At 36.4% G+C, this 64,503-nt stretch overlaps 7 protein-coding genes and 1 pseudogene across 14 annotated transcripts; 3 read left to right on the forward strand and 5 right to left on the reverse strand.

Annotated features, from left to right (window-relative positions):
- The first annotated feature begins 2,968 nt into the window (after positions 1-2,968).
- LOC133800645 (uncharacterized) lies at positions 2,969-4,054 on the forward strand. The gene is made up of 2 exons (XM_062238671.1): positions 2,969-3,638; positions 3,724-4,054. Exons 1-2 carry the CDS (start codon positions 3,148-3,150, stop codon positions 3,863-3,865), a joined length of 633 nt encoding a protein of 210 aa, XP_062094655.1. The 5' UTR covers positions 2,969-3,147; the 3' UTR covers positions 3,866-4,054.
- Positions 4,055-17,951: 13,897 nt separating this feature from the next.
- On the reverse strand, positions 17,952-18,742 carry LOC133800650 (probable LRR receptor-like serine/threonine-protein kinase At1g53430). The gene is made up of 2 exons (XM_062238679.1): positions 18,442-18,742; positions 17,952-18,351 (listed from the first exon to the last, which is right to left on the reverse strand). The coding sequence occupies exons 1-2, from the start codon at positions 18,511-18,513 to the stop codon at positions 18,172-18,174; spliced, it is 252 nt and encodes an 83-aa protein (XP_062094663.1). The 5' UTR covers positions 18,514-18,742; the 3' UTR covers positions 17,952-18,171.
- Positions 18,743-19,384: 642 nt separating this feature from the next.
- Positions 19,385-24,827, reverse strand: LOC133800631 (probable leucine-rich repeat receptor-like serine/threonine-protein kinase At3g14840). Of its 3 annotated transcripts, XM_062238641.1 has the most exons (24): positions 24,724-24,827; positions 24,407-24,578; positions 24,250-24,321; positions 24,103-24,171; positions 23,935-24,006; positions 23,780-23,851; positions 23,623-23,694; positions 23,485-23,553; positions 23,335-23,406; positions 23,160-23,234; positions 23,002-23,073; positions 22,835-22,900; positions 22,665-22,733; positions 22,398-22,463; positions 22,256-22,294; positions 22,129-22,163; positions 21,654-22,042; positions 21,383-21,581; positions 21,106-21,237; positions 20,773-20,936; positions 20,448-20,655; positions 20,104-20,341; positions 19,864-20,014; positions 19,385-19,770 (listed from the first exon to the last, which is right to left on the reverse strand). In XM_062238641.1, the coding sequence occupies exons 1-24, from the start codon at positions 24,824-24,826 to the stop codon at positions 19,462-19,464; spliced, it is 2,985 nt and encodes a 994-aa protein (XP_062094625.1). In that variant the 5' UTR covers position 24,827; the 3' UTR covers positions 19,385-19,461. The 3 variants fall into 3 exon arrangements, with proteins under 3 accessions (XP_062094625.1, XP_062094626.1, XP_062094628.1); XM_062238642.1 differs by lacking the exon at positions 22,256-22,294; XM_062238644.1 differs by lacking the exon at positions 21,106-21,237.
- A 4,263-nt stretch (positions 24,828-29,090) lies between these two features.
- LOC133800651 (disease resistance protein RPM1-like) lies at positions 29,091-33,385 on the reverse strand (annotated as a pseudogene).
- A 104-nt stretch (positions 33,386-33,489) lies between these two features.
- LOC133800641 (cullin-1-like) lies at positions 33,490-54,233 on the forward strand. Of its 2 annotated transcripts, none has more exons than XM_062238668.1 (7): positions 33,490-33,742; positions 34,636-35,132; positions 52,891-53,113; positions 53,232-53,343; positions 53,454-53,642; positions 53,756-53,803; positions 53,900-54,233. In XM_062238668.1, the coding sequence occupies exons 3-7, from the start codon at positions 52,923-52,925 to the stop codon at positions 54,026-54,028; spliced, it is 669 nt and encodes a 222-aa protein (XP_062094652.1). In that variant the 5' UTR covers positions 33,490-33,742; positions 34,636-35,132; positions 52,891-52,922; the 3' UTR covers positions 54,029-54,233. The 2 variants fall into 2 exon arrangements, with proteins under 2 accessions (XP_062094652.1, XP_062094653.1); XM_062238669.1 differs by having other exon boundaries at positions 35,079-35,132.
- LOC133800646 (probable LRR receptor-like serine/threonine-protein kinase At1g53430) lies at positions 35,157-40,387 on the reverse strand. Of its 2 annotated transcripts, XM_062238673.1 has the most exons (6): positions 39,086-40,387; positions 38,704-38,994; positions 36,132-36,244; positions 35,802-36,039; positions 35,495-35,645; positions 35,157-35,376 (listed from the first exon to the last, which is right to left on the reverse strand). In XM_062238673.1, the coding sequence occupies exons 3-6, from the start codon at positions 36,163-36,165 to the stop codon at positions 35,230-35,232; spliced, it is 570 nt and encodes a 189-aa protein (XP_062094657.1). In that variant the 5' UTR covers positions 36,166-36,244; positions 38,704-38,994; positions 39,086-40,387; the 3' UTR covers positions 35,157-35,229. The 2 variants fall into 2 exon arrangements, with proteins under 2 accessions (XP_062094657.1, XP_062094658.1); XM_062238674.1 differs by lacking the exons at positions 38,704-38,994; positions 39,086-40,387 and having other exon boundaries at positions 35,200-35,381; positions 36,132-38,171.
- On the reverse strand, positions 40,507-52,376 carry LOC133800632 (probable LRR receptor-like serine/threonine-protein kinase At1g07650). Of its 4 annotated transcripts, none has more exons than XM_062238645.1 (24): positions 52,125-52,364; positions 51,571-51,736; positions 51,411-51,482; positions 51,245-51,313; positions 51,084-51,155; positions 50,929-51,000; positions 50,761-50,832; positions 50,531-50,602; positions 50,360-50,431; positions 50,186-50,257; positions 50,017-50,088; positions 49,793-49,861; positions 49,624-49,689; positions 49,429-49,494; positions 49,297-49,332; positions 49,169-49,203; positions 48,680-49,056; positions 48,385-48,580; positions 47,725-47,862; positions 41,973-42,136; positions 41,648-41,855; positions 41,304-41,541; positions 41,064-41,214; positions 40,507-40,973 (listed from the first exon to the last, which is right to left on the reverse strand). In XM_062238645.1, exons 1-24 carry the CDS (start codon positions 52,240-52,242, stop codon positions 40,665-40,667), a joined length of 2,982 nt encoding a protein of 993 aa, XP_062094629.1. In that variant the 5' UTR covers positions 52,243-52,364; the 3' UTR covers positions 40,507-40,664. The 4 variants fall into 4 exon arrangements, with proteins under 4 accessions (XP_062094629.1, XP_062094631.1, XP_062094630.1 ...); XM_062238647.1 differs by having other exon boundaries at positions 51,591-51,736; positions 52,125-52,281; XM_062238646.1 differs by lacking the exon at positions 47,725-47,862.
- Positions 54,234-58,077: 3,844 nt separating the features above from the next.
- LOC133800644 (uncharacterized) lies at positions 58,078-59,125 on the forward strand. Its single transcript, XM_062238670.1, has 2 exons — positions 58,078-58,709; positions 58,795-59,125. Exons 1-2 carry the CDS (start codon positions 58,219-58,221, stop codon positions 58,934-58,936), a joined length of 633 nt encoding a protein of 210 aa, XP_062094654.1. The 5' UTR covers positions 58,078-58,218; the 3' UTR covers positions 58,937-59,125.
- The last annotated feature ends 5,378 nt before the right edge of the window (positions 59,126-64,503 follow it).

Genomic DNA, 64,503 nt, shown 5'->3' on the forward strand with positions numbered 1-64,503 from the left:
TCTCGATGGAACTCGATAGTTTTTCGATAGTGCTCGATAGGGTATGTTTCAGCTCGATGATAGCTCGATAGAGATCGATAGAGCTCGATGACAACTTATTTCAGTGTTTTTTTGAAATTTTTTTTATTCTGTTTTCTTACAAAAAAAATTTCATGTGTTGTTACAGATGCCTAAGTTGCTTGTTCCGTTCAGTGATCACTTTCCTGGTCGAGTGACATATCGGGGTAGTAGTACTTTAAATCACATCAAGACCAGGTTTTTGGAGCTCGGGCTGCTTGAAAGGGCTAAGGAATCCCCTTTTAAGCAATTCTTTTTGGCTTCGGAGTTTAATTTCTCCGGAGTCTTGGTGCATCAACTGTTGCTGAGGAAAATCGCCAGCAACAACGAAGATGAGGTGCATTTTTTCTTGGGGTCGAAGTCTTGTAGATTCGGCATGGGAGAGTTTGCCCTGGTGACGGGGTTGGATTTCAGTGCCTTCCCGTCACCAGAAGAGTTGGAAGGGCGTAATCTCAGCGATCGGTTGATAAAGGAGTATTTCAACGATGCTGAGAAAGTAAAGCTGTCACAGGTGGACCATGCTTTCAAGACTTGTACGGTTGTGGAAGATGTGTACAAGCTTGGTCTATGTCTGTTTGTTGAGGGGGTTCTGAATGCCATTGAGGGAAAACTGCACATTTGGCGAGATATTCTAAAAATTGTTGAGAATGTAGAGTACTTCTTCAGCTATCCATGGGGGAAGTACTCTTATAGGAGGCTATTGCATTCTTGTAAGAAGGACATGGTGAAGCAAAAGGCCAACTATGATGCCAAGAAGGATGCCAAGGTGCAGCAAGAGTCCAAATACAGTATGTATGGTTATGCCCCCGCCTTACAGTACTGGGCATATGAGGCTATCCAACAGCTTGCGGTGGAGCTTGTTGTGAGCTCGGGAAACATGTTCCCGAGGATGCTTAGCTGGTCGCATCGGAAGAACAAGGATTTCACCAAGTCCGTCATCGCACCGATATTATTGAAGAAGAATGTAAGTTATGTTGTTTTTTTTTTATCTATATGCTTATATTTTATCATTATTTGAGTTAACCAAATGTTTTATGTTGTTTGCAGTTAATTGTTCTTCCGATGTTGAAGCCTCGACCAGCAGAAAAAGACTATTACTTGTCTTTGACTGAGGGAGATCTTCCCCTTTATCCTGGGCTTGGCCAGGATCCCTCGGAGACTGATGAGGAGGAGGATGCGACTTTTGAGAAAATGGCAGAGAAAGTTTCTCAGGCTGCCGAGGCAGCCAAGATATTTGTTGATGCTGCCCCGGGGGAGGAGGTTGCAGGTCCCACCCCTCCTATTCCCCCAGCCTCAGCCTCAGCCCCAGCCTCAACCTGTGCCCCAACATCAGCCCCAGCCTCAGCCCCAGCATCAACCTGTGCCCCAACATCAGCCCCAGCCTCAGTGTCAGCCCCAACACCAACCCCACCACCAGCCTCAGCCTCAGCCCCTGAGCTGGCCGACTTGATTGAGCGGTTGGACAGAGTCGAGGGTCGACAGGAGACCCTCTTGAAGAACCAGTCAGTGATCTTGGACGTACTCAGTCAGATCCTGACATTTGTTAAGGAGAAACCGAGGGGGTCCAATGAAGATTCAGAGTCAGAGTCATTGGATCTTCCGCTAGACTATGTTGATGATCCAACGACGCCCCCTACCATCATTGTGACACCAGATGCTGAGACTCCGGGAGTCGTTATTGTCAACCCTGAGGATGTTGCTGGGGTTCAGTTTCAGAGGGCTAGACGCCAAAGACGCAAGCCAGATTGGTTTGAGGACTATACGGATCCCACGAGGAAAAGACCTCGCACTGCTGCAGCTGCACCAGCAGACGAGGCTACACAAGAGGCTACACATGTGCTGGACCCTCTCAAGAAGCCAGATCCCAAACAGTATAGGACAATGTGCAAGTGGCTTCTTGGAGACATGCCCAACAAGACCCCGCGGGATGTAAAGACTGGGAGTCACGGTCCAGCATGGTTTCTGACGTTGAAGACACCCCAGTCGTGGCTCAATGATGGGGTAAGCAATTTATACCTAATTATGGACTATTTTCAATTTTACATGTTTTATTTTTACTGACTCGATGTGAGCTCGATAGGAGTTCGATAGTAGTTCGACATGGATGTTAAAATAGGGGTTGTTCTTTACTATTTCAGAGTGGCTCGATGTGAGCTCGATGGAGCTCGATAGGTAGTTCGATAGGGATGTTAAAATAGATTGTTTTTTTACTGTTTTAGAGTGGCTCGATGTGAGCTCGATATTAGTTCGATAGGGATGTTAAAAGCTCGATGTGAGTTCGATATGAGTTCGATAGTGAAAATTCCCTTAACAAAGTGGCTCGATGTGAGCTCGATGGAGCTCGATAGGGAGTTCGATAGGGATGTTAAAATAGGTTGTCTTTACTATTTTATGATGGCTCGATGTGAGCTCGATAGGTAGTTCGATAGGGATGTTAAAGTAGGTTATTTTTACTGTTTCATACTGGCTCGATGTGAGCTCGATAGGAGTTCGATAGTAGTTCGACATGGATGTTAAAATAGGGGTTGTTCTTTACTGTTTCAGAGTGGCTCGATGTGAGCTCGATGGAGCTCGATAGGTAGTTCGATAGGGATGTTAAAATAGATTGTTTTTATTACTGTTTTAGAGTGGCTCGATGTGAGCTCGATATTAGTTCGATAGTAGTTCGATAGGGATGTTAAAAGCTCGATGTGAGTTCGATATGAGTTCGATAGTGAAAATTCCCTTAACAAAGTGGCTCGATGTGAGCTCGATGGAGCTCGATAGGGAGTTCGATAGGGATGTTAAAATAGGTTGTCTTTACTATTTCATGATGGCTCGATAGGTAGTTCGATAGGGATGTTAAAGTAGGTTATTTTTACTGTTTCAGACTGGCTCGATGTGAGCTCGATAGTAGTTCGATGGTAGTTCGATGGTAGTTCGATAGGGATGTTAAAGTAGTTTGTTTTTTTACTGTTTCATACTGGCTCGATATGAGCTCGATATGAGTTCGATGTGAGCTCGATGGAGCTCGACATCAGCATTTTATGATGGTTTTTGCTAATTTTTTTATCGTACTCTCTTTTGCAGCATATTGATGCGGCAGAACACATGCTTCGTATGCGTCGCAAGTATTTTCCCAATATATATCGACAGAATGCAGTTGTGATGAACAGTTATTTCTCACAAGTGATACCTGCCCGATATGATCAGTTCAAGAAAACAGCCGACAAAACAAAGTATTATTGGGATGCTGACATTATGTCCATGTTGACCGGCATCGAGCAGCAGTTTCTGGCATCTTGGGGAGGAGTTGAGGATGTATATTGGTGCCAGAACTATGGACAACAACATTGGTTTGCCATTGAGGCTTCCATTTCTAGTTGGACTCTGACTGTTTACGATTCAGACAACTCGGTGATTAGTGACGCAAAGCTTGAGGATATTATGAGTCCATGGTGCTTTATGCTACCTTCTCTGTTAATGCAGAGTAAACTGTTTACTGATAGCTTGATGTTGAAGATTCCATCAGCAGGAAATAGGCCGCATCAGTTCACATTGCGTCGCAAACAGAAACACGAGCTCCCTCAGTCAAAGAGAAGGTAACAAACATTATCTTCATACTAATTTTGTTTCTAACTAAATTTATAGTAATGTGCACTTAATATATATATTTTTTTTTTACAGTGGGGATTGTGGTGTGTATGCTATCAAGTATATTGAGCATCTAATGGTCGGTCTTCCATTGGAAGCTATCTGCGATGAAAATATGGAGGTGTTCAGGAACAAGTGGACCACAGACTTATGGTATCAAAATTTGTTACCTTGATGATTGTATATATACAGGGTCTTTACATGTACAGTTTGTTGTTCACATTTTTTTATAACTTTCATGGGCTGTTATCGAGCTAATATCAAGCTATATCGAACTGTTATTGAATTATCAAAATTTGTTACCTTCATAAAAAGAGTTTATTAATACAACAAGTTCAAATGGGAAAAAAGAGTTTAAAGCCTAGCTTTGCCATAAACATAACTTTTCAGAAAAATCAAATAAAAAGAGTTTATTAATACAACAAGTTCAAATGGGAAAAAAAAGTTTAAAGCCTAGCTTTGCATGTAGCCCTGTTGTGGCCAAGACCACCACACATGCTACACTTGCGATGACTGGGAATGATTTCTCCATTCGATGGAGTGCGGTTTGTCTTCCTTATTCCCACCTTATTCTTCTTCGGTCGACCAACTGGTTGTTTTTCAACGGGAACCCCAACTTGCATTTTCTCTATGTTCTCGGGAACTTCCCAATCATCCTCATTGCCAGTTGGGTAAATTGTTTCTTTGTAAGACTCCCTCCACATCTCAGTAGTGTAATATGGTGAACACAGTGAGTAAATGTTGACATTGCGCAACATGGCCGCAGCCACACCATGAACACAAGGGTAACCCATTATTTGAAACTGACCACAAGAGCATGATTTGGTCATCAAATTCACCTCACCATCACCTTCTGGGTCTACCACATGAAATTCAAACTGTCCAAGAGGATGGACTTTCAAGTACCTTGCATCATCCGCAATGCCTGAGACATCTTTCTCATATGTTGTTGCTAATTTCGATGTGCACTTCTCTACCTCCTCACGACGCGCGGCAAACCATGACTGAATTGTGAAACGAATGAATTCCACAAAAGTAGTGACTGGGAAGGTTCTTGCGTCTCTGGTTTTGTTGTTGAAACTTTCAGCGTAGTTGCTTGTCATTACATTGTATCGATTCCCAGGAAAGTATACACGAGTCCACTTATCGAAGCCAATACCCTCGAGATATTGAGCTATGGCAGGATCCATTTGCTTTATATTGTTGAAGAACCTGTGAAATTTTGACTTCCGAAATGCATATGCCGCATTCCACATCTCCTTGTGACAGTGATCGGTCTTGAACTTAGCGATTACATTCATACTTATGTGATGGTAGCATGAGCCGTGGTAGGCATCAGGGAAGACCAACTCAAGAGCATGAATAATGCTAGCATGCCTGTCTGATACAAAAGACAGATTATCAACAACTCCAATGGCTTCCTTCAATTTCATCATGAAATACTTCCAAGAAGCATGATTCTCACTGTCAACAATCGCGAATGCAATTGGATAAATGTGGTTATTCGCATCCAATGCGACAGCACACAACATGTGGCCACCGTACCTTGACTTTAAGAAAGTGCCGTCCACACATATAACAGGACGACATGATGTAAATCCCCTTCTACAAACTCCGAGTGAGAAGAAACAGTAAAGAAAGCGACCGTCATCTGTGACAAAATCAGTAATTGTACCTGGATTCTTTTGCTGCAGCATGTACAGGTAAGAAGGTAACTTGGAGTACGATTCTTCAGGTGTCCCCCTAACATAACCGAGTGCCTTCTCTCTGCATCTCCAAGCCTTAATATAACTTATATCGATCCCAAAATTATTCTTCATATCCTCCTTTATGCTGTTTGGTGGATAGCTAGTGCCATCAGTAGCATATTTGTTCTTGATAAGGTGCCCAATGACAGAAGGTGCTGCTTGACGGTGGTCTTTTTGTCGCAATTCTAGTGAGCAAGTATGTACACTATTATAAACAGTGATCTCAAACATCTCTGATCGCGCTACTTTTTTCCCTCTTATTCTCCAACCACAATCAGGATCCTTGCAGGTGATATACAACACATCAGTACCAGACTTCTTAACCATAAACTCAAAATTATTCTTCATTGCAAAGAGAGCCGCTTTGGTTTTCAATTCCATCTTGTTCTCAAATGTCTTCCCAAGATGTAATTCCCCCAACGCTATACCGGATGAGGGTGATTCAGAACGACTACAAGCTATGATATCTTCTTTTGTAAACATGGGAGCACTCCATTTTCTGTGATCTTCTGTTGAACATATTGAAATGTTCCCTGTATAGTTATATTCTGTTCCACCAGGACGACTAGAGCTGGTGCCAGGTGTTCGGCGTCCTTGACTTGGTGGGTTCGTCCGTGCAATATGACGTATTGGTTGTTCTTGTGCTTCTTCTACTTGCAAATGTTCAGCTAATAGATCATCATCCACCGAATTGTCTCCTAATTCCTCATTGTGTTCGGCTACCGGATCGTCATTCACATAGGGGTTGTACTCATACTGGTTGTCCCTCAGGTCACCAATAGGAAATCCTAAAGTACTGGCTACTCCCTCAAGTCCAGGAGTGGAATATGGGTCTGCAATGACAATCTTTTTAACAGGAGTGACACACAAGGCCAACCTTTCTTTAGATGTTACTCCTATGAATACACGGACACCAAGATCACTTTCACCATGAACGGGTGTAAACGGTTGGTCGCCGCAAGTGTAAGGAACCTCCAATTTCAACTCATACATCTGTTTATCAACTTTAAGTTCCTTGTGCAATATGTCAAGAAGTTGCAGGTACGTTATAGTATCCTCCATCGGTATCACCGTGCATTGAGGGTCCTTGAAAATCCACTTATTCCCTTGTAATTCCCAAACACCATTGTAGGATACAAAAACGTAGACAATAGAGCCTGCGTTGGAAAAAAAAACATTAACATTGTCAGGAAAACTGTCATTTTTCCAGAAATGCAATAAAAAATAACATTATCGAGCTTTATCGAGCTATTATCGAGTTGGAATCGAGCTACCATTTCTCAAAACAGAACACAAACCTAACCAAACCCTCCATCGAACCCCTATCGAGCTATTATCGAGTTATCATCAAGCTACCATTTCTCAAAACAGAACATAAACCTAACCAAACCCTCCATCGAACCCCTATCGAACTATTATCAAGTTAGCATCGAGCTATCATTTCTCAAAACCGACCATAAAACACAACCAAACCCTCAATCGAACCCTATCGAGCTCATATCGAGCTACTATCAAGCTCAAATATTGTATATCCATTCGAACCCTTATCGAACCCTTATCGAGTTTCCATCGAGCACTAAACCCGAACCTATCGAGCTATTATCGAGCTCACATCGAGCTACATCGAGCTCTTACAAAGACCTTCTTCTACATACCATCGAACCGTTATCGAGCTGCTATCGAGCAAAAAAATTGCAGAAAACCCAGAAAAACACAGATCGCGGAATCTCTCAAAAAATCCCGAAAAATACACCAATATAGGCTCAGATCTGTTCAAAATAGCCAAAAAAAATGTAAACAAATAATACCCAACACATAAAATGTAAAATTTCATTACCCATGGTTTTTCTCCTCCAAAAACTCTCAAAATAGATGTTGCCTTTGATATTAACGACTTCACAGAAACAATGGAGATAACTAACAATGATTTTGACAAGAAAATTATACAAAACTGTAGGTTTTATGGAGATTTCGTGAGAATTAGAGAGAGAGAGGGAGGAGAGTGGAAGAGAAGGTTTTGTGAATTTTTGATATAATGGGAGGGGTATTTTGGGTATGAGAGGAAAGTTTAGCATTAAATTGAAAATATTATTAATGTTGAGATGTTTTGATAATATTAGACATTATTAGACATAAATAATGAAATTTCCCTAGACAAATTAATAAAAAAAAGGGACCAAAAACTGTTCATGGAGACTAAGTCTCCTACCGACAGGATAAGCTTGTCCTCTGAATATATATATATGTCACGTAAGGTAACTACTTTTATACGTAACACTCAGCAGACTCAACCCTATTTTATGTCTTTGGCTGACTTAATATTCCAAATATGGTCTAAAAAGGAGAATGTAACTATTGCTCTTTAACTAAAAATAAATATATCTAATTTATCATATTTGTATTTGGTGGTGGCTGGCAATAGGTCCAAGTCATCTTTAGGAAAATCTAAAAAATAATAAACAAAGAATTTTCCACAGCCAGTCAAGTTCAACCCCACTAAAGTAAAGTCATTGTTTAAGTCTTTATTCTCCCAAAAAGAATAATAAAAAAGGAGCTTCTTCTGGAGTCCCTCACTTTGTTTTCCAGGACTATGTCCTGTGGTCATTGAATGGGGTGGTTTATTGGATTGAATGGTAGGATTTGAGTTGAAGCTTAAGTGGTGTAAAATACAAAAATACCCCTAACTTATTCCCTATAACCGACAACTGTTCCTCTCCATCTTTTCTTTGATTTGGTTATTATATTCTAAAATAAGAGAATGTTGGAAGAGCCTTAGTAAGCTTCATTCCCTCGCCCGAGACTCTGAAGAGAACTTTCTGCATGTGAATATCTGGAGTAGCAGTTGGAGTTCCGAATCGTCACTGTTTTGGTTAAAGCAGAGGTGTGAACTTCAGTGGGTCACCGTTTTCGTTGTGTTCGGCATTGTGAAGTTCTTCCATTGTTGGTAAGTTTTTCCCTCCTTTAGCTTGTGGAATTTTGTTTGGGCATTACCTATTTGTTGATTATAGATTTTTTTATGACCGTGTATATTGTAACTATACAACATGAATGGTTTATAGTCAATCCAGTTAATATGTAGTTTCGAAAGAGGCTTATTTACCTTTTGAACATGGAGCCAAGCACTTGTTGAGCATTCTATATTAATCATATTGAAAGCAAGCATTAGTAAAGAAATATCATCATGAAAACTAATGTTCTTTTTGTTTTAGTTTTTATTTAAAGCTTATGAGTTAATTTATTTCGGAAGTGATTGCTGATGAATATATAGCACAAGTATATTGATCAGTTTGACATGATAATATATGATGCAAAGATATAGAAATAAAAGAAAGTTAAAGAAACTTATGGCTTCTCGCCACTTTCTTTAATAAGTGTGAACATGTTTAGAACCAATAATTCTGGTATCAAAATTTGTTACCTTGATGATTGTATATATACAGGGTCTTTACATGTACAGTTTGTTGTTCACATTTTTTTATAATTTTCATGGGCTGTTATCGAGCTAATATCAAGCTATATCGAACTGTTATTGAATTATCAAAATTTGTTACCTTCATAAAAAGAGTTTATTAATACAACAAGTTCAAATGGGAAAAAAGAGTTTAAAGCCTAGCTTTGCCATAAACATAACTTTTCAGAAAAATCAAATAAAAAGAGTTTATTAATACAACAAGTTCAAATGGGAAAAAAAAGTTTAAAGCCTAGCTTTGCATGTAGCCCTGTTGTGGCCAAGACCACCACACATGCTACACTTGCGATGACTGGGAATGATTTCTCCATTCGATGGAGTGCGGTTTGTCTTCCTTCTTCCCACCTTATTCTTCTTCGGTCGACCAACTGGTTGTTTTTCAACGGGAACCCCAACTTGCATTTTCTCTATGTTCTCGGGAACTTCCCAATCATCCTCATTGCCAGTTGGGTAAATTGTTTCTTTGTAAGACTCCCTCCACATCTCAGTAGTGTAATATGGTGAACACAGTGAGTAAATGTTGACATTGCGCAACATGGCCGCAGCCACACCATGAACACAAGGGTAACCCATTATTTGAAACTGACCACAAGAGCATGATTTGGTCATCAAATTCACCTCACCATCACCTTCTGGGTCTACCACATGAAATTCAAACTGTCCAAGAGGATGGACTTTCAAGTACCTTGCATCATCCGCAATGCCTGAGACATCTTTCTCATATGTTGTTGCTAATTTCGATGTGCACTTCTCTACCTCCTCACGACGCGCGGCAAACCATGACTGAATTGTGAAACGAATGAATTCCACAAAAGTAGTGACTGGGAAGGTTCTTGCGTCTCTGGTTTTGTTGTTGAAACTTTCAGCGTAGTTGCTTGTCATTACATTGTATCGATTCCCAGGAAAGTATACACGAGTCCACTTATCGAAGCCAATACCCTCAAGATATTGAGCTATGGCAGGATCCATTTGCTTTATATTATTGAAGAACCTGTGAAATTTTGACTTCCGAAATGCATATGCCGCATTATACATCTCCTTGTGACAGTGATCGGTCTTGAACTTAGCGATTACATTCATACTTATGTGATGGTAGCATGCGCCGTGGTAGGCATCAGGGAAGACCAACTCAAGAGCATGAATAATGCTAGCATGCCTGTCTGAAACAAAAGACAGATTATCAACAACTCCAATGGCTTCCTTCAATTTCATCATGAAATACTTCCAAGAAGCATGATTCTCACTGTCAACAATCGCGAATGCAATTGGATAAATGTGGTTATTCGCATCCAATGCGACAGCACACAACATGTGGCCACCGTACCTTGACTTTAAGAAAGTGCCGTCCACACATATAACAGGACGACATTGTAACGTCCCTAAGGTAGGGTACGTCTGCCACATACTCGTAATTCTAGGGTTTACGAGTATGTAAGGCACTTGACCAAAAGAATTAAATAAAATGATACGAAGAAATACAGAAAAATTTAAAACTTTTATATAAACTTATTAGAAGAAATTATTACACGTATGAATACTTTAAATTTAAGGCAGCCATATGAAAACTCTAAACCATTATTGCATTGCTACTGAGTCCGTGCTCCACAAGTTGCTCAACAGCTAAAGCCACACCTGGAAAAATGTTGGAAAATAACATAATGAGCTAACGCTCAGTAAGCAAATCTCATGCATACACATACACATGAATGTCGTGAGTTTGTAGTGCACATATACTAATATGCTGACTTATATACTTATGCATTTCATTTATTGCTCATGCACTTTCAAACTTTACTTTTATGCTCCTTCTTTTAGTTTCACATTTTTATGGGCCCAATATCACTTGTGCACACTGTTTGATTCAGCCAATGCCTGCAGGGCTTGTTACACATATCATATAGAATCTCATGGGTTCTCCTCCGGCTAGCCATCATCTCAGCTAGGCTCATCATAACACTCATTTCATCGTTGCCATAGCTGCCATACTTATTACACATATGGAGGAGAAAGACGGAAACATGGCAAACATATCTGAATGGTCAACTCTGACCTAGCCCACACTAGTGGGCAGCCACTATAAGTCTTATAGACTTCCGTCTTCTTTACTGAACTTACTTGATTGCTTCATCAAAACAGTGGCACCCTTTTTAAACATCTTATTATCACTTTGCTTAAGCCTTGTGTCATTAAAATGTTTAACTTTACATAAGACTTTTCAAGACATTTCATAACTTTTCTCATATTCATATGCATGGTCTTATATCACATAATAATGTATCACATAACTGTACATGCCATGCATACATGCTGATGCTGAAATGCCAATGTTCGTGTTCATGACTGATGTTGATGGTATTCAATCAAAGCATTGTATCACATCTCATATAACTCAAAACATCTTTAGTCATAATACATGAAGCTTTGGGTTGGTGGCGTTGTTATACCTTAACGTAGAGCTATGGCTCAGGTCTAAGGTTTCCAGCCTAAAAACTTAAACGCTTCATATATCATAACATATAGCAAATCATGAACATAGAGTAATCCACATATCCATCAACATAAGAACACATACTTGCACATAATTCATATCATTCTTAACCAAGTAAGACATCTTTCACATATCACAGAATTCATCAATTACATATCACACAACACCCTTATGGTGTTCATATAACCATTCTTCACATACTTATCATATGCATCATCATCATACCATACTTAACTCATCAGATGTACACAATCAATGTAGTCATGCATCTTACACTTAAGCACAAAAGGTGAGATTTATTTACCTTAGGTCCTTAGCTTATTTTAAAATTCCTCACCAAGAGTCAATCAATCAAATCCATACAAATCCTATTCAAGGCACATCATTTATTAAATTCTATCAAAATCATAAATATACACTATTGATAGTGTATATTAATAATACCAGAAACTATATAAATGATAATAATAAATTATTATCAACGTAATGCAAATAACTCTTCATATAAAACCATGCTTTAAACCTTGCTCATAAGATAATGTACCCTTATGATAATAATAATAATAATCCCAACAAAAATAATAATTATCGTCTATAATTAAACTTATTTCGATATTAATAACAAAATACTTCAATAGCAATACGTATATGGATGTATATATTCAAATAGTCATTTTATAAAAGAAATCATATTTTTAACATAAAGTTGTAATAATCAATATAATGATAATAATATAAATATAAATATTTATATTATTATTAATTAGTCATAATATCAATTCCAGTGATATAATAAATATACTTTCTCCAAACTTCACTGGTCTTACAAATATCAATAACTGTAAGAAACTAATATTTGATATTATTTTAATATTCAAATATTAATATACAATAATAATGGTTAGATAATAGGTTTACTATAAATTATACTTTTCATATATATATATATATGAATCTGTATTCTTGATTTACTTAACAAAATAATAACAATAATAATTAAAATTACTTAATCATAATAATTTCCATATTAATATAAAATCAATTAAATATGTATTTTTATACTTGATTTAATATCTAATATTTTCTAGAAAATTAGACAGCACAACGGCTATAAAGTGGACAATTCCAAAATCAAAACCTGTATCAAAAATATATATAATCCCAGACAGCCAGTAAATTACAGAAAACATTCCATATATCAATAATATATAATTATATACCATAAATACACATAATAACAATTACTCTAATCAATCACAATTAAATCACAATATATAGGTTAAAGAAATTATACCAAAATGATCGGGTTCCACAATAAGTCAAACGATGATTTTCTGAGACTCAACACGTACTTCGGAACCTCGAACACTAAGTTTCGACCGTCGATCTACGGTGGATCGCGGTGGCTCGTGGTGGGCCCACCACCCAACTATGGTAGATGTAGGAACAAGTTATTGGGTTTTGAAGCCCACAACACGAGGAGCACGATGGTGGTGACGGATCGGCAAACGGATGCCCGAGGTGGCCGAATCGCAACTTTGAAGTCGCGGGGTGGCCGAACTTAAATCGAGTGGTTGAGGCGTTTAATCGGCGAGTGAGCTCTAGATTCCCGCGTGGGTCGATAGTTCGGAGGCCTCTAAATCCAACGGTCCGGCGCGTGGCTAAAAATGGTGGCCGGAAAGTACTCCTGCGTCGTCGGCAACAGTAACACGCAGAGAGAGAGAGAGAGAGAGAGAGAGTTTCTGAGGAGAGAGAGAGAGGGGCTCGGGTAAAATGAAAGGCTGAAGCCTTTTATTTTATTTTATTTTATTTTATTTATTTATTTATTTTTAAAAATTACACTTGGACCCAAAATACTAAAATTCTTTTCAAATAAGCCCTTTAGCCAAACTTTCTTAATTTTATAAAAATCCCCAATTAAAATTATATGACATTTGGGTCCAATACTTGACTACTCAAGTTTCTCTTTCTTTAATCTCATTAAAAACATAAAATCATATTTTAAACACTATTTTTCCATTACTATTTCTTAATTTGTAAAGTTGTACATTTTATGTATTAAAACTTTGATTTATAATAAATAAATGTATTATGAAAATGTTGGATATTACAGACATGATGTAAATCCCCTTCTACAAACTCCGAGTGAGAAGAAACAGTAAAGAAAGCGACCGTCATCTGTGACAAAATCAGTAATTGTACCTGGATTCTTTTGCTGCAGCATGTACAGGTAAGAAGGTAACTTGGAGTACGATTCTTCAGGTGTCCCCCTAACATAACCGAGTGCCTTCTCTCTGCATCTCCAAGCCTTAATATAACTCATATCGATCCCAAAATTATTCTTCATATCCTCCTTTATGCTGTTTGGTGGATAGCTAGTGCCATCAGTAGCATATTTGTTCTTGATAAGGTGCCCAATGACAGAAGGTGCTGCTTGACGGTGGTCTTTTTGTCGCAATTCTAGTGAGCAAGTATGTACACTATTATAAACAGTGATCTCAAACATCTCTGATCGCGCTACTTTTTTCCCTCTTATTCTCCAACCACAATCAGGATCCTTGCAGGTGATATACAACACATCAGTACCAGACTTCTTAACCATAAACTCAAAATTATTCTTCATTGCAAAGAGAGCCGCTTTGGTTTTCAATTCCATCTTGTTCTCAAATGTCTTCCCAAGATGTAATTCCCCCAACGCTATACCGGATGATGGTGATTCAGAACGACTACAAGCTATGATATCTTCTTTTGTAAACATGGGAGCACTCCATTTTCTGTGATCTTCTGTTGAACATATTGAAATGTTCCCTGTGTAGTTATATTCTGTTCCACCATGACGACTAGAGCTGGTGCCAGGTGTTCGGCGTCCTTGACTTGGTGGGTTCGTCCGTGCAATATGACGTATTGGTTGTTCTTGTGCTTCTTCTACTTGCAAATGTTCAGCTAATAGATCATCATCCACCGAATTGTCTCCTAATTCCTCATTGTGTTCGGCTACCGGATCGTCATTCACATAGGGGTTGTACTCATACTGGTTGTCCCTCAGGTCACCAATAGGAAATCCTAAAGTACTGGCTGCTCCCTCAGGTCCGGGAGTGGAATATGGGTCTGCAATGACAATCTTTTTAACAGGAGTGACACACAAGGCCAACCTTTCTTTAGATGTTACTCCTATGAATGCACGGACACCAAGATCACTTTCAACATGAACGGGTGTAAACGGTTGGTCGCCACAAGTGTAAGGAACCTCCAATTTCAACTCATACATCTGTTTATCAACTTTAAGTTCCTTGTGCAATATGTCAAGAAGTTGCAAGTACGTTACAGTATCCTCCATCGGTATCACCGTGCATTGAGGGTCCTTGAAAATCCACTTATTCCCTTGTAATTCCCAAACACCATTGTAGGATACAAAAACGTAGACAATAGAGCCTGTGTTGGAAAAAAAAACATTAACATTGTCAGGAAAACTGTCATTTTTCCAGAAATGCAATAAAAAATAACATTATCGAGCTTTATCGAGCTATTATCGAGTTGGAATCAAGCTACCATTTCTCAAAACAGAACACAAACCTAACCAAACCCTCCATCGAACCCTTATCGAGCTATTATCGAGTTATCATCGAGCTACCATTTTTCAAAACAGAACATATACCTAACCAAACCCTCCATCGAACCCATATCGAGCTATTATCGAGTTAGCATCGAGCTATCATTTCTCAAAACCGACCATAAAACACAACCAAACCCTCAATCGAACCCTATCGAGCTCATATCGAGCTACTATCGAGCTCACATATTATAGATCCATTCGACCCCTTATCGAACCCTTATCGAGTTTCCATCGAGCACTAAACCGAACCTATCGAGCTATTATCGAGCTAACATCGAGCTCTTACAAAGACCTTCTTCTACATACCATCGAGCTCAAAACCGAACATAAAACCTAACCAAACCCTCCATCGAACCCTATCGAGCTATTATCGAGCACATATCGAGAAACCTAAACCTATCAAGCTCAAATATTGTAGGGTCCCATCGAACCATTATCGAGTTTCCATCGAGCACAATCGAGCACTAATACCCAACCCTATCGAGCTATAATCGAGCTCACATCGAGCTACATCGAGCTCTTACAAGACCTTCTTCTACATACCATCGAGCTCATATCGAACCGTTATCGAGCTTCTATCGAGCAAAAAAATTGCAGAAAACCCAGAAAAACACAGATCGCGGAATCTCTCAAAAAATCCCGAAAAATACACCAATATAGGCTCAGATCTGTTCAAAATAGCCAAAAAAAAATGTAAACAAATAATACCCAACACAAAATGTAAAATCTCATTACCCATGGTTTTTCTCCTCCAAAAACTCTCAAAATAGATGTTGCCTTTGATATTAACGAATTCACAGAAACAATGGAGATAACTAACAATGATTTTGACAAGAAAATTATACAAAATTGTAGGTTTTATGGAGATTTCGTGAGAATTAGAGAGAGAGAGGGAGGAGAGTGGAAGAGAAGGTTTTGTGAATTTTTGATATAATGGGAGGGGTATTTTGGGTATGGGAGGAAAGTTTAGCATTAATTTGAAAATATTATTAATGTTGGGATTTTTTGGTAATATTAGGTATTATTAGAGATAAAAAGTGAAATTTCCCTATTACAATTGAAGAAGACATATATTCAAGAGCATTTTAAATTGCATACATGCTCACACTTGGAAAGGTCTTTTGCAAGGAACATATCTGCCCAGTCTTGTGATCGAGCCAGTTGTGAAATCGTCAAGGAATTGCCAAGCCACTTTTGCTTCTACTATTTATTGTCAAAAGAATAATTGAATATTGAAAAATGGATAATATAAATACAACATAAATAATTGAATAAGAGATGTAATTAGGAAAAAGTGTTTGGACCAAAGGCCTGTAGGATTAACGAAATTTATTCATATTAATTAATATACAAATCACATACTTTCATTTCATCATCAGATCTTGTGATGTAATTCCACTCTAACTTTTGTCATCTGCTTTCTTTGACCGCTCAAGCTTTTGAAACAACACTGTCAAACATTTTCTTGACCTCCTCACCTCCTCAGTTGTATCTTTCTCCCTCATCTCCTCACTATCTGAATTATGGACCTCTTCCCCTCTGTACTGTATCTTCTTCTTCTTCTGATTTATCATTTGATGTTGGTGTAGGTGTAAAGTCCAAAGAAGAAGTTGAATGAAAATGATTAGTTTGTATTATTGCCTTACTCTGTTACACTGAAAATGTATTTATACAACACTGAGACCTTAACATAACTAACTAACTAACACCATTACCAACTAATAACAGACAGTATACTCTAACAGTTGGATGGGGTTACTACTCCAATGTTCTCATACATTTGATATAATCATATGATCCGGCAAACATTAAAGCAACTTACAAGAAATCCATGAATGGTATAGTCTAGCACATTATTAAAACTTAGTTCGTTGCCTTGTCTCAACCCCCTAGACCCTTTAAATTTTCTACTCGGTCTACAATTTATGAAAACCAAAAGACCTAAATAGCCAAAAATAAACTATAGAATTGGTTAAGTTGATGCTAACTCTGGTAATAATACAAGGCAATAATATAAATCAAAACATAGTATTTATATAAAATAATATCTCATAGAAATTCTTCTCTTCTGTTGTTCAGATCAGAAAGCTATTAGATCAAAAAGAGACACCTTTAAACAAATATACATATTATAGACCAAGCCATGCTAAGTGAAGCTAATTTCAGCAACAAAAATTAACAAGTTCTTCTTCTTCTATTATAGCTAACAAAATATATACAATATAAGCACGCAATATAAACAATACATGCCAATAGAAATCTCTTGATTGCACAGATTCAAAAAGAGCATTAAATAATCCAAAAGGCTAAGTCGATATACAGTAAGGTATTTATTGTATATGAAATACCTTATTGCTCTCCATTGTTATCTTGATTTACTGAATAAATTACAGAGAATAAAAGAGAGAACACAGAGATAAAATGATCATATTTATATATTTTGTTTCAGCATAAACTCATAGATAATGTACCAGGCCTCAAAAGAAGGGTGCAACAAAAATTAAAATGAGAAGTGAAAGCTTTCATGCAATTTTGGAGAGAGTGGGAGACAGAGAGATTCTAATGTTACCTCAATGGGAGCAGAGTTGAAGTCAATGACCAGACCAGAGATGAAAGCAACAAGTGTCATCAACGAATAATTATTTGCTTATGTCTTTGTCGCCAAGGTATGGGAATGGGAACAAGAAGAGAAATGGGGTAAGATTCAATTTTGGAACAGGGAGAAACAGAGAAATTTGAGTCAAAGAAAAATTTATAAATAAGAAACATAAGATAAAACAGAAATAATTAAAAACAAAAACCCACATCACATGCATTGGAAAGATACAAAAAACAAGACTTTAATCTTAAGTTTGGTCAATGTTTTCTTAAAGAAAAAATAGATAAAACAGAGTTTCTTCTTGTGTAATCTTTTCAATTAGGAAAGCATGGAAGGTTTTGCCATGGTATGTAGATGACTTTTCTTGCTGATGAGAAGTATGATTTATGATTGATTTGGTACATTAATCTAGTCTAGATTATGTAAAGAAAGAGTTCTTCATTGTAGTAAATGATTAATGTAAAAAACTCTTAGATTCTCCTGGATTAGGATCTCTCAACTGATCCATGTATTCTGTCAAGGCCTGGAATCTTGATTGGTCACCATGAACACTTGAGTACAAGCTCAACTCAGGAATACAAGCATGCTCACTGCAACAGACATGGTGGGGCAAACTGAAGGTGATGGATTTGTGCACAATAGAGCTACCTTAATCATTCTTTTTGCCTCTTCTTTTTTGAATTTGGACCCCAACTTTGGATCCACCAGTTCCATTATATCTCCCTTTTGTTGTAAGGAAATGGCCTGCAACAACAAGCATGAAGAAGATAAACCATTGCCAATTAACATCAATATGTAATATAAAGCAGGACATGTCCTGACGCTTTATTTTACCCAATCTAGAAGGCATGCAAAGTTTTCATTCGGGTGACTTCTCATGTTCTTTTTCCCAGCCACAATTTCCATGAAGAAGTGGTTTATTGAAGAAGTGGTTTGAATACATGGAATACCTCAATCGATCATAATGGACAGATATAAAATTTTCATGACTTGATTTTGGAGAAAACTCTTCAAAATGCAAGGCACAAGGTTCTCACTGCAACTCGTCAAGATATTATGTTTGCAGCAAGTTTGCTTTCAAGGTTCATGAATGGTCCAAGTCAAAAGCATTTTGGTGTTGGAAAAAGAGTCTTGAGATACATACAAGGAACTATGAGGCAGGGAATCAGATTTGAGAGAAATACTGAAGTGAAATTAGAAGGCTATTGCGACAGTAATTGGGGAGGCTGTGTTGATGATATGAAAAGCACTTCAGGCTATGTTTTTTGACTTGGCTCAGGTGTATTTTCTTTGCTATCCAAGAAGCAACAATCAGTTGCTCAATCCTCAGCTGAAGCAGAGCATATATCATCCTCAGCTGCAACCTCTCAAGTTATTTGGCTTAAAAGAATTTTAAAAGATATTGGAGAAAAGCAAGAGGAAGCTACTGAGTTGTTCTATGACAACAAATCAGCAATTGCAATGGCAAAGGCAAAAAACATATACTTATTAGCACTCCAATCAGCCAAGAAAATCAAGAACCGGTATGACAGTTTTAGTACTTCTTGCCACTTATATATATGTTAGTATAGCTACAACTTCAACTGATTTTCCATTGATTTTCCACAGTACAGCTAGAGACCGAACAAATCTGACTCTAAAAATCTAGTAACATAATGTGCTTGAGTTGAGTATTGTTATAACTGTACAAATTTGACTCTACAAAATGAACATTTGGTTTTATTGCAATCATTAGAGTAATTTCCTTTCAAGTTTTAACAAAATGGAGTTCATTAAATTTAAAAAAAAATATTGAATAGCGTAGGTGTAGCCCAATATGCATTTAACATAATTTACAGTTGAAGTTTTTCTTTTTTATCGTGGTTCAACCATTGATACAGTGACCTCATTGACAGAGCATCTATTACCACTTTGTGTGGAAGGATCATAACTACTACTGCTGGCTTTAAAAGTAAAAGCAGGTTGTTTGGGTTGAGGTTGATGAAATATTTGGTTACTTAACATGGAAGCTACTTGAGCCATGGAAGGTCTATCTGTGGCAAAGTCTTGAACGCACAGAAGCCCAATGTGTATGCATTTCAATGCCTCTGATTCATTATATGACTCGCCTAATGCTTCGTCCACCAACTCTATTCCTCTGCCTTCACTCCATAGCTGCCATGACTGTTTCATTACATTAATATCAGCCTCAATTTTCCACCACAACACACAAACATAATAACACAATTTGAGAGATTTCTTTTGTGAACTACTCACATATGCAATAAGGCCTTGGTATTGATCCTCATCCTTGAAGCTAGTATTCTTTTTCCCGCTTATTATCTCTAGTAGTAACACGCCATAGCTAAATACATCAGATTTTTCCGAAAAGATTCCTCTCAATGCGTACTCTGGAGACATATAGCCGCTGCAATTGATTAAACACACCAGTAAATTAGATGCCAGATGCTATAACAACAATATACTATCAAATCAAATTAAAAGAAGGATGCTTACATTGTTCCTACCACCCTATGAGTATTTGCTAGATCTAACGTGCCTTCAAAAATCCTTGCCAATCCAAAATCAGAAATTTTTGGAGTCATCTTCTCATCCAATAGAATATTACTGGCCTTCAAATCTCGATGTATTACCCTTAAACTGGAATCGCGATGGAGATACACAAGACCTCTCGCAATTCCATCAATAATGTTGAATCGTATGGCCCAATCAAGCTCTACCCTTCTTCTATAATCTATATAAGAAACCAAATCACGCCACTAAAAGTTGATTAGTGACAATGTCCAACAAATATACTTCTAATTGAAGGATAAAAATGTGGATAAAGATGAGAGACTAACCGAAAATAAAAGTATCTAAGCTCTTGTTGAGCATGAACTCGTATATTAATAACTTCTCTTCATTTTCAATGCAGCAACCAATGAGCTTAACAAGATTTCTATGTTGCAGTTTGGAGATCAATATTATTTCATTCCTAAATTCTTCGTAGCCTTGTGATGAGCTGCTAGACAGTCTTTTCACTGCAACTTCTTTCCCATGTAGTTGTCCCTGTAAATTTCCAAACATAGCTAACTAATTAGCTCATTCACTCACCCATTCACCTGCATTTCTCCATTATTATTGTAGTGTAGTAGATTCTATGTAAACTATTGAAAACCAAATGACCTTATAAACAGGACCAAATCCTCCTTGACCAAGTTTGTTTGTAATACTAAACTTGTTTGTGGCCATTAGTAGGCTATCCAACTCAAAAAAATGAAGCTCAGGTTGATCGTCTCCTCTCTTCAAGTTAGTACTTGTCCAAATCAAATCATTATTTGTTGCAGTTCCTAATGTCAAGTCAATAATACACATAATATTCAGCAATAAATACGACCAAAAAATACAAAGTTTTAGGTCCCAATATAATGAAGAACATCAACATCATGTACCATGAGATATGCAATGCTCAAAGCAGTAACAATCACAAATTGAAGCTTAGATAGATATTATTCTTACTTTTTCGTCTAGGCAAACCGAAGGCTACAACAGCTAATAATGCTGCACCAGCAGAAACAGCTACAACAAGGCCGATAATGATTTTGGTCTTACTCAAATGTCCTTCCCGTGAATGAGAAGATACAGAATAAACTATCATAACATATATGATTCCATCAATCATTTCACATCATGACTTGATCATATATAACATTATAATAAGTAATAAAGACGAACAAAAATAATCAATAATTAATTTCATCCTAATAAAAAACACACACAATTGTGTGTTACTTACCAGATTCTATCGAGATAGCTGATATTAAAGACCCATAATTTCCTTCCTTTGGAACATTCCTTGTCCCTTTCCCCGTCCATTGGAGGCGGATCTCCAATGTGTTATGACTCACAACAACTGTGTTAATTACTTTGATAAACTCCTTATCAGCTCCTTTAGCTTCCTCTTTAATGTTGAAATCTGGCAACACCCGTTTTCCCTATAATAACTTACTTAACTCAGTAAAACATAAGTTCACAAGCTGCATTAAGTAGCATAATGATTAAGCTACCTGAACATAAACATCAAATACTCGTCTTCCAACACTCTCAACACTCTCATAATATTCGTCGTTTTTAAATACTATCTCTGCAAAATGTAGTTTCACAGTGTAACTTCCATTTCTTAAGCAACGAGCAAAATAAGTTAGCGAAAGAGGCGAGATGCGTGCAGTTGTGTAGAGCTCAGGCTTGTTCATTCTTAATCTAGATACATTATTTGCTATATATCCTGGCCCTTCTTGTTCAGAATTTCTGAAATGACCGGTGTTGCTAAATCCCCAAGTGTTGGCTGAGTTATGGAATAAATTTGCAGGACCTACAAATTCCTCATCCCCTTCATACTTTATGCCTCCAATGGTAGTTTCTTTTCCACCACAATTTATATGCAATGAATAATAATCTACACATCAAAGATCAAACAATGTTGGTTAAAAATATACAAAAGAAATGGTTTATAATCCAACACAATGAATGGTTTTTTTTTACCTTTTGAACATGGAGTCAAGCACTTGCTGAGCATTCTACATTAATCATATTCAAAGCAAGAATTAGTAAAGTATAATCATAATCAAAACTATTGTTATTCTTGTTTCAATTGTTTGTTAAAGCTTACGAGCTGTCGTCATGACCAGATGTGCTCTGAAAGTGATTGCTGATAAAAAAAAAAGTTAAGACACAAATGTATTCAATTGTGAAATGCTTATGGTTCAATGAATATGGAAATAAATGAAAGAAAGAAAGGAAGCAACTCTTACAAATGATCTTGACAAGTTGATGGTTCAGATATCTCCGAAAACTTATTGTAAGATATATCTATGTTCCTGAACACAGTAAGAAACTTCATCTTTAGCTAAATATTTTTAAGTGACTTTGTTTTTGTATTGGCAAAATTATCTTCTTTGTTACATCTTCTGTTAAAGAGTTAAAGAGTGAGCTTAGAGTTGGGGTTTGTAGGTCATCATTCTTCTTGGTAATTTTGGTCTAGTTTACACATTTTTGTAAAACATAGCATTGGTACTTACATGGGTGCACCTCCGGATATGTTCGTCCACGCTGGAATAGGCCCACTGAGTAAGTTACTTGTTAAATATCTATTCAATGTGCAACACCATAGCATAAGAGAAGGAGTAGTTTAATTATAAAGAAAAGAGTAATAAAAAAAAAAGGGACCAATGAAGTTTGAGTTAGTTACATATAACGCAAAGGTAATATTTGAAAATTTGGAAGTGGCCCTTCTAGTTTATTAAAGCTAAGATCCCTGCAAAATAAAGATCTTAGATGTCTGTTAAATTCGCTAAAGATTAAGTGTTTAAATTCCAAGGAATAGAAAATTTGACAAGAGAATAATCGAACAATTACAAGGCATCTAGCATTCCCAAATTAAGAATATGTTCATAGATATTTCCTCTTAAATTACAGCTCCTCATTGTCCTGCAATTTCAAACATGGTCAAATAATTTAAAAAATAATCAAATATTGGTTGAGTTCCATCACAAAAGTTTATGTATGGAGCTTACAATGTAGAAAGGTTTGTCATTTTACTCAAGTCCGGAAAATCTGACGAGTTCTCCCCATTTAAGTCAGTTATACTTCTGCAAAGATTGCCTCATCACAAACGAAGTTAGCAAACATATATATATATATTAAGATCTAAAGGAGACAGAGAAAATTAGAGAATGAAAAAGAACTTACAACTCTGTTAAGTTTGCCAAGGTAGAAATACTAGGAGGAATTGGCCCACTGAAACCACTTGCTTCCATCTCTCTGTGGAGAGTAGCATGTAAAATCAATATAAATTGCTCATAAATTTTGAAAACCAACAAAGAGATCAGTAACTCTTACAATCTGTAAAGTTGTTTCCAATTGCCAAACTCAGGCATCCTTCCTGTGAAGTAGTTGCTACTGATCCTACTGCAATGAAAAACATGAGTCACCAAAATATGTTGGTTCATTTGGGCTACGAAGTTATAGTACACTTACAGCGTGTGTAACTTGGAGAGATTGGTGAGAGACAGAGGGAACTGTCCAGTGAGATTGTTTGCATTTAAATTCCTGCAGCCACACCATTTCAATTAGTTAATGTCATTTCTACTACTTTTTTACTACTAGATGTGATGAAAAGGTTAGGGATTCTCACAAATATTCCAAGTTTACCAATTTCCCAAGCTCAGCGGGAATGGTTTCAGAAAACAAGTTGCTCTCCATGTTCCTGAATTTGCGAGTTTATTATTATAATTAGCAAATCACAGGAGTTTAAAAGAAAGAAATTAAATGGGATAAGAAAGAGCATACAATACTCTGAGAGTGGTTATGTTTCCTAATTCGGCAGGGATTGGCCCTGTTAAATTGTTCACACTAATAACCCTGCACGCCCACATTTGTTCAAACAATCAATTACTACTACAGGCCTTTTACAGCTTAATATATCTTGAATAATGGTAGGGATAAATGGAAACTCACAGCGATTCCAAGTTTGTTGAAGCCCATTCTGGCGGTATCGAACCACGGAGGAAGTTCCGATTTAGATTTCTGCAAGGGAGAAGAAAGACTGGTACTATATAGAGAGTGTTGAAAAGTATTTGAATAAAAAGCTTTGTTTTTACATACACTTCCTTAAGGTAAGGTAGCTTCCATAGTGATGATGGAAGCTTGCCACGCAGTTTCTGTCCTGAAAAAGAACTGCACATATAACAGATGTCAACAGAAAACTCCAATCCAGTCATGGTGATTATATATATGTAGCCGTGAGCTAGGAGGAGTTTACAGGCTTTTGATATGGCATTTATTATTAGCAGAGCTGGAGCAATCGCAGATGACTTCATTTGTGTAATATTCTGTGAAAGGGATATAAGAATATGTTGGTAGATTACAAGGGTCATCGAAGTGCCTATCATCATACTTGTTCAGTTGCTTAGCTATTTCTTTAAAAGCTTCCACTGCATAAGAATGATAATAATAATAAATTAACTAAAGAAGATGAACAAAACCAAAGTCTGCACCAGGTATGTAATTTCTTGTTCTCCAGATATTATTTAAAATATATATATATATATATATATATAAGATGGAGGGATTTTTCACCTTCATCCTGGGGAGGAATACTAGATTGGGCATTGCATTTGAATGGTGTCACTGCCAAGAAGATGATAAATAGTAATAGTACCTTAAATGAAGCCATATTCATCATTCCCAAACAAGCAGTGCCTTAAATGTTGATATATATAGATATATTCTTTAAGAAAAAAGATATTATAATTGTTGAATATTCTTTAAGAAAAAAGATATTATAATTGTTGAATATTCAACAATTATAACAGATAAAGATATAAAGATACTGATTTTTGGATTGGTTGGTCCTTGTTTAAATTTCAGTTTGTTATATTTTTCAAATAATCAACATAATAACGTTGAAATAATAAATAAACAAATAAAAAGATAAGACTATCATAGTTGGAATAATATAGTATATATATATATATGTGTGTGGTATACCATAATGTTTATTTATGATATTTATACGTGTGGATGATAAGAGACATAGAATGATTGAGAAAGTCAAGTAAAAACCTATACATATAAAGAGAGAAAGTGTAGCTATATTATATAGAAGAGATATTGATTGATTGTAGTTGAAGTTTACTTATATATATAGGTAGGGGTCCTATATAGGTATTGCTCATGTGGAGCTGTTCAAAAGTCTGACAGTATATATATATCAAAGCCGTTCATTTGATCAAATGGTGCAAAAAAAAGGTTTCCACCGGTGCAGATGTTTTTACTGTCTCCACTTGAGCAATACCCATATATATATATATATATATTTGGATAATTCTATGGTAGGCCCTTCAAAAAGAGCCTTATCGTAGGGCTCTTTTGTGTTCTCAACCCGTAAATAGTTTTCGGCGCGATTTTTTTTTATGAACATGTATATTGTAGTTATTTAGAGCATCCTGCAAATTTTCAGAAAATTCCGAATAATTTACAGTGCCGAAAACAGATTATTGCTCGCGTGACTAATTTTTTTATGCGCGTGGAAAATAGCATGTTTGAACTTAGTTTTCGGCACTTTAAATTATTCAGAATTTTCTGAAAATTTACAGGATACTCGAAATAACTATAATATACATAATTATAAAAGAAAATCGTGCCAAAAACTATTTAAAGGTTGAGAACACAAAAAAAACCCTATGGTAGGGCTCTTTTTTGAAGGCCCTACTTTCCTCTATATTTATATCATACAATACATGCATGCCTATAGTACCATTTCACTAATTTATTGCTAATTAAGCCAATAAAGGTCCACGCGCTTTCATAGTCAACTCCCATGATTGACTCCAAAAAAGAAAAAACAAACTCTCATTTTGGACTGTGCAACACATGTAAAAAAAAATTCCAATAATCTCATAACAATTATAACAATTAGTCAATTTGCCCTCCTTTTATTAGTAATATGTTTTTGCTCCTTCATTTTTTATATTTTCTTCAAATGCTCCCTAAATAGCAAAGTTAGTATTCTTTTACTCCTAACAAATTTTCTTAATATAAATTTATCCCCCTAACTTTTTGCCTATAACCAAATATCACATAAGTCATAAAATTATTCCAGTTTTATCTTAAAATTTTATTTTTATTATAAATTTGATCATATAATTAAATTTTTTTATTCAATTATTATGAAAATTAAAACAAAAAAAAATATTCATCTTTTACCTACTATTTATAGAACTTGATTGTGACTTTTTTTGTTGGATTATATAATTGATTAAATAGTTAGAAAAAGTTTAATAAAGACAATTTTTTTATAATGTTATTAATGTATCTAAACTTGATTCAGAAAAAACTACAAAAATTTCTAAACTTGTATAGTTTTGTTATGATATTAAATCTTTTAACAAATTTAAAATTCAATAAAACTAGCTATGAACAAATCTAAAAAGTAATTTATACAAAGAATAAAACAATAAAAGCTATTTTTTATTTTTTAAAATTTATTAATTAATTTTATAAATTGTTGAACAAGCTCCAAGTGTTATGTAATTAGTTCCGGATGTGCAAAATGAAAATGTCATCATCAAATATATATTTCACTTAGTTGTATGTGTATAATTTTTCCATGACAATTTTGAAAGGAATGATTTTATTATTATTTTTTAAATAAGGAACGAAGAAATTTGTTACATTAATATTCATCAAGGAGAGCATCACATTAATTGTGATTGTAATTACTAAGTCAAGGTCTCCCCCACACACTTGCCACTTGCGAGTATCACTGATTGTAATTATTTCATTTTTTAATGAAATAATATTCTGTCTCTGATTGTAATCACTGATTGTGATTGAAAATAAGATGGTCCATATTTTATGAAGTAATTGAGGGAAATATCTATATTAATCAATCATAATAAATTTTCATTTTTATTACTTCTTAGTTAAACTTATAAGTTTAATTATTTTTGAAATTACCCTACTTTTATTCCCTCACAATTTCTCTTCACTTCTCTCCACAATTAACTTTTTTTCTCACTCTTTTCTACTACCAAATTACCTTATTGTTCTTATTAATTTCCTCTCATTAATTAGTCATGAATCACTAGTAAAGAAATCTTAACATTAGATATTAACTGCTAGCTAGATGAAATGTGGACAGACAATTTCAATCACTCAACATCTATAATTAATATCCCAATTTTGTACTCTCTTGACTCATTCAAATTTGAAAATTTATCATATATCAGTTACATATATATATATATATATATCGATCAGGAAACAAGTATACTTTCCATGAATTCATACTAAGCCAAGGTGGGTCCATTATGTGTGTCAAATATTAATGTTGATAATCATCATCATCAAAGTAAGGCACACCACAATGCAGCTTTTATATTTGTGTTCAGTTTTTTCTCTTTGGTTTCCCGTCATTGTTTATTGAACTTGTACTAATATATATATAGCATGTCATTATGAAGAAATATGAGAATCAATTTGAGATGGAGTCAGAACAGCAGGATGTTAAGACAACATTCCTACATTGAAAACTTAAAGTGTTATGCATGTATCAGAACCTGGAATTAGTTACTCAGTTAGGAGATTTGTTATGATTTTTTTAGGTCTGTTACAATTTACAACAGATGTCTCTAACTGAATTTTTCAGCTTCTTCTAATTTCCATTGTAACATATATATATATATCTAAAGCTCAAATAAGAATGGGTGAGTTTTTCCATTCATTTCCATTTTCTCTACTGGTATCAGTGCCTTCTAAGTGATAATTATGCAAAAGACACAATCCATAAAACCCAAAAGAGAGATAGCAAAAAGATGAAGAGAGAAAAGGGAGGCTAGAGTGTATTGCAAAATAGAGAGAATGTATTCTAGATTACAAAACTAATAAGCCAAGCCTTTTATATAAGGCAAAAGATATAAAATAACAATAATTAAAAAAAGACTAAAATGCCCTCAAATAATAACTCTAACACTAAGTTCCAATTTCATCACCTTAATTTTTTTAGTTTTATAAACATCTAATCCAATTATAATAACTAAATCAATGCTTTTGTAAAATCTCACAACTCATTTCTCTCTGGCTAATCAATCCAAAAGCTCTGCTCTTGAAGCTGAGATCTCAGCTATGACTTTAATATGTGAACATTCTATGCAATCCAAAGACAAACAAATATAAAGAAATATGAAAATTCTATGTGTGGCATGAGAATGTTATATGTTCTCAGAATCTAGAACAAATATTATTATTTTTGAACTCTGTTATTCTCTACTACTACTGGGACTTTTGTTATCTGAAAAAATAATTTTAGAAAATTCCATGCATGCTATTGTAGAGAAATATATGGTGTTCTGGTCTTAGATATTGAGAGATGTTAACATCAAGCCACCTAAAGTCAGAATACATTTTAAGAGTAAACCATGACTAAGAATACTGTAAGTCAAAGTTAAATCAGATGTGAACATTTGAATATGTAAAATATTTTCTATCACTATTGAAGTTGTAGCAAAGATAGTATGTCTTATGTAAATCTGATGTTATTTTTTTTTCAATATAGAAGTTTCAAAAGTCTGAATTATAGTTTGTTTGCTTTGGTGCTAAAGAAGCTTAATACTATAGGCTGAAATAGTTTGACTAATCATTGAAAGCTTTTTTTAATTATTTATTTTTGGTTGAATAAAGTAATTCTATCATGTAATATATGCTACCAGTTCATGTAATTTAAATTTGCTTAAAAGAGCATAAATATCAAAAAACAAAATCAAAAAGCACTTTACCAAAGTAATGAAAATTTTGTTTACTTAAATATGACAGAACATTTTAATGGGGCTCTTGTATCAATATATATTATATATGCAACTCAAACTAGAATTGCATGTAAGATTTAGTAAGGTCAAACATTTTACCTTAACAAAATCCAAAGAAAGAAAAAACAGAACAGAAAATAAAACAAAACAAAAAACTCAGTAGTCTATATTGAACCAATTAGAATGAAACAACTAAAAAATCCATCTTGGTAGTGTCAAGTAACCTTAAAAACTAAACCAAAGCATAAAACTCAAGGAATATCAGAACTCAAAAGAGTTTATTACATCAAATGTCTACACATGATATTTGACATTACAGAATCTCAACATCAACTGTTCCTCTTTTGCATCTTCAGATTGCAAAAGTGTTCCAATCTTATCCACTTCCTTCTTGTACTCCTCAGCACCATTCACAACAACTTTTAGCATTTCTTGTAAGGTGGGTCTCAAAAAAGACAGATTCGGATATCTCAAAATCGACTCCAAACACAGAACTTCCCTCAACAACATGTCAAACTCTTAATCAATTTCTTTCTCATCATCATCATCATCAAAAGACTTGTGCCTCCCAATCATTATAAGCTCAATCAACAACTTGATTATGCCCCAACAGAGGTTGCTCGATGGCACACAAACAATTTATGAGAAATATCTTGGAAGCTGCCTCACTATACTGTAACAAATTATGAGAATCGGACAATGAAAGTTAGATTTGGAACATAAGTAGAACTTTTGAAACTGAAACGATATTTTTGCTGGTAATATCTCCATTTACTTTTTTTTTATTTAAAAAGAAGAATGAATTTATAATTGACACTAATATTATGAAAATTGATACTTCTTTAGTCTTAGAAAGAGGCACTAGTAGCCAACTCAATGACACCACACGATGAACAGAAAATGATGAAAGAATATTCATACTAAGTTGAGAACAAGAGCTACAAAGGCTCAAAAGAACATGAATCCAATTAATCAAATAAAAAGATAACTAGTTTTGTCAAATAGAATGTCATCTTTGTTCTAAGCACAATAGAATAGGAAAGTCCTTGAAAAACAAGATAACAGCCAAAATATAATGAAATCAACCAAGAAATTATATCATATTTTGGTCTTTGAAGAAATTCACCTTCCACTTTTTTCACATCAAACCTAACTTCTTCAAAAACATTTAGTAAGTACTCAACAATTATAGAGAGGTAAAAGTCCACTTCCCATCACGAACTCACATCTTTAATACCTATGTAAAATTAAAATGGTCTCAGTTATTTATTTTGATTAGCTCAATGTTTCTTTTAGCTAAAATTCAAGAATATCTATGTTATAGGAGGTGATATTCAATTTCAAAGGTTGAATATAAAAATCATAATAATCCAATATAAATAATTTTTCTCGTAATTGAATTTCAAAAATATAATTTACAAACCAGAGAATAAAATAATTAAATAAAAAAGCTCATTAGTTTTCAGAAGAAGAAGAATGAAACTTACATCTCTAAAGCCAATAACCATCATGTCCGGTTTCAATATTCCATTGGCCGATGAAAACACGTGGAATGTGCATTACTTTTGAGTAGTTATCATGTTCACTTCCACGATATACAGTTGTTGTCAATTCTGCAGCCATATTTACCAATTGAAGTAGTTGGAGGGTTCTTACGCGTTCAATTCCTGATGGTATTTCCTTCAGTAATTTGCAATCGTTCAAAACCATAAGTTCGAGATGAGACAATGCTTTGTCTTCCACTGTCACCCTTCTTAAGTTCTCCAATTTTGAAATATGGAGATCTCTGAGCATTAAGAAACTCCCAGCTTTAAAACATAGTGACTCCCCATCATAAGCTCTTTCATCAAACCAGAGTGATACTAGATTGGGCAAATCTTGTAATGATTCTAGCGGATCTACCTGCAACCTACTACCACTCAGATATAAGTTAGCCAAGTTTGTAAGGTTTTGTAGTCCTTCTAGTGACTTCTCCACAGGACCTGTTACATATAATCTCTGGAGCAATTGAAGAGATGAGAAGGATTTAAATTGGAAACTAAGGGCTTCTTCCTCTGTTCTTGAAACCAAACTTAATGAACGAAGGAGCTTTAATTCATGAATTGAAGAGAATAGTGCATCTCCATGCTCAGGCTCCAAGCTCTAGGATGCCTAACATCGTCAATTGTGTTAGCCTTCCTACGGATACCATAGGCTCAGTTTCACCCTGTTTTGCCTCAACATCACAGAGTGTTCTCAAAGATGAAAGGGATTCCATTCCTTTTAAAGCCTTAAAGCCATGCAATGTCGGAAAACTTCTAAAATCATAAACTAGTACATGTCGCAAACACTGTAATCGTAAAATCTCACTAGGTAGCTCTCGCACAAGAGTCCTTTTGAGGTCTAACGTTTCAAGATGTCGAAGATTCGCAATAGAGGGTGGAACTGAACTTACAGTGGTGTCTCTTAAACATAGGTATCGCAAATGGTATAGCTTTGTGATACTCTATGGAAATGTAGTCGCAGGTGCACATGTACAATCCAACACCTTGACAAGTCTTGACCCCTGGTCAGAAAATGAAGACATGAATTTATTCCAGACATCTTTTTCTTTGGTGAAAAAGAACAAAGAACGCAGTTGAGATAGTTGATTGTCCCCAGATGCATCTATATTTGTTCCTTCATGCACAGACAGTCGTCGAACTCTTTCTGGCAGCCTTTTACTGCTCTCTTTATTAGTTATTGCTGCAAAGCCTTGATCTTTCGATTTAAGAAGCATAGTTTCCCTTAAAATATCGTGCACTCGACAACTTTGAACTCTTCCATCATCACATCTATTATTTACTTGGGCCAAGCTTCTATTAAGAATCTCGTTGAAACAAGCATTTGCCACTTCTTCTAATGTTCTTCCTTCAAGTTCTTCTATGAAACCTTCAGCAATTCACAATCGAATCAGAACATTGCGTTTAATTGCATAATCCTCGGGAAATAAACTTAGATACATGAAGCAATGCTTCAAGTGGTAAGGCAAATCATTGAAACTAAGTGAAAGTATGGTTTGCATGCCTTTCAGTTTTGTATTGTCTTGTAATTCAGCCTGCAGAGAACGGTGAACAGTCTCCCATTCATCTACCCTATTGATGTCCTTTGTGGCCAACATGCTTCCTATTGCAACAATGGCAAGAGGCAATCCCTCACATCTTTTGAGGATGTCTTTTGAAATTTCCTCCAAATGAGTTGGACATGCATTACCTTGAAAGGCTTTTGCACAAAATAGAGTCCAAGAATCTTCAGAAGATAAAGGATTTAAGGTTAAGATCTCACCCCCAACATCTTTGGTAGAGGTAGAGGCCACATCTGCAATACGAGTTGTGATCATTACTCGGCTACCATTGTTGTTGTTCCGAAATGCAACTTTCACTGCTTCCCATGCATCCACATCCCATATGTCATCCAATACAACCAAATATCTTTTGTCACTAACAAAATCAACAATGGTTGTCTTTAGGAAGTGGGGGTCTGTGGACTTCTCAACTTCATCAGGAAGTGGCAGCTTCATAGCTTTGAAAAATTGCTGGATAATTTGTCTCAGAACTTGATCTAGCTTGAACGATTGTGAAACAGTGACCCAAGCTTGGATTTGATGAAAATGATTCTTTACTTGTGAATCATTATAAACTGAACTCACCAGAGTGGTTTTGCCCAGCCCTCCCATTCCGAGCACTGCAGCCACTCATAGTTGAGAGGTATCCTCCATAAGAAAACTCAAAAGAGCTTGCTTCTTTGGTTCAATGCCCACTAGTTGAGCTTCTTCCAGCAACCGTGCGTCGCTTCTAATCTCAGAATAGTAGCAAGGTTTAGTTCCCGAACTCGAGCCGATCTCCGTACTACTCAGTTTGTAACCATATCTCTGGCGCCCCTCAGAAATATCAGTAACTCTGCGTTTGATACTCTGCAATTGGGAGGCAATTCGACGGCGAGCTTTCAAGTTCTTGATCCCGCGAGCCATCTTAGACAAATAACCATAGAATCCATGTCGCTTGGTATACTCAAATCTATACAAGAAATCATCGATGATGTCTTCTGCATCGTAAGCGACCTCTCTAACTTGCTTAACCCACACTTTGATTTCTTCATCTTGATCTTTCTTAGCATCAGCAGATCGCAAGAAGGCTCTTAAGCGATCCAACTCATTTTTCACGAAAACAACTTCATCTCGAACCCCGCTCAAGAGGTTGGCCTCATCTTCCAACAAGGACGAAAACTTCTCCAGTAGAAAACTCACCACACTCTCTGCCATGACTAAACCTTCGCCTGCTCTGTGATCTCTCTTGTATTCTTATCTTTTTTTTTGTTTGAGATAACCTCTATATTTCTATGGGCAGAATGAAAGGAAGACTTTGAGTCAACCAGAGAGACTTCGACTCAACCATATTTTTTTTTCTGAAACTTCATCAACACCAATCATATCTTATCTTCTTTTAATATTTTAGATTTATTACATATATATATATACATATATATATATTAACCAAAAAAGCAAGTGCCGTATATTTAAATAACAGAAATACCGAACTGCTACTTCTGTCCATATATATACATTTTCTTATCAAACTAATGAAACTTGCATGCATACAAATTAGATCAGATTTTTTTAAGTAAAATATATATATATATATATATATGAAATGAAGTACTGTATTTTATACCTATATAGGTATATGTGTGTATCAGCCCTACATGTCTCAAAGCCAACTTTCTTACTCTGCCAAGTTTTTACATGTCTCAAAGGAAAAGAGGACTGCAGTAAGGTAAGTTTCTGATACCAAAAAAAAAAATATTGATCTATATTTGTTTTGTGATAATTGACCATGACTTTTACTGCCTGTGATACACTTGCATATTCTGTGTTTTAATTAGAGCAAAACTGTATTGAAATGTGTGATCTTCTGTCTTTAGTATATATATATATATATATATATACAATTGTGTACATAATTGTATATCAACATGTTTGGAAATAATTAAGGTGCTCTTCATATATATAAAGTACAAGTTAGTTTGGGTTGTTCATAGCATAGCAGCCTATCTAATTAGCTCAGCTTCAGCTGATGCTTATTTGTTATACTTATATCTTTGTTATAAGTTATTACAAGATCCTCATTAGTATTACAATATCTTTGTTATTATATATAACTTAAGAAAAAAATACCATTCTTTTTTTATATATATATATAATTTCATAACAATTTGTAATTTATTATACAATCTTAGAACTCTCTAGTCACAAACTTGCCATGAACAATGCTTTCTATAGTAATATGAAGCTACCATGCATGGACTTGGTCATCAATCAGAAACCTTTTCTAAAAAGTTGTATAGCATGTCTCAAATTTTTAAAGCTCAGAGTTATATGTATAGAAAGAGAAGTTAGTTAAGTTGGGTATTTCTGTTGGTATACTTAGTTAGGTGTATTTGTTTCTAACGCTGATTCCTGGGATTTGAATGCTCTTGCCATTTTGACAAAGATGTTTGATTTAGAAGACTACAATCTTGACAGCCCATCTTTTGCTTGCTCTGCTCTTGAAGTTGAGATCTCAGCTTTGTCTTTAGTATGTGAAAACCACATGTCTTTCTTTCTTCTTTACTGACCAAATACTGAAAATATTCCATGCATGGATTCTCTTCTTTCCATAATATGCAGTATGCACTTGCTTGCTGCCTAAGCAATCAGACAAAGCCAACATCTTGCCAATTGGGTCATGTCCAATACATATAAGTTAAGCTATCATGAATCCTCCTCATACATTGTTGTACAACAAATAGAGCTTTTAGATTTCAGGGTTACAGAATTGTTGTATTTTTTCAAAGGAGGGCAAGTTGAGGCAAGTTGAGGCAAGTTGATTATGGAGAACAAAACACAGCAAGATTTTTCTGATTTTGCTGTCTTACCATTTTTACTTTTACTTTGTCCCATTACTTTTTCCTCTTACTTGAAATATTCACTTTGTTGGTTGAATAAATGTATCAACTCTCATTAACTCAGTCTGCTGTACACCATTACATTACAGTACAGTACAGTGGTTCTCAATGCTAGCTTTTGTGCTCTGCCAAGTTTTTAACATGTTCAATTCATGACTTGCCCAGTTCAAATGTGTCATTTCGGGTGAGAAACTAGAAGGAAAATAGGAGTGCAATGAGGTAAGTTTATGATGCAAAATTTTATCTTAATTTGTTTATTCACCATGACTGTTACTGCCTTGAAATGTTTGATTTTCTTGGTCTTTTCAGAAGTCAATTATTCATCTACTAAAGATACTATTAGCATGAGTATATAATTCTCAATTAAGGCACAGTAAGGCACACCCCCATGATATTTGGATTTGGATCCCAACTTTGGATCCACCAGCTCCATTACATCCCCCTTTTGTTGCAAGAATAGGGCCTGCACTAATCACAAAAATGATAAACCATTACCAATAGGTATGCAATACAAAGAAGTTGAACTCAACTTAAACTAATCATGAGCTGAAGAAAAGATATGTTATTAAGTTCTTTGTTACCCAATCTAGAAGGCACACAAAGTTTTCATTCGGGCGGTATTTCATGTTATTTTTTCCAGCCACAATTTCCATTGTCAATACTCCAAAACTGTAGACATCTGCTTTATCAGTTAAGTAACCCCATAATGCATATTCAGGGGCCATATATCCTCTGCAAATACCACACGCAATATCATTACACAATTTTGTTTAAATTTACATGTTAAATGGTTGCACCAACTATTATTAGATACAACTAATTACTATATCATTGCCATGACAATCAAAATGTTGCAATTTAAAAAGCTAAAAGAAAGATATAGCTCACATAGTTCCAGCAACTCTAGTGCTAATGTGGGTGTTGTCCTCTTCATTTAGTTTGGCCAGACCAAAGTCTGATATTTTTGGGGTAAGGTCCCTGTCTAGTAGTATATTTGTGGCTTTGATGTCTCTATGTACAATTTTCAGAGCTGATTCCTCATGTAGGAAAGCCAGACCTCTTGCAATGCCTATACATATTCTTTGCCTTGTATTCCAGTCTAATTTCACTTCAACTTCTTCAGAACCTTTTAAACATTAAAAATAATCAATGAATTAATAATCAAAGTAGCAAAGTACTTAGCCATAGAAAAGAAGCCAATATAGATAAAAAGCTTACCAAATAAAGAATGTGCTAGGCTATTGTTTTCCATGTATTCATAAACCAACAACAGTTGCTTTCAGAATCCATTTTTGATGCTCACCAACTTCTTGAAAATTAGCTATTTTGGGCTACACATATCATATTAGTTAAGTCTGTGTAGTACAAAGTAGAAACAGAACACAGTTACAAGAACTAGAAACAAATCTCAATAGTTTAGGAAGAAGAAAAACAGAACACAAAGGAAGATGCACCAAACCAGAAACTGGTTTTGAATAGTCACTTTATTGATCTTGTATTGAATCTTAGTTACAGAAACTCACTATGCTCTCTCTTAGTACAGAGTTACAGCTCAAGTGAAAACTAAAGAAAAATACAATCTGTTGCACTTAGCCTGAGACCGAGAGGTCTTTATATATAGCTAGCTATCCTAACTGTTTTGATGAAACAGTAGTAACAGAAATAACTAACTACAAAGAATAAACAGCCTAGACATTAGTTATGTGAACCAATAGCTAACAGTCTGGAACCCCATGAAAATATTCTTCCCCAACCCCATGAAAATATGATTGAGAAAATTCAAAGCTGAACCCCACTTTACTGTTTTCATGTTTCCTCTCTAATGTAATTACTGTTACCTACGACTTTGAATCAAAACCAGATATTTTTAGATGTGTATATATGTATTTAAATAATTTGATGGAGAAACATTGAATGATAATCCATATTTTCTTGTGTGTATGTGAAGCAGATTTCTTGGACCGACTTTGAGAAGAAAAAATAAAGCTTTAAAATCAGTCTTCATCAGACACGTTGTTTATTCTAGATAACTAATATGGTATACATTATTAATTGGACTTGGAATTTTAGCATTGCTGAGCTTAGCCTTAGCATACCAAGAAAAAAGATAGGCATATGTTGTATACTACTTTCTCACGGAATTGCATTGAAGCAGAGTCATAGCATGGACTTGCGTGGTTGTTTTTTCTACTTCCTACTTTCTACTTTCTTGACCAGTTTGTAGATCTAATCCTCTTAGAACTGTACATAGTAATTTCTTATATGTTATTCGACTTTCATTGAAAAATTAAGAAAGATAAGAGCAAAGAAGAAAATACAAATCTAGAATAGATTGATATATACTTACTTATGGTCTGGAATATTATGTCAACCCCATAAATGTAGATCCTATGCATAAATTTTTTATTTATTTTGGTAAAAATATATGTAGCAATGCGCAGATAATGAATCATGCAATTGCTTTTTCTAGCATAGGTAGGAAATCTGAACTTTAATTCTTTTACCCGAGTACCTTACAAAATTTCTAATGAGAAATTTGATGACAATATATTTTTTCCCTAGATTCCTTGGTTCCAATATAGCATTTGCACCAAAAAATGACAGAACCTATGAAAAGAAGACAAAAAGCTGAAACTGCTCCAATGATGATGAACTTTATGTCTTTTTTCTGTCCTGAGGTTTGAAATCTAAAAAAAACTAAAAAAACATCAGTGGAATAATAGTAATTGTAAAATAGAAAAACAATAAATAAATAAGAATCAGTTTTCCTTTTCACTATGAATATGCTAGTTCCCAGATTTATTTTTGATTACAAGTTCCAGAAATTGTTTGATAAGGGACTTGGTGGTCTTAAGAGGGGATGCGGGCCTCCAATCTCAGGGATGGGATTTGCGCTTTAGAAGGAATTTGTTCGATAGGGAGATCACCAGTCTCTCTTAGTTATTACTTTTGTTAGAGAGGGTGTCTCTACCAGGAGTTTTAGAAGATAGGAGGGCTTGGATACCTGACGTTAACGAAGTATTCTCTTGCAAATCGGCCTTTACGAGGTTAAGTTATGCTCAGCTGGGTTCTGTTCGGGAGTGGGGAAAGTTTTTGTGGAAAAGTGTCTCTCCTTCCAGAGTTAAAGTGTTTGGCTGGTTAGTTTTCAACAATAAAATTAATGTTCATGACAACTTGCAAAGAAGAAGACCCTACCATTATTTGTCTCCGGCTTGGTGCGTTTGTTGTAAGCAGGCAGGGGAATCCACTAGTCATTTATTCTTGGAGTGTCATTTTTCAAGAAAAGTGTGGGGTAAAGTCTTAGCTGAGTTTGGTATTCTTTGGTGTATGCCATCTAACTATTCTCAATTGTTTCTCACTAAGTTAGGGGGCGGCAGGCGAGTTTCTCGTCTTTGGCAAACTACTGTGTTGGCAACTTTTTGGGCCTTATGGCTTGAGAGAAATAACAGACTTTTCGAAGATATTTGCAATCCTGTAGAGTCTCTATGGGATAAGATAAATTTTTGGGTGGCGACTTGGGTGTATAGAAATAAAGGTTTTGAGGGGGTTGCCTACTATGACCTTATTAGAGATTGGAGCAAGTTCTGGATTTAATTTTTGGGGGTGGGTTTTGTTGTGGTTTCTTTTGTTTGTCTAGTTTTTTCTCTTTGTAACCACAGTATTCCTCCGCCACAAGTGAGGTTTTCAACTTTTTGAGTAAAGGTCAGCCTTTTGACCTTTGTCTCTTTTTCAAAAAAAAAAAAGAATATGCTAGTTCCTTCTTGATACAATATAGAATTAAGTTACTTACCGGACTCCACAGAAATAGCTGATATAAGAGAACCATACATTCCACGGCTTGGAACATTCTTTGTTCTTTTCCTTGCCCATTGGAAGCGGATCTCACAGCTGCCTTGATTACTTCGATATATTCCTTATCAACTCCATTAGCTTTCTTTTCAATGTTGAAATCTTTCAACTCTTGCTTTCCCTACAATAGCTTCACCAGTGTTACTAAACCCCCAGAATTCATCCCCTTCATACTTGATGCCTCCAACAGTAGTTGGTTTTCCACCACAATTTATATGCAGTGAATAATGATCTACACATCAATCAATGTTGATTAAAACTAAACAACAGGAATGGTTTTAGTCAATCCAGTTAATATGTAGTTTCGAAAGAGGCTTATTTACCTTTTGAACATGGAGCCAAGCACTTGTTGAGCATTCTATATTAATCATATTGAAAGCAAGCATTAGTAAAGAAATATCATCATGAAAACTAATGTTCTTTTTGTTTTAGTTTTTATTTAAAGCTTATGAGTTATTTTTCTAACCAGATGTGCTCCGGAAGTGATTGCTGATGAATAGCACAAATATATTGATTAGTTTGACATGATAATATATGATGCAAAGATATAGAAATAAAAGAAAGTTAAAGAGGGATTCTCACAAAGTTAAACATTGTAAGAAATATCTATTTGGCTGCAGTAAGAATTGTGTTGATTAGCTAAACATTGTAAAGCCAAATGAAAAAAAAAATAGATTAGTGAATCCAATCATAATTCCTTGATAGAGAAATAATGAAGAACTAATTAATTACAATAGAATAATTAACCAATTATCGTATTTATGAAATGTTATGTCTACTATTTGACATACTTTAGAAAAAAAGGTAATTGTACCTTTGGTGAGTAAGCTAGTTAACTTGTACAACTATATCATTAGAGTAGTAATAGGTTTTTCACTTTGTAAGAACTTATGGCTTCTCGCCACTTTCTTTAATAACTGTGAACATGTTTAGAACCTTCATCTCTAATTTGGTTGTGATCTAGCTAGGGAAGGATAGTAGTGGTTTCCAAGGTCAATCTAATGGCACGCCGAAGCTAAGAAATGAAAGACTGATACATTGTTGCTGTAGGGGTAGCTCTTACTTGTAAGCTACTTTTCCAATCTTTGCCTCCACAGGGTCCATTTTATTACACTAAAACACTATATAGTAACTATAGTGGGCAGAGTATTTATTGAAGAAGTGGTTTGAATACATGGAATACCTCAATCGATCATAATGGACAAATATAAAATTTTCATGACTTGATTTTGGAGAAAACTCTTCAAAATGCAAGGCACAACACTCAATTCTAGCATGACTTATTACCCTTAAATTGATGGACAAATTGAAGTCGTTAATCGCTATTTAATTATAAATGTATTTTCTTTGCTATCCAAGAAGCAACAATCAGTTGCTCAATCCTCAGCTGAAGCAGAGCATATATCATCCTCAGCTGCAACCTCTCAAGTTATTTTTGGCTTAGAAGAATTTTAAAAGATATTGGAGAAAAGCAAGACGAAGCTACTGAGTTGTTCTATTACAACAAATCAACAATTGCAATGGCAAAGGCAAAAAAACATTTACTTATTAGCACTCCAATCAGCCAAGAAAATCAAGAACCAGTATGACAGTTTTAGTACTTCTTGCCACTTATATATATGTTAGTACAGCTACAACTTCAACTGATTTTCCACAGTACAGCTAGAGATCGAACAAATCTGACTCTAAATCTAGTAACATAATGTGCTTGAGTTGAGTATTGTTATAACTGTACAAATCTAACTCTACAAAAAGAACATTTGGTTTTGTTGCAATCATTAGAGTAATTTCCTTTCAAGTTTTAACAAAATGGAGTTCATTAAATTTAAAAGAAAATATTGAATAGCGTAGGTGTAGCCCAATATGCATTTAACATAATTTACAGTTGAAGTTTTTCTTTTTTTATCGTGGTTCAACTATTGATACAGTGGCCTCATTGACAGAGCATCTATTACCACTTTGTATGGAAGGATCATAACTATTACTGCTGGCTTGAAAAGTAAAAACAGGTTGTTTGGGTTGAGGTTGATCAAATATTTGGTTACTTAACATGGAAGCTACTTGAGCCATGGAAGGTCTATCTGTGGCAAAGTCTTGAATGCACAGAAGCCCAATGTGTATGCATTTCAATGCCTCTGATTCATTATATGACTCGCCTAATGCTTCATCCACCAACTCTATTCCTCTGCCTTCACTCCATAGCTGCCATGACTGTTTCATTACATTAATATCAGCCTCAATTTTCCACAACACACAAACATAATAACACAATTTGAGAGATTTCTTTTGTGAACTACTCACATATGCAATAAGGCCTTGGTATTGATCCTCATCCTTGAAGCTAGTATTCTTTTTCCCGCTTATTATCTCTAGTAATAACACGCCATAGCTAAACACATCAGATTTTTCCGAGAAGATTCCTCTCAATGCGTACTCTGGAGACATATAGCCGCTACAATTGATTAAACACACCTCTAAATTAGATGCCAGATGCTATAACAACAATATACTATCAAATCAAATTAAAAGAAGGATGCTTACATTGTTCCTACCACCCTATGAGTATTTGCTAGATCTAAAGTGCCTTCAAAAATCCTTGCTAATCCAAAATCAGAAATTTTTGGAGTCATCTTCTCATCCAATAGAATATTACTGGCCTTCAAATCTCGATGTATCACCCTCAAACTGGAATCGCGATGGAGATACACTAGACCTCTCGCAATGCCATCAATAATGTTGAACCGTATGGCCCAATCAAGCTCTACCCTTCTTCTATCATCTATATAAGAAACCAAATCACACCACTAAAAGTTAATTAGTGACATTGTCCAACAAATATACTTCTAACTGAAGGATAAAAATGTGGATAAAGATGAGAGACTAACCGAAAATAAAAGTATCTAAGCTCTTGTTGAGCATGAACTCGTATATTAATAACTTCTCTTCATTTTCAATGCAGCAACCAATGAGCTTAACAAGATTTCTATGTTGCAGTTTGGAGATCAAAATTATTTCATTCCTAAATTCTTCGTAGCCTTGTGACGAGCTGCTAGACAATCTTTTCACTGCAACTTCTTTCCCATGTAGTTGTCCCTGTAAATTTCCAAACATATCTAACTAATTAGCTCATTCACTCACCCATTCACCTGCATTTCTCCATTATTATTGTAGTGTATTAGATTCTATGTAAACTATTGAAAACCAAATGACCTTATAAACAGGACCAAATCCTCCTTGACCAAGTTTGTTTGTAATACTAAACTTGTTTGTGGCCATTAGTATGCTATCCAACTCAAAAAAATGAAGCTCAGGTTGATCGTCTCCTCTCTCCAAGTCAGTACTTGTCCAAATCAAATCATTATTTGTTGCAGTTCCTGATGTCAAGTCAATAATACACATAATATTCAGCAATAAATACGACCAAAAAAAGTTTTAGGTCCCAACATAATGAAGAACATCAACATCATGTACCATGATATATGCAATGCTCAAAGTAGTAACAATCACAAATTGAAGCTTAGATAGATATTATTCTTACTTTTTCTCTTAGCTTTTCATCTATGCAAACCAAAGGCTACAACAGCTAATAATGCTGCACTAGCAGAAACAGCTACAACAAGGCCGATAATGATATTGGTCTTACTCAAATATCCTTCCCCTGATGGAGAAGATACAGAATAAACTATCATAACATTTATGAGTCCATAGATAAAGTTTAGATTTTAGGGAGAAGAATATTTGTTCACCGCTTTATTCACGCGGTGTTTCATTTCTATATATATATATAAACTGTACAATTGACTTTCAGCCTTAGCTCATTACACGTGTAGATAAGGACTCCTCAAAATCATAACAGACAAATTATTACAAATCAATTACAATAAATATTTCCTTTAATTAGGATAACTTAATATTCTAGACAATCACACAGCTGGACACCCTTTATTGTAGGAATAGCCGATATCATATCTTTTCACCACCCCTCAAACGAAGGGGTGATATTTGCACACCGAGTTTGCCTATCAGCATTTGAAAATTTGAGTGAGACAGTCCTTTTGTTAGACCATCTGCTACTTGATCCGAAGATGGTATATATCTGACCTCCAATTCTTTCTTGAGCACTTTGTCCCTCACGAAGTGCACATCAATTTCAATATGTTTCGTTCTTGCATGATACACAGGATTAGACGCCAATGCACCAGCACTCACATTATCACACCATGTAATTGATTTGGCTGCTAGTGGGAACTTTAGTTCTTTCAGTAGAGACTCTATCCAAGTAATTCAGCTACAACATGAGCTAAAGCTCTATACTCAGATTCTGTGCTTGATCTTGCTACTACTGCTTGCTTCTTCGATGACCATAATACAAGTGAGTCACCAAAATAGACACAATAACCAGCAATTGATTTTCTATCATCTGGGCAACATGCCCAATCCGCATCTGAATAACCTGTTATGCTCAACCTATCACTAGGCATAATGTGTAGTCCATGTCCAACTGTCCCTTTTAAATATCTCAACACTCGCTTGACTCCACTCCAATGAACTGTTGAAGGTGCTTGTAGGAATTGGCTAAGTTTATTTACGGCATATGCTATATCCGGTCAAGTGTGGCACAAGTATTGCAAGGCACCCATTACACTTCTGTAGATGGACGGATTCATCAGTTTTTCTCCCTCATTAATAGACATTGGCTTGCCTGCTACAATGGGAGTCGGACACGACTTCAGATTTTTCATCCCATACTTGTCAAGTATCTCTTCAATGTATTTAGATTGTGTTAGATAGATCCCTGTTTCGTCTCTATATACTTCAATACCGAGGAAGAAGTGTAGTGGTCCCAAGTCCTTGAGTGTAAAGCTCTTGTTCAAGGTTGCTATAAACTCATTTAGTTTGCTGGTATTGTTCCCAGTAACTATGATATCATCCACGTAGATGAGTACTAGCAAAATCACATTGTCTTGATTATAAACAAACAAGGAATTGTCTGATCTTGAGTTTGTGAACTTCCAAGTCAGCAAAGTGTTTTTGAGTCTCTCGAACCAGGCTCGTGGTGCCTGTTTTAGACCATACAATGACTTGTGCAACTTGCATACATAGTCAGGTCGATCCTTGTCTTCAAAACCATGAGGTTGGACCATGAATACATCCTCTTTGAGATAACCATTTAGAAAAGCATTGTTGATGTCCAATTGTCTTATTTGCCAATTTCTAGAGACACCTATGGTCAAGACAATTCTCATAGTGGAAGCCTTAATCACGGGGCTGAAGGTTTCACCAAAGTCTATCCCTGGACGTTGGTGAAATCCCTTGGCAACCAAGCGTGCTTTGAGTCGTTGGAGAGAGCCATCTGCATTTTTCTTTATCTTAAACACTCATTTGTTACCAACAAGATTATAATGGGGAGAATTTGGGACAAGGGACCAGGTCTTGTTAGCTTGTAAAGCACTTAATTCTTCCTGCATTGCCTTACGCCACCCCTCAATTCCAAGGGCATCTTCAACACAAGAAGGTTCCTCGGAGATAGAAGACCATTTGGACTGATTGAGATACACTTTAGGCTTGTAGATACCATCTTTTGCCAGAGTAATCATTGGATGAGATGATTTAGGAGCAGTCTTTGGTGGTAATTGCTCAGGAGTGCTGCTGGTGGTCGTGTCATCATGAGGTGAAGAAGCAACATCACGGTTGGAGGCTGTGCTAGATGGGCTGGACACAGCAGCATGATCAATAGTTTCAGTAATCAAAGGTGAGTGTTTAAGAGAAGATACCTGAAGAACTGGCGTGTATGGCTGGTGCTGCTGCAACGAACACATGAGTTGGGAAATTTGGTGAGCTGGAAGCGGAAGTAGGTGTGGTCAAAGTGAGTGGAGGCACAGGAATTTGGAACCAAGTTGTGGGACTAAGAGTAACCTGTTTTGGGGGCTGTTGAGTATTGAGGAATCCTGCTTTAAATGGAAAATCATACTCATTAAAAGTCACATTTCGAGAAATATAAACACGACCAGTTGAGCTTAAACATTTATATCCCTTGAAAAAGTCACTGTAGCCTAAATTGACACATTTCATGGAGCGAAAACTGAACTTATGTTCTTGATATGGGCGAAGACACGGGAAACAAGCAGAGCCAAAAACACGAAGTCGAGAATAATCTAGTTTTTTGTGGAAGAGTCTCAAAAGGTGAAACATGATGCAAAATAGGTGTTGGTAATCGATTGATTAAGTGTACTGAAGTTTGGAAAGCATCCACCCAATATTTGAGTGGCATGGAAGCTTGTGCTAAGAGTGTAAGTCCCATCTCCACTATGTGGCGATGTTTGCGTTCAGCACGCCCATTTTGGGCAGATGTGTGTGGACATGAGTGCTGCAAGAGAATGCCACTTTCTTTGACAATGTTTGAGAAAGACTGATATTCACCTCCCCAATCACACCTTAGTGTTTTAATTTTCCTGTCGAATTGGTTTTCTACCAGTGTTTTGAATTGAGTGAAGGCAGCAAGAGCATCAGATTTGAATTTGAGAGGGTAGAGCCATGTGTAGCAGCTGAAATCATCAAAGAAGTGAATATAAAATCTATAGTTTGCATTTGACATAACGGGTGCTGGCCCCCAAAGATCTGTATGAATCAAATCTAGAACATGGGAGGCTTTGCTATTTGATGATGGGAAAGGTAAAGAATGAGATTTGCCATATTGGCATGCATCACAAAAAGGTTGCTTTTCATTTTTCAACAGTTTTACATTAGTGGCAGCTAGAATTTGATGTAGAATTCTAGGAGATGGATGGCCTAGACGCCTATGCCATACATCATTCTTGGAAAGTAAAGACTCATCAGTCACTGACTGATCTACATTATTTTTGGAACTTGATAAAAAAGAGGCAGCAGTAAATGGACTCGAAGAAGAACCAGATTTTGCAGTAGACAAGGGACGATTGATGTTGGTGTTGAGTTGGTAAAGGCCATCTCTAAGTGTCCCTTGGAGCAGCACCCTCCTTGTGGCCTTGTCCTTCACAAAACAATAATTGGCATCAAACTCAATAAACACATTATTATCAGCGGTAAGCTTAGAAACGCTAATCAGATTTTTTGCAATTTTAGGGACATGTAGCAGGTCATTTAAAACAAGAGAGCGATCTGATTTAGTGTATAAACTTCCTATGCCAATATGATATATGGGAATGGTATTACCGTCGCCTACTGTGAGGCGTTCCTTACCATCATATGGAGCTTGCTGGTTCAAATTGTTCATATCAGAAGTAAGATGGTTGCTGGCTCCACTGTCAGCATACCATACATCGAAGTCGACCACTTCAAGAGAAGCAATGAAGGCAGATGGAGGTTTTTGTGATTGATTCGGATCAGTCCCCATGTAAGTCTCATCATATCTATTGTAGCAAGCAGCAGCTGAGTGCCCATATTTTCCACATATTTGACAAGTAGGTCGAGTGTTACCTCCTCTACCACCACGACCTCGTGAACGGCCAGGTCCACCTCTGTCTGAACCATGTCTCCTTGGACTTTGCTGCAAGTAACCATGCAAGTAACCACGACCTCCTGGGGAGTTTGAATAAGAGGGATTGCGTTTGTGTGGTGGTTGAGGAGTAGTTTTGTGAGCAAGATTGGCTGATGGAGAACTCAGATCTCTGTTGATCTTACTGGTAAGACTGAGACGCTCGAGACGACTGTCAAAACTCAGTAAAGTATCCTGGAGCTCCTGCCAGGTGATATTTTTGTGGGCTTCAATTTGAACCATGATAGAAAGATACTCTGCATCCAGACCATTTAGAACATTAGTAATGAGTTGAGATTCAGGATATGGACTACCTGCTAGAGCAAGCACATCGGCCCAAGTACGCATCTGTCGGAGATATTCGGTCATGCTCATGGCTCCCTTTCTGGTGGTTTGCAGCTTTGTACGTGTCTCGTCCATTTTTGCCTTTGAGTGAGCCCCATAGAGTGTCTCAAGAGACCTCCATAACTCTGCTGCGGTATGACAACCCATTACTTCGGTGGCTATGGTCTCTGTCATAGAGCCATAGAGCCAACCCATAAGGAGTTGATCGTTAACGATCCATTGTTCATACGCTGGATTGCTCATGAGTTCTGTATTGTCGGCGGTGTCTTCTTGTGCATCGGAGCTGAGGCTGGAGGGAATGAACTCTGGTGGTGGGCCTCTGGTTCCTTTTAGAAACCCATCCAAGCGATGTCCTCTAATGATGGTAGAAACCATCGTACGCCACAGGGTGAAGTTATTTCTATCTAGTTTCAAACGAAAGGCTGACTGAGAGTGCTCCCGAAAGGATGCGAAAAGACTGGAGAAGTGATTGTGGTGGCTGTATTGGAGCTTGACCTTATTTGGGTGGTAGCAGAATGCGTACCCCCTGAAGAAATGACTGTCGGTGTGCTCCTGGGGCTGGGTGTGGTGGTCCCATCTTTGTCAGACATGGTGGCGTGGGCCTTTGTGGCTCTGATACCAAGATAAAGTTTAGATTTTAGGGAGAAGAATATTTGTTCACCGCTTTATTCACGCGGTGTTTCATTTCTATATATATATATATATATATACTGTACAATTGACTTTCAGCCTTAGCTCATTACACGTGTAGATAAGGACTCCTCAAAATCATAACAGACAAATTATTACAAATCAATTACAATAAATATTTCCTTTAATTAGGATAACTTAATATTCTAGACAATCACACAGCTGGACACCCTTTATTGTAGGAATAGCCGTTATCATATCTTTTCATCCATCAATCATTTTACATCATGACTTGATCATATATAACATTATAATAAGTAATAAAGACGAACAAAAATAATCAATAATTAATTTCATCCTAATCAAAAACACACACGATTGTGTGTTACTTACCAGATTCTATTGAGATAAGAATTAGAGCATGCTGAGATCACATACACACTAAGAGAAAGTTTTTAAAGCAATAGTTCTTACGCTGCTCCCTTGATGGCTTGCCTCCAAAATAGCCTTTCCACCAAAGAATGCCTAAGATCATGAGAATAAGGAGCAATGCAGAAACAACCCCAATGACAATAATTTTTGTGCTTCTGCTTTCATCAGGAGGTTTGGAATCTGAAAATTTAGAAGCAAAAATAAGTGGATGGTGCTGGGAAACACACTCTTAACTACCATATAAACCTTCTCAAAGTCCCTCAAAATTCAAGATCTTGAAGTTAGTTAAATTTGCTACTCATGTTTTTCTGGTATATACATGTTGTGAAAGGGGCAACGCTCAATTGGAGTGTGTGATCAGAGATAGAGTTGTATTGTGCCATCAGTAAAAGAGAGAGTTGTCATGAGTGCATGCTCTTGGTTACTAGAAGAGATTGGATGTAAACGTGAGTAGCAAGTGCAGCTGATATCTCCTCAAGAGAGCTAAAACAGAACATGGACTCCAAATTGCAGTCAAACTTCTATAACTCGGTTGTGTTCTTTACATTCTGTTTTGCTTTGTCTCTCTGGTTTATTTTGTTTCTAGGCTTAGGTGAGATTTTATGTTTGCAAGTAATCGAATTTGGTGAGAGAATAGCAGTAAAATTCCTACAAATAACTTAATAAATATTTTCATTAAATCAAACATACAGAAGTACTTACCAGACTCCAAAGAGATAGCTGAAACAAGAGAACCATAAATCCCCCGTCTTGGAACATTTGTTGTCCCTTTCCCCGCATATTGGAAGCGAATATCCAATGTCTTATCAGTCACCGTGGTTTTAAATTTTCTAATCACGTCTTTATCAACTCCCTCTGCTTCTTTTTCAATATTGAAGTCCTTCAACTCCAGTTTTCCCTACAGTGAATCCCTTTAAATCACCAATCTATACAAACAATACTTGACCGTGTATGCGCTTAGGAAAAAGTGTATTTAAGAGTATGTCAATGAAGCTACCTGGACATAAACATCAAACATTCGGCTACCAACACTGTAATATGATCTATTGTCTCTTAATACTATCTCTGCAAAGTGGAGCTTGACAGTATAAGGTCCATTTGCTAGGCACCGTGCATGGTATGTCAACGAAAGAGGAGATAGGCGTGCAGCCGTATACAACTCAGAATTCTTCATTTTGAGCACGGATGCATTGTTTGAAATATAGTCTTTTATGGTACTCCAAGCATTCCAGAAATCACCAGTGCTGCTAAATCCCCAATCAGGTGAGCTGTGGAAGAACCTTGCACCACCTCCTGGATCTTCATCTCCTTGATACTTGATGTTTCCAAGGGTAATTTCTTTTCCACCGCAGTTTATATGCAACGAATATCGATCTATTATACCAATGCAGAAACATAAGGAACATGGTACTTTACCAATCCATAATTTCTCATTCATAGTTACATTGGTTCTTCAATGGGAAAAGATAAGGGATATTTTGGTTACCTTTTGAACATGGATTCATGCAGTGACCGAGTAATCTGCATTAAAGTGGTTTAAGGAAGTACAATTAGATTGTGTAAAATTGATAATCAAGGTGTTATCATCTAAGGTTAGTTGAGTTTATAGCTTACTTGTTGTTCTGTTGGGAAAAGCTTCTGAACAGATTGCTGATGAAACAACACAGCAGTTACTTTCACATTTATACAACTTCATAAAAAAAATGGTAAAAAGGACAGAAAGAAAAAGGAATGAGCAACCCTTACAAGTTTTCTCGACAAGTTGGCGGTACAGAAATTTCAGAAAAATTATTGTAAGAAAGATCTATTACACTGCAAACAAAGATGAAATTCTTCATCAGCTTATTGTAAACAAAAGAAGTCACATACATAATGTTATGTTTAACCAAATAGCAATTGATATGCTTGAAGTAAATGAAAGATATCGGATGGAAAACATACTATCGATTATTTCTACTACTGATCCAATCCGGAATAATGCCAGTGAGCTGGTTACTTGTCAGATATCTGCTTAATTGGGAATATTATTAAAATATAATAACATCAAGTTACTACACATAATACATTATATTAATTGATTATCCTAATGAATAGATTCTACAATACTTACATTGTGCTCAATTCCCTAATATTTCCAAAATTTGGAATGGTTCCTTCCAATCTGTTAAAACTAAGATCTCTGCAATATAAAACTTCAGTTGTCATAGCATAAAAAACAATGCAGATTTCAGAACATTAAGATGCATGAAATTCTTAATGTTCATGTCTCGTATTGAAACATTTAATTGCTTGTAATTTGCAAGAAAATAAAAAATAAGTGGAAAGAAGAATTACAAAGTCTCGAGATTTGTCAAGGTAGATAAGTATTCAGGAATTTTTCCTCTTATATTACAGCTTCTCAACATCCTGCAATTTCAAGAAAATCAGATAAGAAAATCCTTCTACTCAAATCATCTTTAATTATCTAATTAGAAAGAAAACTAAAACAGAAAGATTGACTCACAATTTCTGCATGATGTTCATGTTTCTCAAGTCTGGAAATTCTGAGCTCGCACCCTTTAAGTCACTAATCCTTCTGCAGTGAGTCACATTATGATCAAATCTTCATAGCAACCAAGAAAGCTTCTTAATATGTCAAAATCAAATGAAGATTAACTACTTGTAATGGATAACTCACAGTGTGTCCAAATTATTCAAGACCGAAAGACTAGAAGGAATTGGCCCTTCAAATCCACTTCCTTGTATCTCTCTAATACAAATACATTTCAAACAAAAAAGGGTCACATAACACTTCTTTTCTTTTCTTTTTTCACTTGGAAAAGCATATTATAGAATGAAAAGCTCTTACAAATTTTTAAGTAGTTTCCAACTCCTGAAAAAATCTGGTAGTCTTCCACTGAAATTATTGCTGCTAATCCTACTGCAAATGTATTATGCAAACACCATTATTAAATCGAGTTTTCTCGCTTACATATACAATATTTGAGGACTCAAATCTCAGACCTTGTGCGGGTAAACCATATATAGGCTGGTCTGTTTGAACTAATTCATAAAATTTTAGTTCTAAAGAAGACTTACAGAGTTTGTAATTTAGTCAGGTTAGTGAGAGTCACAGGCCATGTTCCATTGAGACTATTAGCACCAAGAAAGCTGCAATTAGCCACAGAAATACAGCCATAAACAATTTAGCAAATTAAAGTTGATTAAAGAATTAAATTAAAAGAGAATGAAAGTTTAAAAACTGACAGAGTCTCCATGTTAACCAGATTTCCAAACTCAGGGGGAATTGTTCCAGAAAAAGAGTTGCTCTCCAGACCCCTGAAAATCACAATTCTCTTAATGTCAAATGTCCCTTAAACATGTTTTATAAAGGCACTTAAAAAGAGAGAGTTTAAACATACAATGCTTTGAGAGTAGTTATTCTTCCCAAAAAGCTGGGTATTGGTCCTGTTAAATTGTTGACACTGAGAACCCTGCAGTGGTTCCTTTCCATTAATACAAACACTATATGTGCATACATACAAAGCTAAAACTTGACCATAAAGGGTATGTTGAAAATTACAGTGTTTCCAACTTTGTAGAAGCCCATTCACTGGGTATTGTACCACTGAGGTAGTTCTGCCCCAAATTACTACATAAAAGCAAGAAAAATTATGAATGGTGTTAGTAATACAAATCAGAGAATGGGTTTGAGGTAACAAACAACAAAAAACTTAAAAAGTACATACAGTTCCTTTAGGTATTGTAGCTTTCCCACTGATGGTGGAAGCACCCCATCAAGATCCTGCCCTACAAAGTTACTGCATTGATCCAAAACATGCCCAAGTCATGATCATAATTCAACATGGATAATTGTAAAAGATACAAGAGGGAAAAGAGGGACATTACATGGTTTGGACATGGCATACATTTGCAGAGATGGAGCAATTGCAGATGATGAAGTTGAAGTACTGATCTGTATGGGGTCTCTCAGTGGTTGTTTTGTTACTGCATGGATCATTGAAATTCCAGTCATTCTTATTCAGCTGTGCAGCTATTTCTTTAATTGCTTTCACTGCAAATACACAAGAGCACACACTTTATCAAAATTAAATCTTTTCATAAATATCAAAAACAAAATAAGTACATAAATATCCCAACTGCTAGACTAAGCTACTAGAACAAGATTACTTCCACATGGGGTGGCTAAATTTTGAGTTTCAAGAACAGTTTATACAGCTATTTCATCCCAAATTTCAAATGCAGAAGTCGGTGTCATAAGGGGAAGAAAAGTAGGCCCGTTTGAAAAAGGGAAGACAGAGAAAGACTCAAACCCAATGAATCATTTGTAAAAAGCTAAAAGTTTGAATTTTGTTTGAAAAGAGAGAAAGAGTATGAACCCCATTTGGGTTTTCATCTTCAAACAGTTTCATCAAGAAAAAAGAAGAAACTGCCCTTATTACCTTCAGAAGTGGGAAGATTTTTAGGTTGAGCACTGGTTTGGATGGGACCCATTTCCATGCAGAGAAGCAAGAGGACTACAACTACAACTGCATGGATTATGGTGTTGGTCTTAGCCATTTTCAGCTTCTGTTTGTGTGTATTAAGAAGAATTGTACTCCAGTTGAGAAGAAGAAAAAGAAGAAGAGAATATCTTAACGGAAGCCAACTGGGATTTTGACTATGGAGTTTTGTCCCCTTCACTGAAATTATATTTTTATATGTTTGTGGTATTATATAAGTATATATATAATATAAATGGTTATGAAATGGTATGGAGACAGCGCGCAAGGTTTTTGGTAAGAAACTTCGTAAAATAGAAAGTTGGTAACTAAAAAGAAAGTGAAGTAATTCACATGCATAAATCACTAAATATAGATATATATATCTTCCCTATTATATAAGTGGCTATCTAACAGAGTTTAGTATTTAACGGATTTTGGTATGTTTTAACAGAATTTGTTACGAATTTAACCGAATATGCTAAAAAACAAGTTAAATTTAAATAAGTCATCCAAACTGAACAATTGCTTCTATTCCCAAAAAATACAATAATTGGTTCTTTACACAATCAAATAATTAATGTTAAAAAAATTAAACAATACAACACTTCAGAAGTACATATCCTTTCAAGAGTACACAACCCTTCAGAAGTACATATCTTTTCAAGAGTACACAACCATAAAAAATTTCCCTGATTTTGTTTTCATATATATATTTGGTGATTAGCAAGAAGTACTCAATTCATCAAAATCAAGAGTATGGCCAAGTTGTTGATAATTACTACTGCTGATGATGAAGAGACTAGAAGAAACAATCGTGAAGAAGTGGTTAAGAAAATTATAAGAGATACAATGGTGGTTGTGAATGCATCGATTCGTAAAATACATATGAAACTTGATGAAGATGTTAGAGACGAATGGAATATGGATGACAGAATAAATGCATACACGTAAGTATATATATATGTAAATATAATATTCCCTTTTGATTTTCAAAGTTTAAACATATATTAATAATAGATTGCGTTAATTATATTTTAACATATTACTCATTTCCATGTTATACAGAGTTGTTTACAACGTTTTCTGTACGAAAGACATACATGTTTTTTGGCATTATGTAATTCGTGAGTTTTATGATAAATATGAGAGCATTTTGACACAAAGGATTTCAAACTATGTAAGCTCCGTGACTTAATTCATAGGTTTTTTTTTTAACTAGAATAAAAATAAAATCATATAGATTCTTTATTAAAAACATGATATTATTAAGTTTGTGTGTTGGTGTAGGTGATTCCTTCATTGGAAGATATGTACCGCGAAGAGTTCATGATTGAAATTGTGAAACAATGGACAGAGCTAGAACAATACAAAAGATATCTTCAGATAATATTTGCTCGTGTGGAGAAAGTTGCAGCGCATTTACATCTAGAAAATCATTCATTGATTGATATTTGTAAAACCCAATTCTGTGACAGGGTATATATATATATATATATATGTTCCAATTATCTTAAAAGAAAAAGAAAAAGAAAAATTATTTGATTTTTTATTTTTTAAGTGTTGATGTTTTTTTTTCTTTTACTTTTCAGGTCTGGGATAGGTTCCACACTGAAATCGACTTTTCGGTAACTAAGATGGTAAAACAATCCTCGCCACCATTTCTTGTTTTTATTTAATTGTTTATATATTTTTAACAAGATAATAATTAATTATATATGTTATATATAACACAGAAGGAGGCAGGGGTGTTTAGCAATGAAAATCCATTGAAGAATAACCTGATTCAATTCTTCACTGACATGGAGAAAGTATGTCCCAATGAACGATTTCAGACGACTTATGATATTGTCAAACAGCAGTAGAATTTCAATCGTGCCCAAAATTATTGAAGATTTCGTTGGATTTTATATATGATTATGATAATTTTATAATGATGATGATTTTATAATGCTATAGCACGTGCTTTGTACGTGCACATAACAAGGCACCAAATGGAGGCATCATGTTCTATATTTTGCTTCACCGAAATATAACGTGCATTGCACGTATTTTATACCTAGTATATATATATATAGATAATTCTATACCTTTTATGGTGACGAAAAATAGATTGAAAGAGACTGTATTCCACCAGCACAAAAAAAAAAATTAGTCAAGGTAACAATATGTATCAACTTAATTTTTAGTAAGGTAAATTATTTAAAAAATTTTGAGAATTTTTAAAAAATTTTAAACAACTATAATAAATACAGTCATTAAAAAAATACATCGAAAATTATTCACGGGCCGAATACACTATACAAGTATCCTATATATATAGGAATTCTTTTACAGAAGATTTACTTTAAGCCTTACCGGTGGGGCTTACAGTGTTTTCCGACTCATGAACAGTTTTCAGCGCGATTTTTTTTATGACTGTGTATATTGTAACTATTTTGAGCTTCATGCAAGTTTTCAAAAAATTCTGAATAGTTTATAATACTGAAAACTAAGTTCAAACATGTTGTTGCACGTATGATTAATTTTTTTTATGCGCATGGAAAGCAATATGTTTGAACATAATTTTTGGTGCTGTAAATTATTCAGAATTTTTTTAAAATTTACAAATACTCTAAATAACTATAATATACAAAGGGAAATTTCACTTTTTATACATACTAATAGGTATAATTACAAAAAAATCTTAGCATTATTAACTTTTTCAAATGCATGCTAAGCTTTTCCCTCCTACCGAAAATACCCTTCCCATTCAATCTCAGCCTTCTCTCTCTCAGTCTCGGTTTCTCTCTCTCTCAGTCTCACAAAAATCCCCCAAAAACCATCGAACCCCCACCTCCGTCGAGCCGCCATCTCCGTCGAGCCGTCGAGCCCGCATCTCCGTCGAGCTCCCACCTTCTCCGTCGAGCCCCCACCTTCTCCCATTTCTCCGGCGATCTCGAGCCCACTGCAAACTCCCATTTTTCTGTCAAACCCGAGACCCACGGAGCATATTTCCTTCAAAGTTTAAAAAACTAAGGTAAAATCTTGAACCCAAGTCCATATTTGGTTTATATCGCTGTTGAATCTGTGATTTGTGGAATGGGTTGTCTGATTTTGTGGGAAATTTTTTCTGGGTTTGAACCAGTGGCTCGATAGGTTCGATTATGGTTCGATAGTAGGCTCGATAAGGTAGTTTGAACAGTTCGATGATGGATCGATTATGGCTCGATAGGATCTCGATAGGAGCTCGATAGGAACTCGATAGGAACTTGATAATAGCTCGATAAGATTTGTTGTATTATATTACAAGGGCTCGATAGGTTATGTTTCAGCTCGATGATAGCTCGATAGAGCTCGATGACAACTTATTTCAGTGTTTTTATGAAAAAAAATTTATTCTGTTTTCTTACAAAAAAAATTTCATGTGTTGTTACAGATGCCTAAGTTGCTTGTTCCGTTCAGTGATCACTTTCCTGGTCGAGTGACATATCGGGGTAGTAGTACTTTAAATCACATTAAGACCAGGTTTTTGGAGCTCGGGCTGCTTGAAAGGGCTAAGGAATCCCCTTTCAAGCAATTCTTTTTGGCTTCGGAGTTTAATTTCTCCGGAGTCTTGGTGCATCAACTGTTGCTGAGGAAAATCGCCAGCAACAACGAAGATGAGGTGCATTTTTTCTTGGGGTCGAAGTCTTGTAGATTCGGCATGGGAGAGTTTGCCCTGGTGACGGGGTTGGATTTCAGTGCCTTCCCGTCACCAGAAGAGTTGGAAGGGCGTAATCTCAGCGATCGGTTGATAAAGGAGTATTTCAACGATGCTGAGAAAGTAAAGCTGTCACAGGTGGACCATGCTTTCAAGACTTGTGCGGTTGTGGAAGATGTGTACAAGCTTGGTCTATGTCTGTTTGTTGAGGGGGTTCTGAATGCCATTGAGGGCAAACTGCACATTTGGCGAGATATTCTAAAAATTGTTGAGAATGTAGAGTACTTCTTCAGCTATCCATGGGGGAACTACTCTTATAGGAGGCTATTGCATTCTTGTAAGAAGGACATGGTGAAGCAAAAGGCTAACTATGATGCCAAGAAGGATGCCAAGGTGCAGCAAGATTCCAAATACAGTATGTATGGTTATGCCCCCGCCTTACAGTACTGGGCATATGAGGCTATCCAACAGCTTGCGGTGGAGCTTGTTGTGAGCTCGGGAAACATGTTCCCGAGGATGCTTAGCTGGTCGCATCGGAGGAACAAGGATTTCACCAAGTCCGTCATCGCACCGATATTATTGAAGAAGAATGTAAGTTATGTTGTTTTTTTTTTATCTATATGCTTATCTTTTATCATTATTTGAGTTAACCAAATGTTTTATGTTGTTTGCAGTTAATTGTTCTTCCGATGTTGAACCCTCGGCCAGCAGAAAAAGACTATTACTTGTCTTTGACTGAGGGAGATCTTCCCCTTTATCCTGGGCTTGGCCAGGATCCCTCGGAGACTGATGAGGAGGAGGATGCGACTTTTGAGAAAATGGCAGAGAAAGTTTCTCAGGCTGCCGAGGCAGCCAAGATATTTGTTGATGCTGCCCCGGGGGAGGAGGTTGCAGGTCCCACCCCTCCTATTGCCCCAGCCTCAGCCCCAGCCTCAACCTGTGCCCCAACCTCAGCCCCAGCATCAACCTGTGCCCCAACATCAGCCCCAGCCTCAGTGTCAGCCCCAACACCAACCCCAACACCAGCCTCAGCCTCAGCCCCTGAGCTGGCCGACTTGATTGAGCGGTTGGACAGAGTCGAGGGTCGACAGGAGACCCTCTTGAAGAACCAGTCAGTGATCTTGGACGTACTCAGTCAGATCCTGACATTTGTTAAGGAGAAACCGAGGGGGTCCAATGAAGATTCAGAGTCAGAGTCATTGGATATTCCGCTAGACTATGTTGATGATCCAACGACGCCCCCTACCATCATTGTGACACCAGATGCTGAGACTCTGGGAGTCGTTATTGTCAACCCTGAGGATGTTGCTGGGGTTCAGTTTCAGAGGGCTAGACGCCAAAGACGCAAGCCAGATTGGTTTGAGGACTATACGGATCCCACGAGGAAAAGACCTCGCACTGCTGCAGCTGCACCAGCAGACGAGGCTACACAAGAGGCTACACATGTGCTGGACCCTCTCAAGAAGCCAGATCCCAAACAGTATAGGACAATGTGCAAGTGGCTTCTTGGAGACATGCCCAACAAGACCCCGCGGGATGTAAAGACTGGGAGTCACGGTCCAGCATGGTTTCTGACGTTGAAGACACCCCAGTCGTGGCTCAATGATGGGGTAAGCCATTTATACCTAATTATGGACTGTTTTCAATTTTACATGTTTTATTTTTACTGACTCGATGTGAGCTCGATAGGATTTCGATAGTAGTTCGACATGGATGTTAAAATAGGGGTTGTTCTTTACTGTTTCAGAGTGGCTCGATGTGAGCTCGATGGAGCTCGATAGGTAGTTCGATATGGATGTTAAAATAGATTGTTTTTTTTACTGTTTTAGAGTGGCTCGATGTGAGCTCGATATTAGTTCGATAGGGATGTTAAAAGCTCGATGTGAGTTCGATATGAGTTCGATAGTGAAAATTCCCTTAACAAAGTGGCTCTATGTGAGCTCGATGGAGCTCGATAGGGAGTTCGATAGGGATGTTAAAATAGGTTGTCTTTACTATTTCATGATGGCTCGATGTGAGCTCGATAGGGAGTTCGATAGGGATGTTAAAGTAGGTTGTTTTTACTGACTCGATGTGAGCTTGATAGTAGTTCGATGGTAGTTCGATAGTAGTTCGATAGGGATGTTAAAGTAGGTTGTTTTTTACTGTTTCAGACTGGCTCGATGTGAGCTCGATAGTAGTTCGATGGTAGTTCGATAGGGATGTTAAAGTAGTTTGTTTTTTACTGTTTCAGACTGGCTCGATGTGAGCTCGATATGAGCTCGATATGAGTTCGATGTGAGCTCGATGGAGCTCGACATCAGCATTTTATGATGGTTTTTGCTAATTTTTTTATCGTACTCTCTTTTGCAGCATATTGATGCGGCAGAACACATGCTTCGTATGCGTCGCAAGTATTTTCCCAATATATATCGACAGAATGCAGTTGTGATGAACAGTTATTTGTCACAAGTGATACCTGCCCGATATGATCAGTTCAAGAAAACAGCCGACAAAACAAAGTATTATTGGGATGCTGACATTATGTCCATGTTGACCGGCATCGAGCAGCAGTTTCTGGCATCTTCGGGAGGAGTTGAGGATGTATATTGGTGCCAGAACTATGGACAACAACATTGGTTTGCCATTGAGGCTTCCATTTCTAGTTGGACTCTGACTGTTTACGATTCAGACAACTCGGTGATTAGTGACGCAAAGCTTGAGGATATTATGAGTCCATGGTGCTTTATGCTACCTTCTCTGTTAATGCAGAGTAAACTGTTTACTGATAGCTTGATGTTGAAGATTCCATCAGCAGGAAATAGGCCGCATCAATTCACATTGCGTCGCAAACAGAAACACGAGCTCCCTCAGTCAAAGAGAAGGTAACAAACATCATCTTCATACTAATTTTGTTTCTAACTAAATTTATAGTAATGTGCACTTAATATATATATATTTTTTTTACAGTGGGGATTGTGGTGTGTATGCTATCAAGTATATTGAGCATCTAATGGTCGGTCTTCCATTGGAAGCTATCTGCGATGAAAATATGGAGGTGTTCAGGAACAAGTGGACCACAGACTTGTGGTATCAAAATTTGTTACCTTGATGATTGTATATATACAGGGTCTTTACATGTACAGTTTGTTGTTCACATTTTTTTATAACTTTCATGGGCTGTTATCGAGCTAATATCAAGCTATATCGAACTGTTATTGAATTATCAAAATTTGTTACCTTCATAAAAAGAGTTTATTAATACAACAAGTTCAAATGGGAAAAAAGAGTTTAAAGCCTAGCTTTGCCATAAACATAACTTTTCAGAAAAATCAAATAAAAAGGGTTTATTAATACAACAAGTTCAAATGGGAAAAAAAAGTTTAAAGCCTAGCTTTGCATGTAGCCCTGTTGTGGCCAAGACCACCACACATGCTACACTTGCGATGACTAGGAATGATTTCTCCATTCGATGGAGTGCGGTTTGTCTTCCTTCTTCCCACCTTATTCTTCTTCGGTCGACCAACTGGTTGTTTTTCAACGGGAACCCCAACTTGCATTTTCTCTATGTTCTCGGGAACTTCCCAATCATCCTCATTGCCAGTTGGGTAAATTGTTTCTTTGTAAGACTCCCTCCACATCTCAGTAGTGTAATATGGTGAACACAGTGAGTAAATGTTGACATTGCGCAACATGGCCGCAGCCACACCATGAACACAAGGGTAACCCATTATTTGAAACTGACCACAAGAGCATGATTTGGTCATCAAATTCACCTCACCATCACCTTCTGGGTCTACCACATGAAATTCAAACTGTCCAAGAGGATGGACTTTCAAGTACCTTGCATCATCCGCAATGCCTGAGACATCTTTCTCATATGTTGTTGCTAATTTCGATGTGCACTTCTCTACCTCCTCACGACGCGCGGCAAACCATGACTGAATTGTGAAACGAATGAATTCCACAAAAGTAGTGACTGGGAAGGGTCTTGCGTCTCTGGTTTTGTTGTTGAAACTTTCAGCGTAGTTGCTTGTCATTACATTGTATCGATTCCCAAGAAAGTATACACGAGTCCACTTATAGAAGCCAATACCCTCGAGATATTGAGCTATGGCAGGATCCATTTGCTTTATATTGTTGAAGAACCTGTGAAATTTTGACTTCTGAAATGCATATGCCGCATTCCACATCTCCTTGTGACAGTGATCGGTCTTGAACTTAGCGATTACATTCATACTTATGTGATGGTAGCATGCGCCGTGGTAGGCATCAGGGAAGACCAACTCAAGAGCATGAATAATGCTAGCATGCTTGTCTGATACAAAAGACAGATTATCAACAACTCCAATGGCTTCCTTCAATTTCATCATGAAATACTTCCAAGAAGCATGATTCTCACTGTCAACAATCGCGAATGCAATTGGATAAATGTGGTTATTCGCATCCAATGCGACAGCACACAACATGTGGCCACCGTACCTTGACTTTAAGAAAGTGCCACCCACACATATAACAGGACGACATGATGTAAATCCCCTTCTACAAACTCCGAGTGAGAAGAAACAGTAAAGAAAGTGACCGTCATCTGTGACAAAATCAGTAATTGTACCTGGATTCTTTTGCTGCAGCATGTACAGGTAAGAAGGTAACTTGGAGTACGATTCTTCAGGTGTCCCCCTAACATAACCGAGTGCCTTCTCTGTGCATCTCCAAGCCTTAATATAACTCATATCGATCCCAAAATTATTCTTCATATCCTCCTTTATGCTGTTTGGTGGATAGCTAGTGCCATCAGTAGCATATTTGTTCTTGATAAGGTGCCCAATGACAGAAGGTGCTGCTTGACGGTGGTCTTTTTGTCGCAATTCTAGTGAGCAAGTATGTACACTATTATAAACAGTGATCTCAAACATCTCTGATCGCGCTACTTTTTTCCCTCTTATTCTCCAACCACAATCAGGATCCTTGCAGGTGATATACAACACATCAGTACCAGACTTCTTAACCATAAACTCAAAATTATTCTTCATTGCAAAGAGAGCCGCTTTGGTTTTCAATTCCATCTTGTTCTCAAATGTCTTCCCAAGATGTAATTCCCCCAACGCTATACCGGATGAGGGTGATTCAGAACGACTACAAGCTATGATATCTTCTTTTGTAAACATGGGAGCACTCCATTTTCTGTGATCTTCTGTTGAACATATTGAAATGTTCCCTGTATAGTTATATTCTGTTCCACCAGGACGACTAGAGCTGGTGCCAGGTGTTCGGCGTCCTTGACTTGGTGGGTTCGTCCGTGCAATATGACGTATTGGTTGTTCTTGTGCTTCTTCTACTTGCAAATGTTCAGCTAATAGATCATCATCCACCGAATTGTCTCCTAATTCCTCATTGTGTTCGGCTACCGGATCGTCATTCACATAGGGGTTGTACTCATACTGGTTGTCCCTCAGGTCACCAATAGGAAATCCTAAAGTACTGGCTGCTCCCTCAGGTCCGGGAGTGGAATATGGGTCTGCAATGACAATCTTTTTAACAGGAGTGACACACAAGGCCAACCTTTCTTTAGATGTTACTCCTATGAATGCACGGACACCAAGATCACTTTCAACATGAACGGGTGTAAACGGTTGGTCGCCGCAAGTGTAAGGAACCTCCAATTTCAACTCATACATCTGTTTATCAACTTTAAGTTCCTTGTGCAATATGTCAAGAAGTTGCAAGTACGTTACAGTATCCTCCATCGGTATCACCGTGCATTGAGGGTCCTTGAAAATCCACTTATTCCCTTGTAATTCCCAAACACCATTGTAGGATACAAAAACGTAGACAATAGAGCTTGTGTTGGAAAAAAAAAAACATTAACATTGTCAGGAAAACTGTCATTTTTCCAGAAATGCAATAAAAAATAACATTATCGAGCTTTATCGAGCTATTATCGAGTTGGAATCGAGCTACCATTTCTCAAAACAGAACACAAACCTAACCAAACCCTCCATCGAACCCCTATCGAGCTATTATCGAGTTATCATCAAGCTACCATTTCTCAAAACAGAACATAAACCTAACCAAACCCTCCATCGAACCCCTATCGAGCTATTATCGAGTTAGCATCGAGCTATCATTTCTCAAAACCGACCATAAAACACAACCAAACCCTCAATCGAACCCTATCGAGCTCATATCAAGCTACTATCGAGCTCAAATATTGTATATCCATTCGAACCCTTATCGAACCCTTATCGAGTTTCCATCGAGCACTAAACCCGAACCTATCGAGCTATTATCGAGCTCACATCGATCTACATCGAGCTCTTAGAAAGACCTTCTTCTACATACCATCGAACCGTTATCGAGCTGCTATCGAGCAAAAAAATTGCAGAAAACCCAGAAAAACACAGATCGCGGAATCTCTCAAAAAATCCTGAAAAATACACCAATATAGGCTCAGATCTGTTCAAAATAGCCAAAAAAAATGTAAACAAATAATACCCAACACATAAAATGTAAAATCTCATTACCCATGGTTTTTCTCCTCCAAAAACTCTCAAAATAGATGTTGCCTTTGATATTAACGACTTCACAGAAACAATGGAGATAACTAACAATGATTTTGACAAGAAAATTATACAAAACTGTAGGTTTTATGAAGATTTCGTGAGAATTAGAGAGAGAGAGGGAGGAGAGTGGAAGAGAAGGTTTTGTGAATTTTTGATATAATGGGAGGGGTATTTTGGGTATGAGAGGAAAGTTTAGCATTAAATTGAAAATATTATTAATGTTGAGATGTTTTGGTAATATTAGACATTATTAGACATAAATAATGAAATTTCCCTATACAAATTAATAAAAAAAAGGGACCAAAAACTGTTCATGGAAACTAAGTCTCCTACCGACAGGATAAGCTTGTCCTCTGAATATATATATATGTCACGTAAGGTAACTCCTTTTATACGTAACACTCAGCAGACTCAACCCTATTTTATGTCTTTGGCTGACTTAATATTCCAATTATGGTCTAAAAAGGAGAATGTAACTATTGCTCTTTAACTAAAAATAAATATATCTAATTTATCATATTTGTATTTGGTGGTGGCTGGCAATAGGTCCAAGTCATCTTTAGGAAAAATCTAAAAAATAATAAACAAAGAATTTTCCACAGCTAGTCAAGTTCAACCCCACTAAAGTAAAGTCATTGTTTAAGTCTTTATTCTCCCAAAAAGAATAATAAAAAGGGAGCTTCTTCTGGAGTCCCTCACTTTGTTTTCCAGGACTATGTCTTGTGGTCATTTTTGGTCATTGAATGGGGTGGTTTATTGGATTGAATGGTAGGATTTGAGTTGAAGCTTAAGTGGTGTAAAATACAAAAATACCCCTAACTTCTTCCCTATAACCGACAACCGTTCCTCTCCATCTTTTCTTTGGTTTGGTTATTATATTCTAAAATAAGAGAATGTTGGAAGAGCCTTAGTAAGCTTCATTCCCTCGCCCGAGACTCCGAAGAGAACTTTCTGCATGTGAATATTTGGAGTAGCAGTTGGAGTTCCGAATCGTCGCTGTTTTGGTTAAAGCAGAGGAGTGAACTTCAGTGGGTCACCGTTTTCGTTGTGTTCGGCATTGTGAAGTTCTTCCATTGTTGGTAAGTTTTTCCCTCCTTTAGCTTGTGGAATTTTGTTTGGGCATTACCTATTTGTTGATTATAGATTTTTTTATGACCGTGTATATTGTAACTATACAACATGAATGGTTTATAGTCAATCCAGTTAATATGTAGTTTCGAAAGAGGCTTATTTACCTTTTGAACATGGAGCCAAGCACTTGTTGAGCATTCTATATTAATCATATTGAAAGCAAGCATTAGTAAAGAAATATCATCATGAAAACTAATGTTCTTTTTGTTTTAGTTTTTATTTAAAGCTTATGAGTTAATTTATTTCGAAAGTGATTGCTGATGAATATATAGCACAAGTATATTGATCAGTTTGACATGATAATATATGATGCAAAGATATAGAAATAAAAGAAAGTTAAAGAAACTTATGGCTTCTCGCCACTTTCTTTAATAAGTGTGAACATGTTTAGAACCAATAATTCTGGTTCTACCTTCATCTCTAACTTGGTTGTGAGCTAGCTAGGGAAGGATAGTAGTGGTTTCCAAGGTCAATCTAATGGCACGCCGAAGCTAAGAAATGAAAGACTGAGTACATTGTTGCTGTAGGGGTAGCTCTTACTTGTAAGCTACTTTTCCAATCTTTGCCTCCACAGGGTCCATTTTATTACACTAAAACACTATATAGTAACTATAGTGGGCAGAGTATTTATTGAACAAGTGGTTTGAATACATGGAATACCTCAATCGATCATAATGGACAGATATAAAATTTTCATGACTTGATTTTGGAGAAAACTCTTCAAAATGCATGCACAACACTCAATTCTAGCATGACTTATTACCCTTAAATTGCTGGACAAATTGAAGTCGTTAATCGCTATTTAATAGAAATGTATACATATATTTTGGTTTTCCATGAGAATTATCTCAATATGAAAAGCACTTCAGGCTATATTTTTTGACTTGGCTCAAGTGTATTTTCTTTGCTATCCAAGAAGCAACAATTAGTTGCTCAATCCTTAGCTGAAGCAGAGCATATATCAGCCTCAGCTGCAGCCTCTCAA

This window comes from Humulus lupulus, chromosome 9 (genome assembly GCF_963169125.1).
Source record: "Humulus lupulus chromosome 9, drHumLupu1.1, whole genome shotgun sequence".
NCBI lineage: Eukaryota > Viridiplantae > Streptophyta > Magnoliopsida > Rosales > Cannabaceae > Humulus > Humulus lupulus.

Excerpts from the sequence above, each read along its gene's own strand:
- LOC133800645 (XM_062238671.1), top strand. The coding sequence starts at position 3,148 with ATGCTTCGTATGCGTCGCAAGTATTTTCCCAATATATATCGACAGAAT. Across the intron at positions 3,639-3,723 it reads CTCCCTCAGTCAAAGAGAAG|TGGGGATTGTGGTGTGTATG; the intron begins GTAACAAACATT and ends TTTTTTTTACAG.
- LOC133800650 (XM_062238679.1), bottom strand. The coding sequence starts at position 18,513 with ATGGAAATTGTGGCTGGGAAAAAGAACATGAGAAGTCACCCGAATGAA. Across the intron at positions 18,352-18,441 it reads TTGCATGCCTTCTAGATTGG|GCCATTTCCTTACAACAAAA; the intron begins GTAAAATAAAGC and ends TTGTTGTTGCAG.
- LOC133800631 (XM_062238641.1), bottom strand. The coding sequence starts at position 24,826 with ATGAATATGGCTTCATTTAAGGTACTATTACTATTTATCATCTTCTTG. Across the intron at positions 22,295-22,397 it reads TCAACTTGTCAAGATCATTT|CAATCACTTTCAGAGCACAT; the intron begins GTAAGAGTTGCT and ends TTTTTTTATCAG. Across the intron at positions 21,582-21,653 it reads TATTTGATGTTTATGTTCAG|GGAAAACGGGTGTTGCCAGA; the intron begins GTAGCTTAATCA and ends AAGTTATTATAG.
- LOC133800646 (XM_062238673.1), bottom strand. The coding sequence starts at position 36,165 with ATGGAAAACAATAGCCTAGCACATTCTTTATTTG. Across the intron at positions 36,040-36,131 it reads CCTAGCACATTCTTTATTTG|GTTCTGAAGAAGTTGAAGTG; the intron begins GTAAGCTTTTTA and ends AATGTTTAAAAG. Across the intron at positions 35,646-35,801 it reads ACTAGAGTTGCTGGAACTAT|AGGATATATGGCCCCTGAAT; the intron begins GTGAGCTATATC and ends TGGTATTTGCAG.
- LOC133800632 (XM_062238645.1), bottom strand. The coding sequence starts at position 52,242 with ATGGCTAAGACCAACACCATAATCCATGCAGTTGTAGTTGTAGTCCTC. Across the intron at positions 50,432-50,530 it reads TGGAAACTACTTAAAAATTT|AGAGATACAAGGAAGTGGAT; the intron begins GTAAGAGCTTTT and ends TATTTGTATTAG. Across the intron at positions 41,856-41,972 it reads GATTTGGTCCTGTTTATAAG|GGACAACTACATGGGAAAGA; the intron begins GTCATTTGGTTT and ends GGAAATTTACAG.
- LOC133800641 (XM_062238668.1), top strand. The coding sequence starts at position 52,923 with ATGGCCAAGTTGTTGATAATTACTACTGCTGATGATGAAGAGACTAGA. Across the intron at positions 53,114-53,231 it reads GACAGAATAAATGCATACAC|AGTTGTTTACAACGTTTTCT; the intron begins GTAAGTATATAT and ends CATGTTATACAG. Across the intron at positions 53,344-53,453 it reads CACAAAGGATTTCAAACTAT|GTGATTCCTTCATTGGAAGA; the intron begins GTAAGCTCCGTG and ends GTGTTGGTGTAG.
- LOC133800644 (XM_062238670.1), top strand. The coding sequence starts at position 58,219 with ATGCTTCGTATGCGTCGCAAGTATTTTCCCAATATATATCGACAGAAT. Across the intron at positions 58,710-58,794 it reads CTCCCTCAGTCAAAGAGAAG|TGGGGATTGTGGTGTGTATG; the intron begins GTAACAAACATC and ends TTTTTTTTACAG.